The sequence below is a fragment of the Scophthalmus maximus genome, chromosome 9, assembly GCF_022379125.1.
Source record: "Scophthalmus maximus strain ysfricsl-2021 chromosome 9, ASM2237912v1, whole genome shotgun sequence".
NCBI lineage: Eukaryota > Metazoa > Chordata > Actinopteri > Pleuronectiformes > Scophthalmidae > Scophthalmus > Scophthalmus maximus.
Genome location: NC_061523.1, coordinates 6,660,509 through 6,732,597, shown reverse-complemented (window position 1 = coordinate 6,732,597; position 72,089 = coordinate 6,660,509). Strand labels below are relative to the sequence as shown.

Genomic DNA, 72,089 nt, shown 5'->3' with positions numbered 1-72,089 from the left:
GGAACTATGGACAACAAGCCTTTTTACTGCGGTCGCGGTTACACTGACCCCGCTATAGTTACTGTGGATAAAGCAATGGGTTGCATTAATCATACGTTTGTTTCTGTGACGTACAGCCTGCAGTGTGACAGTGTGGCCGAAAACATGGCAGTGATGTCTCGTAGGATTTCACTACAGTAAGCAGTGATAATGTAGTTTATATCAGTCCCTGAATAAAATGAGTCTCAATTCTCTATCAAGAATCAATCACCAATTAGTCAGTATTTTTTTTTTTTGGGGAGGTTTGAGAACATATTTGAGGAATATAAAGCAGCACAGTCACTAAGGTGTTTTGCCTCATAACTGCCCATCCTACGAAAATGTGATTAACAGTCCGTCTGCAGGGTTTATTGAAGCAAATCAAACTCAAAAGTGTACACACAGCTGAGGAAGTGCCTCCTCTCTTCCTTGTACTTACAGTGTACGAACACTGCATCTCGCCGGACACAAACCCTCTTTCATGCTTGTGCTTCCAAATCTGAAAGATTTCTTTTAGAATTTACTCTCACACATTACACTCTTCACATCCTTCTCCCTTCCCTTCCCATCAACAAATCTTTTTGACGAGGTCCACATCCGTCAGAGTTGTTTTTCCAAGCTGCCTTCGAGCTATTTTTCTCCACCATCACTTCATCCTTCTTTAAACCCTCGGATTAGGGGGGAACATCTGTCTCCCTGCGCGTCCACCTCAATCCAGCTCAGCTGTCATCCAGCATCCCCTCCCCCCCGGACGGCCACTGGCCTGCTCGATTTCATGCGTAATGTCTCTCCTTCGACACAAGAGTTAATTCTCTTTAAGAAATTGTTTGTACGTCCATTTACACCAAGGTTAGGTGAGAGCCAAACATTTAATTCATTACAAAGACACTTAAACCCAACGACCATTAAAACTACAGAGGAACAAGACTCACTTTACAGCCAACCCCCCAAAAAGGCAACTTTGCATATGTTTTTATAAAAATAAAAAAAATTCCACCTTATTTAACTGATTAAAGGGGCAGCAAGCTACTTTGGAGAACGTTTGTGTCTCTCTTTGTTGCACTTGCATTGTTGTGTGGTGTGGTCCGCACCATTTTTTTGTTTTTGATTTACAGAGTCTGGGCTGAGCTTAAAACCCCGTTTTTTTCGGCGCACACACAAAACCGACAAAAACAGAATAGGGCTTTGTGGTCTGGTAACTTTTAACTGGCATTTGTCAGTGTTTACATTGTATATGCTAAACCACGCTCTCATTCATTCAAAAAGTAAATATATAGTAATTGATAATAACAATAATGTAAGCTGCTCCCCCAGGGCTTCAGACGAGGATTTCTGAGGTACAGCTCTTCCTCCACGGTTTCTCCTCCTTGTCTTCATCGCTCACGAGGCTGTCCACTCTCTTTGACACCGTGTCCACCACACTCGCTGACCTGGGGACTATTGAGTGTGCAGTGTGCACTCTCGCGGCTCCCAGTCTACCTGTCCGACCACATTGTGCGTCCTCAGCAGCGGGGTTCTCTCCAATCTTCTTCTATTTTTTACAACAGCTTGACACATTCACGTTCCTCCCCACCACTACTAAATCGTAAAAACCTCTGCCTTTTATGCTGCCCTCTGACACCGAGGCTTCACCGGACAGTTTTGGTTAAATTCCCTCCCACCAAGCTCAGCGCCGCCCAGAGCCCATGTGGACGAGACCGAGCTGCTCTTTTTTTTTTTTTTGCTGGAAAATAACTCGCTCTGCAAAAGTCTCTCCAACACCAATGAAATAACAAAAAGCTGACGCTTTCCCAGTCCGCCCACACACTCTGTGTGTTTCAGCGCAACCAACTGTCATGCGAGGCGCACATGACATGACAAGTAAGTCCCTCCTGGCTCTGCTCCCAAAATACTCTCATCGTCAGCATGACACATCATCCAAATGTGCCAATGCACCACGTTCCGCCCGCTCCAAATCCTGCCAGGCAACCCAACTTGCATACCTGAAAACACACACACACGTGTGTAATCTATAAGAAAACATTTCTCAGTATAACACAGTGCAACACTACAGCAAACGACAGCCTCCAAAGTGAAGACAAGGTCGAATCAGCACATTTCAAATAAGAACTGAACATTAGGATGAACTGCTGCAGTCATGTTCAGCTTCAGCAAGGTGAACTTAAATATACAGGACACTCAATGGATATTTTTCAAAACCATATATTTCGGAAGCACTTTGTTAGGAACACCATACCAGCACTGGGTCAGGGTCTGTCTGTGCCCTGGAAAAGCCTCACTGTCATGAACCGACTTTTAATTTGAGCCACGGAGCCATTTGTGCTGGAGGGCAGCAGCCATTAGAAGAGGGTAAACTGAGGCCGTAAACGTTAACGTCAGAAGTAGGGTTCGTCCTTCTCTTCCCCTCCTTGCCCCTCTCTGCTTCGGCAGGCTGGGACTGGCGGCGCCGCCCCCATCGGGCCCCGCACAGTGTCGGGCGCGGCTGCCGGTGGACCTTTGTAGTCTCCGCGCTGACCGCGCCGCAGGCTTTGCGCAGGGGATCCCGTTCGCGGGCGGACGAGTCCCGGTGCCTAGGGAACTCCCGAGATGCTCCAGAGCGACGTGGGCCTCGTCTCCCTCGACCCAGGGAGGCGAGCCACGGCATGGGCCATAACCCCACTTTGACTAAGACCTCAGATCAGACGAGACAACCCGCTGAATTTAATTCTATTTAACTACTAAATCGAGGGAGCAAAAGTAGTATCAGCTCCAAATATCGGCTCAAGAAAATCGGCAGTCCGTATCGGTCATCGGCTAAAGCTGATGGAAAAAGAATCGGTATTGGCGTTGGCCCCAAAAAAATCGGTATCGGTCGATCCCTAGTCAGAAGCTGTGGCCTTCAGACCATCACTGACGGGTGATGAGGAGCCCAAAGTGTGTGGAAACATCACTCACACCATCACACCAGCAGCCTGGACTGTTGTTGACACGAGGTGGGTTGGGTTCATCGATCTATGCCAGTGTCCCCCCCCCCCCCCCCCCCCACAAACCAGTAAACCTAGGGGAAACACTGTATGTTGTCGACAGTTTCCGACCCTAGCACGTGAAGCCTCAGCAGAAATCCAGATTAAACATAGAGATGACCTCAACACAACCTGAGCTCCGGAAAGCATTTGGAGACGGACTAACACATTGTTGGCTTTCGTCCGTTCATGGGATGTGTGGACCATACGGAAGATACAGAAGAACCCCGGCCCGAGTGACGGGTGACAGGCGTTATAATGGTTGTATCTAACACCTGGACGTCTGACACTGGTGAAACTCGAGAAGAGTGGTTCGGATCTGAGGGGCTGACACATTACAGGAGATTCATATGCAGCTTTTCGAGTGATTGAGGACGACACGTCACCTTGATCCTGGGCATGGTGACCGTCGGGGGCCTCGCCTTGGCCACGAAACTGTGCGACGAGCTCCTCTCCACCACATGCCTGGTGTAGGGCATGTACATGCGCCCGCTGGGTCCGAACACAAAGTCCTCCCGCAGGGCGTCCACCAGCATGACAACCACCCGTCGGAAGAGGGGCTGCGGGAGGCGGGAGGAGTTGGGCGAGCCCCCTGTGAGGTGGAGAGGGACGCGCTCGGTGAGCCTCGCGCGGATCATCTCACACACACGGTCAACAGTGCGACGGCCGTCCACTCACCTGACAGCGGCTCCGCCGGCAGGTCCGACAGCTGGCTCTTGGACGACACCGAGGACTTGACGGGCACGGGGAAGAACCCCCGCAGGAAGAGGGCAACGCCGACCACTTCGAGTATTAATATGAACGAGGCGAAAACCGACGCGCGGACTTTCATCTTGCTGGTCGGCACCACGGGCAAGTTAGTGATTTGACTCGCGAGCTAGCAGCAGGCTTAGCCAGAATGTGGAATATGGAAAGCCACTGGCATCACATTTCAGGTGGAGTTTCTATCAAACGTTATGTATATAAAAACAAAAAAGGCCACGTGTGTCGGCATTCAGTAATCTGCCTTTGTGTTATGTATGCTGGCCGTAATTGAGAATAAAAACACTGATACCAGTTAGCGCTGCTGCCATTCAAAGCTGCTTCCGCGTTGATCGCACGGAACTACGGGTACAATGTAGCGCCAAAAAAGACTAATGCGCGCCCCGCCCCCAACATCTTTTACTACAGGTGAAGATGTCATGTGTGCACAGATTAAAACAATAACATATATTTTTTCACATAAATAAAAACGGCGAAATCACAAATAAAATATGTGAAATAAAAATAAATGAATAATATTGAATTTAAAATAAATGTGCCAATGATTAAAAAAGTGAAATGAAAATAAAAATATATGTTATTTGAATAAAAGAATATCCGGTGCTCTGCTTTTAAATCCTGCTGCAGTTTCATCATCATCATCTTAGTGTTGCAAATATTATTGAGTTAGTTTTGACATTCAGTCTTATCAATATCAATCTTGAGATGTATGAAAAGTGTGTTATTCTGCAAGGTTTTATAAGAAATAAAGAGATCCAAACCTTTTGCTTCTTAAAAATATTATAGTTAATATTATATATTATATAAATGTTATACATACAACATCTGTAGCAGTGTCCCTGAACATATTACGTCTACGATGATCTATCAATAAACGCAGTATCAACAGTCCTTCACAGGATGACAAGATGATAGCAACCCAAAGTCTACATAACAATGGTCAAGCTATCTTTTTGTTCTTTTCTTAAGACCAAACTGAACATCAAGAGCAAGGGATGCAAAACTTTTCTCTTCAGCTAATTTTCAAATAACATTATTATATTAATGTGGTCATCTTTTGGATGTTGGATATGCACTTCTCTGGTTGCAGTGGTAAACTTGGCTTCACTTGTTGCCTAAATTGCTGGTGAGCAATTTGAGATGAAATATGTTGATATTTTTTACACTAGATGAAATTTTACATTGGTTGAAAGGAATATTAAGACACACACACACTTATTTTGCACACACACACACACACACACACACACACACACGCACGTGTGTTCTTTCTCCAGTAGTTGAATTCGGTTCACACTGCTGAAGTTCAACTTGTCCCCTTCCACTTCACTGCGGCTACAAATAATGAACCCTTAAATTTAAAATTGCTCTAATTTGCCAGGTTTAAAGGGCAACACACAGCAACAATGGGATATTTAAGTTGACTGTCTAGAGTTTTATACCATTTAAACCTGACATTTATGGGGCCTGAGGCTGATGGGGTCTGATTTGAAATTAGCTCTGTGGGTGGAATTCATTTGTGCTAAGCTCTGTGGTGTTTGAGGTGTTGCTGCCATCTACTGGTAAAACCTTGCAGAGGACACAAATGCAGTTTGCACAAACAGATTTTTGCATGTAAATTCTATTTTCTCCTTGTTTTTTTCAAAAGTCAGAGCCTGCAGCCGATGAGGAGCTACTGGGCATTAAAGGATAGACTCACAATTTTTCTAATCTGTCTTGAAACAATATGCACATGCCCATATGTATGCTGAAAGGGTTATTGGTTAATGTAATCCTTCTTCCTGTCCATACTGGCCTTGAAGAAATGAGATGATTTCAATGCATGAGATGGGGGATCAAATCCTCAGTCCTTGTTGTGTATGAAAAGGTTCATATGAGGATATAGACAAATGAAATGGTATCTTTCAAGAGTTTGTCTTGTCAATACGAAATTCCGACTATGTGTTGCTACTCCTCTGCTGTGCTCCACTAATCAAATACTGTCCATGGAAACACAGAGAGGGATGTTTGTTCTAAAAAACAACAACTTTGGAATTTTTATTTTCACCCATTTCATTTGTCCTGAACGTTTGGTGATTGTCACCTAAAAGTTAAACTTGAATTAGCAGGCCTTCTTGCATGATCTTCTACATTCTGAAAAGAATGCAATGTAAAATGAATGTAATGATCTTCATCACAGTGACATTTTAAATACAAAAGAAGGAAAGCTACATCACAATACAAAATATAATTTCATCAGTTGAATCTGGCCATTTTCAGAAAACTGTGAATTCCACCAAAGCCAAAAATGCTGCCTCCTTGCCCACACACGTGTAGTGTAGTTTATGATTGTGATGAAATATGTAGTTTAAATATACACCATGTTGCTGCAGACAGAACATAATCACTACTTTAATTGTAAAAAAAAATCATTTTTAGCTAAAATAAAATATTGTGCAGTTCTTTTTGTAGTTTTCTATGAAATGAGAGGGTAACTGAAAATGTGGCATATATAACGGTAGCACAACAGTGGTTATCTGGCCATCCTGCTGGATAGTACCTTGAGTCTTGATAATGTTCTGTCTCTATGCTGCTACGCTTGCTTCAGCCTGTTTACATCTCTGCCATCTTCTTATTGTACATCTTCATTAATCCCATACTTTGGCTGAGTGGATACTAAAGCACCGGGTTGCTGAACCTACTGGAGAATGGAGTTGTGGTTTTTAAATGAACACTGTGTGTACAGCAAATTCTGGTCTTTGTATTTTTGTTCTATTTTCTTCTGGACTAGTTTTTTCAGGCTCTGACCTGCCCAACAACTGGTCTGTTGACAATTCTTACGTATATGTGAATAAAACGTGCAGTGAGTGTTTAGTAGAAAATAACACGCTACACAATTCATCAAATGCAACTGCGTCTATCTCATTTGAATGATAAATCACCATTTTCTTCAACATAAAATGAAAGTCATCACCCTTCTGTAAAGCAACATCCTGTAAATCAGACATTACACACTGCATTAAATAAACAACTGTTTCACTGGATGATTGATGGACATTACCACCGTGAACAGAAGTGTTGATAAAACAATATAATAATAAAGGGATAAATGGAGGAATGATTTTTGATGCTTTGGAAAACAATTTGAACAACATAAAATTCATCTATTTTATGAATTATCTGTTATGTGTCAGTGAGAGGGGAAGTAATGCCAATGCAGTGGAGAGTTTGCAGCATAAATGAACATTTTATTAAGAGAATAATCTAGCAGTGCTTTCCAATCACATAGTAATATTATCATGACAAAATTATACACTAATGGTATCGCAGTCTATTTGTCTTTTCTCTTCAGAACATTAATGAAGGCGTCTTTGGGAACTTCCACATTGCCAATATGCCTCATCTTCTTCTTGCCCTCTGCCTGTCTCTTCAGCAGCTTCATCTTACGTGTTATGTCCCCTCCATACTACCAAGACAAGAACAAATAATTATTATTCAGAGTCTGCAATAAATCAGTGGATTCCAAAAACTTTTCAGAATTTGGTAAAACCTCGACTTACGCATTTAGCGAGCACATTCTTCCTGTACGCCTTTATGCTGAAAGAGGCGGAGACTGTCATTTCACATCTTTAAGTTTATCTCATTTCATACACAAAGACAATTCAAAGTGCTTCATATATATAAATAGTTCTTTGCACCACTCTAACAAAGCTCATTGCAGATGTTGTACTCACGTCTCTCTCGCAATGACCTTACTTCCAATGGCTGCCTGGACAGCTATCTCAAACATCTGCCTCGGTATGGAGTCTGCGAGTCGCTCACACATGGCTTTCCCTGCTGTGTAAGCACTGCCCCTATGACGAAAAAACACCTATCAGCCAACAAAATCTACTGCAACTACCACAACGCTGCAACAAAATTGTAGCTAAAAATGACATCTACAAATGCCATTACCCCTGAATGGCTTTGTTTAATTTAAATGGGATGGGAAGTTATTGCCTACCTTTTAAAATATAAAATTCTGACCCTGAATAACAGGAACCCCATCCACACGTCTGGGTAAAGTTTTTTTTTAAAGTCAGAATGCCAAGATGTACAGTTTCATTCTGCCAGGTTCACCTAACGGATGGAAATGGCTTCTCTGCCTGACGGCACATCCTTGCCTCACTCCGCTCCAGTCACGAACCATACATTTCAGTTGCTCCATAACGTGCTCCCTGTTAAAAGATATGCTGCTATGTGATTGGTGCGTCGCCCCTTAGAGAACAAGAGACCGAAGCCATGCCCGGCCGGGCTTCATGGTTCACAGTATAAATGGTCGGAGAGTGGCCATCATTGGTGAGGCGGAGCACCCTTGGATTACCGAGGCCCGCACCGGCTCCTGTACTGGCTTTGGTAGTGAGTACATTAAATACAGATCTGCTGTGCATCATCACTTCCTGCCTGTGGAGTTACTCTATTGTCCTTGTCACGAATGGAGTGAAGTCCTCATCTGGAGACTGTAGAGTCAGCGTAACGGATAATGTTAACACAGGCTGCCAAGACGCCATACTTTAATGTTGAATACATTTCATGATCCATAGGTTCAGGACAATAACTAATTAATACAGGACCATATAACCTTGCAATTATGTAAACTCGTAAAAATCGAAGAGATTTATTCGCTGTAACAGCAACGATAAAGAAGCAACGATAATGAAGCTGAAGGTGTGGCAGTCACCTGTGACCGAATAAGGAAGATGTTTTCAGGCAGCGACAGTTAAAAACAAAATTTGATTTTTTAAAAAATATTATCACTGTTACTTTACAGCGTCTGACTTCAGCCTTTTGTTGCAACTGACCTGTGTACAATCGTGGTGAGTTCTTCCACCGATCGCCCGTTCAGCAGAATGTCCATCTTTATCAAATCAGCAGCCTGGTAGCCTGCGTTCTCATAATCGAAGCTACAGTGTGGAAGATCAAATCAGAAACACGGTCTGCTGAATGCATGGAATACTTTCAGAGTAATCAGAGGCCGTGATCTTATCCTACAAGATACAAGAGGGGGAAAACTATGGGATAGGAGGGAAAATATTATTTCCTTTTTCTTTCTTAATAATTACATTTATCAAAAAGACCTTAATAACACAAAATGTTTATGACTGCTGACGACAGCACAGTACATATTCATATTGTACTCGGTTAGTTTTACCTTGCATATCCAGATGACATTGATTTGAGCAGATCGTAGAAATCCACGACGACTTCATTTAATGGGAAGATATACTTCATCATGACACGCTGGTCGTCTATGTACACCATGTTCTTCTGGATAGCTCTGCGATTCTTTTTACAACAGACACAATATGATACAATTTTTTGCTTTCACTGGTCTCGCATGTAATTACAACTAGGGAAGACAGGCGGCGTACACGTGTGTGTGTGTGTGTGTGTGTGTGTGTGTGTGTGTGTGTGTGTGGGAGATACTGCCTGTAGACGCTTCTGTAATGTGGAAAGGTTTCCAAGTACAGTATTTTTTTCTTTTTGCCCAAAGACCAATTTGGAGAGTGTAAAAGCCATGGCTGCACTCTAATATCTCCTGTCAAACTTCATTTTACAGTCGGCTTGAGAATCAGGCCAACTTGACTGTGAGTTTTTAGAGGCACTATTGCTCTCTGACTAAAAAAAAAAGGATCTACACTCTAAACAGAATGTTTACAAGGTATATCCATATGGATCGAGTATAAATAAATAAAAAAATTAACAACAAAGAACAAATTCAGGTAAAATAGTCTCAAGACACCATTACTTTTTTCCATTTCCCTCTTACCAAGCAGAGAGACATGATCTTGCCAGTGTAAGTGTCTGGAGCAAGAATGGTCCCGAGCACCATGGGCTCCAAATACTCGGACACAACCGATCTGTCCGGGAACTGAGCGGGGTTCACGATGGTGATCTCCTCACTGCCATGCTCCTGAAATGAGAATCAACTTAAACCTGCAAAAAAACATCCAAAAGCGTACGTGATATTATAGTTAAGTTCAGCTCAAACACTGTGCTTTCGGTATGAAACATTTACCCCCTGCAGGCTAGAAAGGAAGTCCTTCATATTTTTCAGAATATCTCCTATACAATCTAGCAAATGAATTGTTGTACATGTATCTCTACTACATAAAATAATAATCTAGAATCTGAACAACAAAATATGCATCATGCCTTCAAACTGGCTGTGATTTTGCCTTGGCAGCGATGCCAGACAGCCTCCATTTTTCACCAATTTCCAAGTGGCAACCTCTTTTTTTTTTTGCAGATTGTGACAGTGCCAGGCCAGGCCCCATTGTAAGGGCAGGAAGTGGCTCTTACCTTGATGAGTTTGGCCGAGGAGAGCACGGCCTTGTAGGGCACAGTGGGCGCCGTGACTATAACCGAAGCATTGTATTCCTGCTCCAGCCTCTGATTGAACACCTCCATATGGAGAAGACCCAGGAAGCCAAGTCTGCAAGGGCGATGGGAAGGTCCACAGGTTCACTTCAGTTTTATAATTGATATTGCTTTTTAATTATGGAGAGCCTCGTTGGAAAGAATCCAGGAGTGAGTGAGACGTGTTTTACAATAGCTCATGTCAAACGCTGTGGAAGTTTGTGCAGAGACCTCCCCTGAGTTCTGTACTTTTTGCACAAAATGCGGATACATTTTTCTGCAAGAGCAAATTACATGGAAACGTAATGACTTTGGGAGGCTCTTAACTTTAATGGCTGCACTGCTCAGTGATTTCACTGGTACTGTATATGTAGAAAAATCCCCACTCCTCAGGTTGTGGATTATAAAGACTTAAAAAAAAAAGAAGAAAAATTCTAATTCATAACATCCTCACCTCCAGCCTGCTCCCAGGGCCAGACTGCTGTCTCTCTGCACTGTGACACTCGAGTCATTCAGGGTCAGTCTCTCAATGGCACTGCGAAGGCCCGGATAGTCTGACTGGTCCATCGGATACATGCCTGAGGGACAGAAGAAGAAGAAGAAAAAAAAGGCAGAGAGCACATCATCAGCATAAAAGACTCTTTTCCTTTTGGAGAGCACTGGCTGCACTTTACTGTACTCGCTGGTGAGACACAACAAGCGCTGGAGGGGCCTTCACGTCCACAGATACTAGAGTTCTAATAGTTATGATCATCTAAATCCTGTTTGTTGTTGTTCGAAACGTGCTTTTAGCAGTTGCAGCTCCTGGTCTCATCTTGCAGAACAGAAAAGCAAGAAGCAGCTGTGGTTCTTACCGGCAAAGACCATGGGCTTAGCAGGTTTAAACCCAGGGAGAGCTTCTACTGGCTGCTCCTGGAGGTAGAGTGTGTCTCCAATCTGGGCCTCCTTCACATCTTTCATCCCTGCTATCATGTAGCCCACCTGGCCTGCAAACCTACACAACAACAAGAACACAATACAATGTTAGCAAACATCTCAGTAGACAGTCGGGACATTTGTTCACAGGATCATTATCTGCTATGTGGACCAGAGATTATTAAAAAAACAACCCCCACAGCTATTCAGTAGGCTGCCTCATTATGATTCCAAGCTATGTGTTGCATTACGTTATCTTATATGTGCATTGCAATAAATGCAATTTAAATTCATGGCCACATTTAACTGATAGTCTAGCACAGCAAAATCTGTCCCCTCTTTTTAGTCATAAGGATTTTAGAGCTATAATCATTTAAAAACTACAGTATCTTTGCACAACTAAATATGTGACAGCAGAAATAAAATAACTCCATTACATACACAAATACACATATACACAAACTATCAAAACTGATATTTTTTTTGTTGATTGACTAATTCTTTTTGCTTCATTTCTAATATTAGCTCCCTTGGATGAAATACCAAACAGAGAGAGATGTGGTGAAACAGAAGCAATGCCACCTACAGCTTCTGTGTTGGGTGCTCGTCTGGTCGGAGAAGCCCCAGCTCGTTGACCTCGTAGGTTTTGCCGAGATACGCTGAGGTGATCTTGTCCCCCTTTCTGACCTGACCTCCAACAACAGCGATGTTGGCCACCACGCCTCTGTAGTGGTCGAAGTTGGAGTCAAACACCAGGGCCTTGAATGGGTCATCGGTGCTTGCAACAGGCCTGAGAATAAAGATGGAAAGGGGAAACAGCTTCATTTTTTAAAATTCAAACATGTTTCATGTGAGAAATAAAACCACCTGAGCCTTCTTACGGTGGAATCCTGTTCACAACCTCTTGGAGGACCTTTTCAACGTTTGTTCCAAGTTTAGCTGAGATCTGAAAAAAGATTAGATAAAAAAAATTAGGACGCATTTAAAAAAAATATGCAGCTTCTGAAGAAAACAATAATTACACTTAGATCAGGTTCCAACTAACCCGAATGCATTCTTCACTTGGAATATCGAACACCTTTTCAATTTGTGACTCCACTCTGTCCGGATCAGCATTTTTCAAATCAATCTGAGGCATAAAATGTCAGAGAAGAAGTAGCCAACGCACAGAATTCCAGAGGCAAAGTAACATGTGAAGAAACCAAACAGTGGCTGGTCTGAATGTACCTTGTTGATGACAGGGATGATCGTCAGCTGAGCTTCAAAAGCCAGGTAGAAGTTAGCCACAGTCTGCGCTTGAATCCCCTGCATGCGACAATAAAACATTAACGAGTGCATCACATGGAGCAAGTACAGCCGCAGTGATTCGAAGATAACACCAGCTTCTGTACCTGATTGGCGTCGACAATCAACAGGACACCTTGGCACGCAGAAAGCGATCGAGACACTTCGTAGCTGAAGTCAACATGACCCTGGAGAGAGCGCAAGATGTAGTTGTGCGGCATGTAAAACAAATCAATTTGACAGAAGAAAAAAAAAAAATCGCAAGAACACCAAACATACACACATTTTCCAACTTCGCTAGATTCTTCTATTTGCACAAGTCACTTAATGTGTGATTTAACAGCAACGAATATGATGGACAAGGAGTTGAAATCAGGCAATATGCACTTAAAGGGGCAGTAAGCTATTTCAACGAAATTTTTGTAAAAATCTGCGAATATTTCCTCACGGTGCGCTGGCTGTCGGTTCTGTGTGCGCAAACAAAAAAAATCTGTTTGTTTGGCTCTGTAAATTGAAAACCCCCAAAAATATTGCGGGCCACACCTCACAACACCGTGTGTGTACAGTTTGTAAACATCACTCCCCCGACACCTCAAGAGACGTGCTAGCAGATGACGCCACGACTCAGGGGCTTTGGCCTGGTGGTACGGGTCTCACATACCCGAGGTTGCAGGTTTGGCGGCCCGCTCAGTGCAGTAAAATCACAACAACAACAAAGAGAGAGACAACCTTTCTCCTAAATCGATTACTGCCCATTAAATACATATCACACAGTAAATAAATGGTACATTTTCTTCCAAACTAGTGTTTTCAGGCCTAAATTCAGTTGTCGTCTTTAGACTATCTTCATGGTACATAAGGACATTTTTGTGATGCATTAAGTAGGTAAATATATCTGCCTAAGCAACTGCCTCGAGGTGCAGAGTTTGCCATGAGGCATTTTTTCCCACCCTCTCCTCACCAGCGTCCCACCCAGCCGGGGACCTACCGGTGTGTCGATGAGGTTCAGGAGGTACTGTTGACCCTGATGGCTGTAGAACAATGAGGCGGTCTGGGCCTTCACTGTGATCCCTCTCTCTCGCTCCACCTGAAGCTTGTCCAGCACCTGCTTGTTCTTCTCAGTCTTTGCTATGGCACCTGTTTGAAAGCGACGTCGTAATTATCTTGTCTCCTTAAACTACTATTCTGTGATTTAAACCACTTTAAGATGGTGAAAATTCTTTAGAGTTAAACTTGAGCTGTGTGTGGTGAGCAGACACACCAGTCATCTCCAACAGCCTGTCAGCCAGTGTGCTTTTCCCGTGGTCAATATGGGCAATGATGCAGAAGTTCCTGATCCTGTCCGCGGGGAACTTGGACAGGTCAATGTTCTCCTGGAGAACAAAAGGAGAGAAGTCACTCAACAACTGCTGGCTTGTTTTCAGTAACCAACCAATCTGTAGTAAGAATAGATCAAATAACGTAAGATAATCCTATTTTTTTTCCCCTTTCCCGGTGTAACGGCAGCCCAGAGACAACATGAGCACAGGTTTGACAAATAATGAAATATAATAGAATAAGAATGAGACCGAATTGAGTAAAATAAAACAGAACTATATAAAACAATTAGACACATTATATAAGAACAATTCCACAGATAATATATTGAATAATTCTATAACAATACATAACCATAATTATGTTCAGTAATTCAATGAATGAAGTGAAATAAAGTCATTTACTCTGTGGACTGCAGCAGCACTACTCAACCTCAATGACAACACACACACACACTCATTGTAAATGTAACTGACTCTACACACTTGTGGATTACTATGACCTGAATGCATGACAACCCACACACACACACACACACACACGCGCGCGCGCGCGCGCACACACACACACACGCACGCGCACACGCACACACTGTAAATGTAACTGACTCTACACCCTTGTGGATTACTACGACCTGGATGCATGGCGATCTCCACAGACATTATTATTATTAATAATCACGTATGCCAGTGATCCGTCTGGAACTGGCGGACCCTCCGGTCACCTTGTCCGTCTGCGTGCTGACGCTCCTGACGCCGCAGCAGAGGACGGGCAGCCTCCTCGGGCAGCGGCGTCTCCACCCTGTGCACCGCGTCGTGCTGCACTCCTGCACTCTCCTCCTGCACACCTTGAACCGACACACGCGGCTCAGCAGAGGCGACAGCGCGCACAGCGACATGTTGTCGATCGAGCCCGCCGTCTCACGGCATCGTGCGGAGGGTGAACAGCGCGAGGCTAGCGTTAGCCGACCGTGTCAGTGCGCTCCGTGTGTAGACTGCAGCCACGGCGGTGGCGCATTGGGGAACAACAAAAGGCAATTACAACGACGTATTAAACTAAATACACGAACATTTACACTTAATAGTCCCGTAATAACCCCGGTGCGTGAGCCTCTTAGGTGGCTGACATTTTGGGTGACAGTTCACCTGCAAGGGCTTGTGGGAAATGTAGTTTTTTTTTCTCTTTCTCCCCCCCCCCCCAGATCAAAGATGATGAAAAGAAACAAGATGAGACTCTACATTATGAGTTCCGTTTGTTCTTTGTTAAAGGGACAGTTCAGTGATTTTGAAGTGGGCTTGTGTGAGTTACTTATGCATAGTTAATATGTCACCTAGTGGAGATGGAGATCAGCGATGTCATTTAACGTCATTTAAAGTGGAAGTAGCGTAAGTCTGAGTCCCACTGTTGCAGAGGGGACCACCGCAAAACCTCTTTTCCGACACATTTTTAAATGCTTACCTAAAAAAATAATATAAGTTCAATTGTATCCTTGAAGAGGTATTTTTTCCCTGCTTCAGCTTTCCGCTAGACGGCCGTTTAAGTTTGCACTATTTTTCAAGCGCACTTCGGACGTGTATTTACTGGAAACTGATGAAAAAAAAGTCCTCCAGCATGAACAATTTAGATAAGCATTTAAAAATGTCGGGAAAAGGACATTTTGCTGTGATCCCCTCTGCAACAGTGGGACTGTGGGACATTAACTATGCATAAGTGACTCATACAACCCCACTTCAAAATCACTGAACTATCCCTTTAAAAGCAAGCCTAGCAAGGGAGAGCTATTAAAAACGTCACTTGTGACTGTTACACTGTTCATTTTTAATTGTGTCGTGACGTTTCCATTGTCCCTGTGTTATTTTCACCCTGCTTGGTTTTCTGATCATATTTTTCATGGTTCTGACAAGTTATGTGTTCGTTGCACACGCGCATATGTGGGGAATTTTGGTGAATTGTATTATGCCAAGTGTTGGGCAGTAACTAATTACTCGGTAATATATTACCGTAGTATAATTTTATAAAGTAACTAGTGGTGTAAGGGATTACAACTTTAGAAAGAGTAATTATACTACAGTTTCTGAATCAACTAACGCTGCATTAGTAATTACTATATGATGACGTGTACGCGCGGGCAGGTGACGTCGGATACAGCTACGAGCCAAAAGGCTAAACGAAGGATGGAGGATGACAGAGATCTGGAGAAGTTTGTTGCTGGGTATATCGTAGATAGGAGCTTTGAAAAGCTTCTGCTAATGACATACAATCATTGTTTCACTTCTGAACTTTAGGACCTTGCTTAATATGCCAGGGCAGAAATAACAGAAGAAGAAGCTGGACACAATATCAGCTTGGGTGTTGTGTTTTATGTTCTGTAAAACCATCAGATACTCCTTGCTGCTCTTATGACTGAATATGCAGAACCCGCAAAAGTAACATAGTAATATAACGAGTAACGTAGCTAATTACTTTTAAAATCAAGTAATAAGTGAGGTAATATAATTCGTTTTTGAAAGAGTAATAAGTAACTTATTACCCTTCCTGAGTAACTTGCCCAACACAGATTATGCCTTTGTCTGTCTAGTCTATTCGATGTTGTTGAGCCACTCAGTGACAAAGTTTAAATTGTGACCTGCCAGGGGACTGCAGATTAATTAGCACTAGGCTAACTGGTTCAATTCATCAAATGGTTGCATTTGTATTCAAAATTGTGCATGGTCCCTCTTAAGTAAAATATTGAATGAATTAATTAAATGAAATGTCACTCTGAGGTCTAAATATGGAATAATAACATACAGAAATTAATGTTTCGAAAGCCGTAATGGGGGGATTGTTATCTTGTCACACTTCTTTGGGAAAGCCTAGTCAGCCGGAAGTCCCGCCCACTCAGGCGATGTCTCAGATGGGGGATAAAAATGGATATCAGTTGCTATGACAACGAAGCTGCCTCTTGCACGAGAATAGATTCCTGCTTCTCTTCTTTGTGCACCCAGGGATAATAAGCCTCTATTAGCCCGAGTTTATGCCTTTTTTCTCTTCTGCACTGATGAATTCCTTTGGCTCGAAGAGATCAGCGTGTATTTCGTACAGATAGTACAAAAAAACCAAAAACAACCCTCTCCGATAATTTGACAACATTTCCATTTTCTCAGCAAGTCTTCCGTCAAATCCGAACAAATCCCTCAACCCGAAACAACCACGTCGTTTGTTTGCTCCAATGCAAATGACCCATAGGAATGTTTCATGAATTAGCCTCCCAACAGTGGCAGGAAATATGCTACGGATAAACTGGTAACACCATTTAATGATGTGACATTGCCGTGGTCAATTTGTGTTTGAGTTTAGGCACAAACAACTTGGTTAGGTTGAGGGAAAGGTCATGGTTTGGAAACACAAGGTGATTTAGCGATCACCCGTCAATCAATCCGCCTCCTGCCACTTGTCACTCTAAAATGGCGTCACCAGACACATCACATGGCTGCTACTGTACAGTAGATGTCACTTAACGGTGAAATGTAACTTCGGGTCGCAACAAGCCACTCGCACAAATGACCTGTGGGGTCTTTTTTGCTTTTGGGAGGACAGTCTCACTCTTCCCCGGTTGTCGCTGTCACAACATTTGTTCCACAGATTTATTTGGCACAGCAGCAAAAACACAAATGCAACTGATGACATTCACGAGGACTGTCCTCCATCGACACCCTCACCTGGATCACCTGAGTGGAATGCAGTCAGTGTTATTAATTACAAAATATCTGTCATACAGTATTTTGGCATGACATTCTAACCATTGACCATCCATGCATCACTACAGTGAGCAGGGTCAGCAGTGAGAACAGCAGACTTCACACTGGGGTCTTCGCTGAGCTTAAAAGGCGGAAAGATCCAAAAATTAAACTTCAGCGAGCTTTGCATCACAGTTCAGTGCCACGGGGCTTTTTTGTGGCTCCTACCAAGACACTTGTAATGATAGTCTCTGGCAGCATTAGAGCACTGGTTGACTGTATCCTCTCCTGCCGAGGACGAGGGGGCGGGGGGGGTGGGTTGCGACACGCGTGGTCTTGTGATCAGGCTGGGCCGTCGTGAATTGCGAGTTTCATTTTCTATAAACATCCGGATCTGGAGGCCAAAGTGGTTCATGCGACAATAATGCCATTTCAAATATGACCACTTTTAGTTGAATTACCTTACTGTGGAACTTGATGTCAAAAAGGGACCGCTGTAAAAAAAATGTACTTGTACATTTATAAAATTCAATTTGAAATATTATCTGACCATTTCACATTTCACCAGGACCCTTGCATTCATGCCCTTGAATATCTGACGAGCTCACTAGCTAACTTCAGCAGGAGGTTTATAGGGAGATAGAATCCTGCCAAGTATAAGGTCAGTCCCCATGGTTTTTGTAATGGGCATAGTATAACAACTTCATTGGCACTGTAGTTATTATAAACCAAATAATTGGTAACTGTTAACACGTGCTCATTTGCTACAGTCAAGTGTCAGATAAAAAAAAACCCTCAAACAAATATGATGGACAACAAATGCTAGGATCAGATATGAGGTTGTTGTTTTTTCCTCCCAAAAAGACATTGTACAATAAATGTAAACTGTTGTATTAAAATCATTTTCAAACACTACAGATGGAAATTCAGCTGTATTTTTTATGGCTTCCTTGGCTCTTTTCTTTACATGTGATAACTCCAAAATGGTGTACACCAGCTTGGCCATATTATCAGTGTTTTTAGCCAATAACCAGTACAGTAATATAAGTATTTATGCCACCTGCTATAAACAACAAGAAACGGTGGAGATATGTCAAGTTGATTCATATTCCAGCCGTGAAATGTCACACTCAGTACATATCCTGGTCCAGTTCTTCAAAAACTTAATGGGAACCATATCGAAAAAACCTTGTTGTATATCTAAAGACATGACAAAAAAAGAGGTATAAAGAATTGAAATGATGTGTTTTATTAGAAACTGTGCACAGAATCTAGCATCCACCTCTAGTGAACAATCATTTTATCTGGAATGTTTACTACTCTACCAGGGTGTTGGATAAAAAAACTGAATTTAAAATAAGTATATCCGACAACATAATTTGTAAAAAGTCAAATGAAGTCTGAGATTCCACCTTCATGCAAAGTTTGATTCAACAATCAAATTCAACTAAAATTCAGCTGAAAAAGTAAGAAGTCTTGTATATTGGCTACTGATATGGGGCTGAACGTGATTTGTCTTATCAATACAAAATGGCAGAGATTTTGAATGAGCAACTGTATCTTGTACAAAACAGGTTCATAAAGGTATATACTTTTAATTTTGCCTTGCCTGATATGATTTGATAGATATTTAACCAGCTACACAACCTGCCCCTGACCTCAACTAACAGCATGGATGGTTTTTGTTACCGCTATGCCTCGTGCTCAAAAAAGTACAATCATTGGTTGTCCCTGTTATTTCGTTGTTGAGGAGGCTCGTATGGCTTTTTAGTTAGCCCTAAGTTTTATTTATATGGAAATCAGTCTGTGATCTATGATAATTTCATGATAAAATAAAGCAATAATTTGCTCCCGAATCCTGTCTGTGTCCTTTCACTTTGGCCTGTTACTCAAAAGATGTGCTGGCGGAGTGATGTGACAATTTAAAGAACACGCACATGATTCACTTTATCTTCACACTGGCACAAACCGGGTTTATGTTTAGAACCCCATGCCTTTCATATCTGTCATTACTTCAAAAATAATGGGTGGGACCGTGATATGTGCTGGACACAGGCAGACGCTGGCTATGGATGATGAAGAAAAACATGTAACGACAGACGTGCCGATTTGGACGTTGACCACATCGCTCCACTTAACAACAACAATTCCACACTGTACTCCAGAGTTATTGCCACTGTTGGTAAGCCAATAAAAAGCTGTTTCAAAGTTTAAAAAATAAAAATGAATGGGTTTTCCTGCATTTAAACCATGCCGTAGTAAACAGCATGTTACATTATTTGGAATTGAACCGTGCTAAAATAGCCAAATAAAATAAAAATGTACATGAAATTTGAATAGTTCGTAATTTCAAATTAGTGTGCTTGTGAAGCAACATACCTCTTCTTTTTATTTGTTGTCTCAGATTCTTCACTGTTCATACGGCACTGATCATTTTAATCACCAGTTAATACTGTACAGTACGTGTGAGAAGGGGAAATGGGTCACCCGTGATGACACGTCTACAGAAAATTATACCCAGATTCTGCAGCTCTGTTGCTAATTAGCCCCCTGTTGCTCATTGTTTCGGGACTCATTCACTGTATGTATGTGTATGCTTCAAAACTCTCACCAACTTAATTTAAAGCTAAAATCTTGTTGTATTGTAAACCCCTGTAAATTTTGTATGAACAAAACAGTCTTCTTTAGTTTTTCAAATAGATATTCTGCATTATTACAAATTATATCACAGTTGTGATGCAAGAAGCATTACACTGTCTCACAAGCACACTCATTTTGTAATTTCCTCTGGGGTTTCCCCGCCCCCAACAGCCCTTTGGCTTGAAGTATTTTAATAATTCTGGAGGTCAGTGTATGATTCCAGTCCCATACCTGTAGTCAGATAATAAAACAACTTTTACACTCTTACACTATTATACAAGTGTGTTTTTGCATTGGCTTGGAAAGAAAAAACACTCTTAGATGGCAAAGACAAAGAAATATGAAATAAGCAGTCCCTTTCACTCAAAAGAAAAAAAATATTCTGTAATATCAATAGAGTGGACATTACTAGCAAAACTCAACACATTTAGAAGAAATCTGAAATAAAATGTCTGTGCTCATGTTAATGCAACTACTCTTCTTTTTCATTTGTATGTACAGTGGCCACATACTGTAACTGGAAACATACTTTCAAGGAAATACGCACTCTACTCAAAGTAATCACACGATATGTCACCATGAAACCATGAATATAAATGTACATACACATTTACAAAAGCTAGGCTTATTAAAAGTGCTGCAGACGGTGTAGAAAACAGGCAGAGATAGAGGATCACACCGCAGTCCGGGATTTCATTCTGCAAAGGGATGTGTACACAGTTGCTGGAGGTATTTGGTTCGTCTCTAGGTCCCCAGACCAGAAGCTGTTAAAAGTGGTCTTCAGTTGGAGGGGACCATGTCCTTTATAATGGGTTCTCGGTTTAAGTAGGTGGCCCAATAGACGAGATTGAAGCTGCTAAAGAGAACCGGAAACAAAATCCTTGACATCCTGTCAATTTTGCTCACGCTGTTGAATGTCTTCTTGGCGTCTTGCACTTTGCCATCCGCTTTGGCCTTGTTGGTGTCCGCAGCGCCACCTTTGGCGATGGTTGGAAGTGTGCCCGAGTCCTTGGTAATGTTAGGCGCATAGTTGGCGACTGCTACAGCGTAGGCATTATTCTTCTTCATGACGGATGCCCTCTCTTTTTTCTGTGGAGAGACGACAAGGATTAGGGGGGAAACCATACAAGCAGCCTCGCTTGTCACCAACTATCTCTGAATTGAGAATACATGTAAATGAACAGGCACTGTGGCAATGGGCAGGTCCTGGTAATGGACGGAGAAACATTTTGCAGCATCAGAATGAAGGACAGCAAAGTTAAATATATGAACAGTTTGTTAAGGAAGCTGTGTTACTTTACATACTTTCTTCTTTTTAGTTCTCGAAAAACGTTTCAAGGGTGACATGAGATCACAGCGTACAGTACTGATGCACATGCACCCACAGTAATCAGGAGGTGGAAATACAGTGGGTCACATAGGATGTAGCATTTGTAAGAAAGTTATATAATACTCCATGCTGGTGTGATCAGGTTAAATGAAAGATATCCTTGATATAAAGACACACTGTAAGATTATCCCTCCTCAGACTCACGGCAGATTTCAGATGGTACAGTAGACTGTAGAGGGAAAATTATACTGCATTCAGCTACAATATCCAGCCTCACAATGACAATTGAGACTGAACGTCTTTAAGGAGTTGTAGAATTATTTCTTTCATAAAATATTCAATGGATCTTTTTTCTCTCAGCTGTTTTCATTCAACGACAGGACTCTGTCCAGATACCTTGCTGACCTACCAACACCATGAATGATGGGATGAAAAATGAAACCAGTGCATGTTATTTGAATTGCTTTATTGATCAATGTCAATCTTTTTTTTAAATTTAATCTTTTTATTTATTTATTTGTTTTTTAGTTTGCTTACTAGCTCTCAAAACTATCTCTAGCTAAAACCTTAAGATGAAATAAATGTATTTCATATTCTTACAATCTTTCCCTGGGTAAGGAAATTACATTTATTAATGATGCTCTGTATTTAGCCTACATTAGTTTGCACTATATAATATCCTTTATATGAAATATAGTTTGTAACTCGTAACTCTCCCCGAAGAAGAATTTTTCAACAAGCGTAAAACAGTTTTCTGTGTTTTTCTTTCTTCAACTGTTTCTAAAACCAATGGTTATGACTGGGGTTGCATCTAATTGACAATGTCAAATCATTTTGGTATGGCCGATTACACAGATTTATGGTCCTTGCTCCCTGATGAGCATAATACTGAGTCTGACTCACCGAATGCTGACTGTGGGGATAAGCCTCCCATTAGGCACCTAATTCAAGAGGCATTCTCCTCCCCCTCCTCTTTCTGCCTGTTGCCGTTTTCAAAAAGATCTGTCTTCTGCTGTTTTTTTGTGGCGTTTGAAGAAAACACACCATTGTACAACACTCACATAGCCTGACCTGTGTCTCCACAGCACTGTCTGAGACTACACAAGCTACATACATCTATTTGAAGTCTAGCTTTCTACACAGATTTGATCTCAGTAATACTTTCTTCTCGGTTTCATTACATTACATTCATTTAGCAGACGCTTTTGTCCAAAGCGACTTACAATGAGTGCATTCAACCATGTAGATATTACCCAAAGTGCAAGAATCGAAAGAGTACATTAACATTTGTCAAATAGGCATAAACATTAATATAAATTCAGGGAGTAAGGTGACTTTTCAGTCTGCGACTGAATGATTGAAGGGATTCTGCTGTCCTGATGTAAATGGGGAGTTCGTTCCACCATTCAGGAACCAGGACAGAAAACAGATGGGATTTAGTTGAGTGGTGGATGCCCGCCTCTCGCAGTGAGGGCGTAGCAAGCCGTTTGGCATCAGCGGAGCGGAGTGGACGGCCTGGGGTGTAAAGTTTGATCATGTTCTGGATGTAGGAAGGGCCTGAGCCATCGCAGCACGGTAGGCGAGTACCAGTGCCTTGAATCGGATTCGAGCCACCGCCGGAAGCCAGTGCAGGGTGTGTAGGAGCGGTGTAATGTGGGAGAACTTGGGTAGGTTGAAGAGCAACTGGGCCGCTGCATTCTGGATGAGCTGCAGAGGTCGGATGGCACATGCTGGCAGACCAGCTAGGAGGGAGTCGCATTAGTCCAGGCGTGAGATGACAAGAGCCTGCACCAATAACTGCGTCGCCTTCTCGGTGAGGAGCGCACGTGTCCTGCTGATGTTGTGGAGGATGAATCTGCAGGATAGGGTCGTCACTGCGATGTTGGCAGCAGAGACAGCTGGTGTGCCACACCCAGGTTCTTTGCAGTTCGAGCAGGGGTCACTACAGAGTTCTCAATGGTGATGAAGAGGTCGTTGGTGGGAGACGCATTCCCTTGGAGGAAAAGCATCTAGGTCTTGTCCAGATTGAGCTCGAGGGTGGTGCGTGGACATCCACTGAGAAATGTCAACCAGAAAAGCAGAGATTTGTGCCGCCACCTGTGTTTCAGATTGTGTGGAAAGGACCACATGAGTTGGGTGTCATCTGCGTAGCTATGGTAGGAAAATCTGTGTGAGTGAATGACAGAGCCTAATGACCTAGTGTACAAAGAGAAGAGGGTGGGGCCCAGAACAGAGCCCTGAGGGACCCCAGTAGTGAGGTTGCGGGGTTCAGACATAGATCCTCTCCAAGTAACCCTGTAAGTGCTGTCCTTGAGGTAGGACGCAAAGAGGGAGAGTCCCAAGCCTGAGACTCACAGTTCTTGGAGGGTGAGGGTAGAAGGATCTGGTTGTTCACTGTGTCAAAAGCTGCTGAGAGGTGGAGCAGGATGACAAGACCGGAGAAGAAGGCTGCTCGAGCTGTGTGGAGTTCCTCAATGACATCTATGAGGGCGGTCTCTGTTGAGTGCGTCTGCCTCGACTCCAGACTGGTGGGGGTCGAGAAGGTTGTTCTGGTGGAGAGCTGCAGAGAGGTTTCTGCAGTACGTCAGTATTTTGATTGTCTATATCTCTTTTGTCTATAAAAAGGGTCTGACAGCTACATTATCACAGTTGTACACACTAAGGCTGTGAGTCACTCCCCTGCAGAAAGTGAGAGCATTACAGTGAGTGCTTTGCCATGGGGGCACATAGGCTCATCATGGTTAAATGAGAAGAGTGCATTGATGGTCTGAAACAATGATCCTCTGCAATGCTAATGCTGCAGTGCTAATAAGTGCTCTTGTTCTTTCGTACTCACTGTACTGATCTTACATGTTACGCATTAACCCGTGTTCTCATGTCGTAGGCTGACGAAGCAGTGTTGGACAGATCGGAGCTGACGGCGCGACACTGTGGAGGGTTACACCAGCCATTACCACTCCTCCACTCTGCATCCAGCAAATGTTTTTCAAACCTCCCGTCTTAAGTGTGCAAGTGTTGCTTTCTTCAGTGCAACGCTAATGAATTCTCTTTCAAAAGGGAGATTGTCAGAAAGACACGTTTTTCTTTTCTCCTCATTACCTTGTCATTCATAACGCTCTTTCCGTCCCAGGCCCAGCCGCGCTTTGTGAAGTAATTGACAGTGGCAAACTCAATCAAAGCGGAGAAGACGAAGGCGTAGCACACGGCAATGAACCAGTCCATGGCAGTGGCGTAGGCAACCTTGGGGAGGGAGTTCCTTGCACTAATGCTCAGTGTTGTCATCGTGAGAACAGTGGTTACACCTGGAAATGCACCCCCAAAAAAACATTTCATTAATAGTCATCATGAGATCCATAAGGAAAATATTATTTTGTATCGCATAGATACAATATATACATAACAGATTTAATGATATCAAAGAAGTGAATCAGTGTCCCTCATGTTACACACTATATAGCTGCTTTCAGACATGAACCGAAGTCTGGACATTTTGCAAAAGTCCGCAAATGTCCGGCTACACGACTAAGGAACTTTTCCTGCCAGCTCCCCCAAGTAAAATTTCCAGAAAATGTCAGAACACATCAGAAAAATGTCTGGAAAATTCACAGTGAGTGAGTGGGCGTGTCAATGTGCTCATGTCCCGCCTCCTGCTGCTCTACCCAGACGCCACAGAAGGACACCTCCTGTCGCGAACGCGTCTGACTCGGAAAAATCTCCTGCTGCATTTGTCATATGTGAAAGGCAATTACTTGTCCGGAGTTCAACTCTATTCTCCGCAAAGAATGGGCTCTACGGTCTTTTTTCAGAATAAGTGTAAGTATAATGTCTTTGTGTCTTCACAGCGTAAGGTCCCTATTAGCCTACTGTACCCTGATAATCACTGACCTTCAGTGATACTTCAAGTGTTTGGTGCGTTTGAGTTTGTTGTCCCTGTTTATTCTTGACTTCTGTATCAGTTTTTTTTCTTAGCTTACCAGTCTATGGTCATTGTTTTTAAGTCCCACTTGGCTTACAATCAGGTGCAACAGTTTGCCCAACTGGATTGAAAAAGCACCGAAGCCTCTAGTCACGTCTCTTCATTATTCCTTATCCTCTTTCCTTCCGCACTCGCGGTTTGTCATCTAATTTCAGCCATTCACCTCATTCATCCCCCAATGCCGACAGAGGGTGGGATAAATTCCATTTGCGATCGTGCGTGTTGAGATCGCACACTCGTAACACTGGGCTCAAATTACATTAATGCCATTCGGGATCGGGTCGTTCCAATAAGATACAGGTTTACTGCCGAGAAATTATTGAACAAAAGAAAGAGAGAAGAAGAATGTGTGTGATGATACTTACCAAACACAGTCCTAGCTGGCACCGACTCTCTATTCAACCAGAAAGACACTTGGGAAAGAATGACGGTCATGATGCACGGGAGGTAAGTCTGGATGACAAAGTAGCCAATCTTCCTCTTCAGATGGAAATGAGCCGTCATCACTGTGTATTCACCTGTGGACACAAGAAACCAGGCCTGTTTAAAGCACCGCCACCACGGCTGCTGCTACCACCAATCATCATTTGGTCAGGTTTAGATTCCATTCTATTATTTGCTGCCATTTGATGTCCTTATGTACAGATACAACCATTTTTTCCCAGCTATACTACTCATACACATATGTACCCCTCCATTTGCTCCATGAGTAATATTCCATTACAAAGAGCTGTGACAATCTCGTTTCATAAAGTCAATTAGATGTTGCAAATCTATTTTAAACCCTATTGTAATAACGTATCGCCTCAACTGCACTGATTTGTTAGAATTAAAGGCGATATTGTTATTATATTACGACAAAGGAGGGTCCACTCCCCCCAGACTTTACTAAATCATGGCAACCTAACGGCTAAATATCAAAACATGTGTTCCTCTGGGTTTCTTGTTTTGTGATTGCCCTGTCCCAATCCTGCTGCACATCATCCCTCAAAACAATCAGAGAAGATTGCTCTCTAAGAGCCAAATATCTACAGAATGCAGACACAGCACCACACACGATTTCTTTGTGCCCATGTTATTCACGGTACATCAGAGGGAAATTAGATTTTTATACGACGATCTTTAAGAATACTGCTTCGACGAACCAGAGCAGTCTAAGACATAGATTAGGCAGAGTGCTTCGGCATATATGATATAATAATCCAGTCACACATGGAAAAGTAGACAGTTTGATTTCCCAGTCACCGACCAAAGCCTAACAGCTGACGAGGCCAATGCTGCGGGAACAGGCAGGCCGAATGGAAGATATCTCAAAGAGAAGCCAAGATTAGTCATGAGAAGAAAAAGACGTGTTACCCATGGCAACAGAACAGAGAAACATAGCTCATTTGCGGCGTTTTTCTGAAACGAAGGCCTTGATACACGCTGCCACTTGGCAAGAGGAAAGTCCTTTTCAGCAGCAGGAAGAGGGTAGGGGTGTCAATTCCAAGGACTAAACCCCAAAGATTTTTTTATCCCTCTTTTCTTTATGGCTGTGTAGTTGTATTGCCTGCGTTTCTAGCGGTTATGTGAGGACTAATACTCTCTCCACCGCCGACACCAACCACACACACACACACACGCACGCACACACACACACACACACACACGCACACACACACACACACACACACACACACACTGGAATTTAGAGGAATTGAATGCACTGTAAGCAACCTGTGTAGCTCTACACCTTCTGTAATTGAATTTGCATGCCGTTGCCTGTGTTGTGGATGGGGGGAGGACGAAGCAAGGAAATTCCACTGGATGTGGCTGAATTTTCTCTCGAGAACCCCGTGATCGCTTCACGGCGAGGGACGACGGCAAACACAGGACGAAGATCGCGTCCGGTGTTCTACAGATTTAGGAGGACAAGGTTTCACGCCAACACGGCGGGACGCGAAGTGTCCGACAGAGGGACACGGACACACACCAGACTACGAGCTGCGCGAATGAAGACTTCCTGTGAATGTATAATACAGAGATACCTGCTGCCACACTAAGTACACTTTAATGTTTTGAGAGGCATTTTAATGTAAGTCAGTCAGACGAGGGAGCAAAGCAGGGTAAAGTCTTTTTAATGTCCGGTTCCACCGATGCAGACATGTTGTGTTTACACATAAAGCTCCTCGGGGTGATGTCTAGAAAATGTGATTGCGGTGCATGTCTGAGAGCAGCTTTTGTTCCGTCACACAGTGCACAGCCTTTCGTCTGGGTAACAGGCTGCTGCGCCGCATCTCTGCCACTTACTGAAGAGAGTAGACACAGAGAGAGAGGTGTGTCTCGCACTCCCTGGGCAGTAAGTATACTGGCGTCTGACTTCCACGTAAAAAGGCCAAAGGTTTGTCCAAACAGTTGCTATATTTGTCGCTAGTTGGAAGAAAAAGAAAAGAGAGTTCCAATAATAGAAACTGTTTGGGCTAATGCATTCGGTGAGAACAAACAAGCACTCACTCACTCACCTACTCACATTCAGTGGGGAACGACCCAAATTCTTGGCTCTGAAGCCATGGCGAGATCATTTTTTCAGATTTTTCAAGGGACCCAGCAGAGGCACAGAAAGTATTATGATCTGATCTGAAAAAAGATCTGTTCGCAAAGTGAATTTTTTTCGCACGATTGAGATTACATGCAAAGTCAATGCAAGGACGGTGGGCGACGCAAATCGCACATATGATGTGACGCGAATAACGCGAGACAACGCGAAAAGCGTGAAAAAAATTTAAATTTGCGCCATTCCCTTCATTTGCCTCTCTCCCCATTCGTGTGACACAAAAAGCCAATAAGCCAACGTCACCGATGTCCGTGTCCGACAGAGAGAGCGGACGGACATTCGGGGGTTGTGCTTTCTTGCGTTATTCACGAGAGTAAACGCGAATGATCCGGTGGGCAAACTCGCGTCAGCAAAAATTTGCTTCGTGTTTGGCGTGAACGCAGCATAAAGACCTTCAATTGAAGCGGAATATCTTAAGTTTTGGCCACTAGGGGGCAGAGACACATCTTAATTGCGAGCCGAAGAAAAAAATAAAAAACAAAAATAAAATTGCCTGACAGCAGGTGAACTTTTGCTCAGGAGTTGGTGTAGAGCACCAACAGAACTGAAAATAAAATAAAAATATATATTTACATTACACAGGTGGCCACAGACATGACTTCAAATGAATGCTAATATCATTCAGTATCGGCTGGATGTGTAAATAGGAAACTGTTTGCCAACACATTTGCCATATCGACATATATAATACAGAATGTGTTGTGTTTACTGTGTTTTCGTGTTGCCAAAATGTACCTAAAGTACAACGTAAAACCAGTGCCTCAGTGATATAAAAGGGCAAAGCTGGGACTTTATGTTTTATACATGTGTGTGAAGTAAAACATGACAACGTTTGTGTTCAGACGCGTGTTTTTTTCTCTGTGCAATCATGCGGTGACATAAAAACTACAAAAAAGTGGAACGTCGAACATGACTGTGTGACAAATAAACGAATGGCTGAACAGTGTCTTTTTATGTGACAGTGTTGCGATGCGTTCACGGGCTTGTGCAAGATGTCCGCCCCTGTGAAGCCAGAGAGCAAATTCGTTTTGTGCCAAATGACCTAGTTTGCAAGTGCGCTACACCAAACACTGACACACTAGTGATGAATGATTAATTTAAAGTCAGCCAATCAGATAATGTGGAGTGACTAGTTAAACAAGAGAAGCGGCCACTGGCAAGCATGCAGCCTCCTACTGAAGCATCGTACAGCACTTAGCCTAGATAGGGGCATTTAGTGCATGAAAAGATATTCTTACTCAAAAGTTAAAGCAGGCGTTCCCTTGATAGTGAAATGCAGTCCCAGGGGAAATACTGTAAACTGGTAATTGATACCTGAAGGGGGAGGAGGAGCTCAGGGACACTGCTGTTGACGCGCTCTCCTGGGACGTACATTTTCTTCTGAACTTTTAGGCAGAATTGAAACCTTTTTGCATTATCTGCTTTGGAGGTGATTTCAGATTTTAGTAGTGGTAAAATTTCTGACAAACCTATTACTCTTTTGAAGAAAATTGTTGGCCAAAAATGGACAAAATGAAACACTTGGCCGAAGGCCGAAAACGGAAAACTTCGTTTTTTAAATTATTATTATAATTTTTTTTTAAAGTTTTCCATTGTGCCAAATTTTTCACCATTGCATAAATTAAATAGCCCCGATGTGCATTTTACTATTTTGTCTTGATTTTCAAGGGAAAAAAAATCAATTACCACAGTACAATTTATAAATATTCATATAACACTGAACATTTCTGTTACAGTCCAGCAGACATTCAGCAAAGCACATTATAACTTAAAATAAATAAATTAGAACAAAATCATATTAAATACTTTTATTTGGGATGGGTTCCTGGGGGCGCCACTGCATTAAAAACATTGTTTGGTTAAAAAAATAGGTATTTTTACTTACACTTTCAGTGTCGAACATTAGGCGCATCTCCATATTAAAGATGAATATCCTATTTATGCTCCAGAAATGTCACACGTCATTTCAATATATATATAAACATGTCTAGATTTAGTGCTCTTTCGATGCCTTCACCAACATTATCCTGACATTCCTCACATCTGGAGCAGCTTGTGAGAACAGGAGGACTCGCTGTGTGTTCTGGTGCACATAAAGAAGACCTTCAACCACCCACTCCTCCCTCCACTTAACAGTTAAAGTCCGAAGGTGATGAGACTAAGGTCAATATATTCCACCGGGATCTTTCACGGTCATCAAACGTAACTCATCATATTCATGATTCATATATCCAACCCTGATCTGATTTCACCTTCTTAAAGCTCCGTTCATGTGGTTTTGCTGATAAAAACTGGCTGCCTGGCAGAACTTAAAACACATTCCTCAAACTATTTGAGATAGTTTCATTCATGTAATGAATATAACATTTTGCCGAAATGGACAAAAAAAAAAACTATACAGTATAATCATAGCAGGCCTACACATGGATCACTGCTATCATCATCATCATGTTAGAACTGTATTCTAAATGCTTCCAGATCTACTACAACATCTTATTTACTTGACTTCAACAACCAGCGATGGCGCTGCTCAGTGGCAGTGTGGCTGCGCGCCCCAGCTCGTGTGAGGCAGGTTCAATATGTCTGTGAACAGATGACTGACGGGACTTTTTCCTCCAAACTTCCCAGACTGTTTCGTTCCAAAAACTGCTTCAGAATTTCGCAAGAAATAGGCAATAGTGAGAGAAAACTTTGAAAATAAATCAATAAGTCATTAGGAAGAGATTCGATTAACAGAGCTATGGTTTTTTCAATATCTTCTATCCTTGTGTGACCCCCCTCAGATTTATCTCAAGTTGCACTTCTGAAGCCCCCATAACTCTCAGGTTTTCTTTTTTTTTAAAGCGTGCTTGTTAAGCCCTTTGTGACTTCTGTTTTGAAAAGTGCTATATAAGTACTTCATGATTGGTTTATGCTTATGTCACTAAGGCAACGTGCACCGTCACCACGGCAACGCGCCCCGATTAAAACCTGCGTTTTGGTTGAAATGTGTCAGGTACATTCAGTCACAAGTTCTTTTCCGTTCTTTCTCCTTGCACTCACTGTTATTATGATATACAATAATGACAAAACATATGTCTTTAGAGTTTACATTAACTACTCCTCTGCTGTATTGTTACCAAACCACATCCACAACCATCACATCTCTCCGCACGGATCTGGAGGCCTATTCGAAGAGCATCTCGCCGGTTCACTGGATGCTGACGTGTGCCTGCTGCTCCACTCCACCCATCACCTGCTTTGGCTGCGCTCTGTGTATGCACCCTCAGGGGCGTTTACTTCTCAGTTAATAACCACTGGGGGCTTATTCGCAAAAGGTACCTGCGCGTTATTTTTCAGCGCGCTACATATTTCATTCTGTTACGCTGTGTTACAGCAGGGAGCCTTTCTGAGAGGACGACGTGAGGTATCTAAAAAAAGATGCTTCTCCTGCGCAGGTACGATCGCACATACGTACTAGACATCGCTCTTATTTCAAGTGCTGTACCTTTGACTTGGCCAGTTTTAATCATTTCCTCTTTCTGCAATTCTCAGAAAAGCAGAAGGCGAGAACACATCACTATGCAGTCCGCTCCTATTCTCTCTCTCCAGTGGCTCCCTGTCCATTTATGCACTGATTACAAAGTCTTATTTCTGACTTGGAACAAATTACGCGGCCTTCACCGCTGATTTGATTACTGCCGTCATATAATCTCCCGTCACTGTGTGTCAGATTCCTCCTCACTCCCAGCAGGTGAGAGAAAAACGGCTGCCAACCATCCCTCATCTCCCTGGAAGAAGCCCGCTATAGTCTCACAGTGTCTCTGTATTTGAATCCAGATTCAGGGCACCAGTTATTTACCACAACGTGGGACCAGTTTTTGATTGCAGTGGTGTCATTCTCATCATCATCATCATCATCATCATCATCATCATTCTCATTATCATCATACACACACACACACACACACACACACACACACACACACACACACACACTCACACACACACACACACACACACACACTTATACAGTAGTCTCACACATTGGAAATCTGGCCCCGTTTCTCGGCATCTGTGTTAATCTGTTTCCATGAAATGTGTTGCATCTATTTTGAGCCTTCATTATCTATTTCTTTTATACTATAGTCTATTTTTCCTCCTGTTTCTGTCCTTTGTTTTTCTCTGTATTCCCTTTGTGAACAATGTGCTTGTTAAAAAGTGTTAAAAATAAGTGTTACTTGACAGCTCATCGTCTTGGATGGAGCTCATTTCTATTCAAAAGAGGAACAGACAGTGCGCCAAACCCCAGTCCCCTTAGTTACTGTTGCTACGCCTGTCGAGCTCTCTGTCATCGTGGCACGTGTGCCGATGACAATGATAACGGTGACAGATTCAGCGTTTAAATCACTTAGTCACTTTTCAAAGGACGAGTCCTAGATGTCACACACAAGTAGACCAAAGTGGGCTCCTTGTTTTTCCAGCTGATGACCGTGGACTTTGACAGCCGTTGCTAGTACGTCAGCTGTGGCTCAAATATTTGAGTTGTCTGAAAACAACATCTTCATCTTACTCATTTAAAAACTAGAACCCTGTCAAGAGGTCAACCGTGTGACCTTGAAAGCTAATGATATGGTGCTAAACGACTAAAGGCTAAAGCTGCAGAGGAAGACGTTGAAAGACCACTGTTCCTCTTTTGCAGATTAGAGCTAATTCTAGTATGATAAGAAAAAATCTGACGAAACTATCATTTTGTTTAAACGTAAAAGGTATATGGCCAAAGTTCTTTTAGAGGGTACTGTATGTCCATCTCTGATAATGGTGTTGCTTCCCCACATCCGACAAAGAGCAGGACAGTGACGTCACCCTGAACTCAACTATTTTCAACGGAAAGTTCAACTTGACGCAAAATTTGTTAGATGTCAAAAAGACGAGACATTGGAATAATAACCAACTGTTGTGAGCTTCGCATTTCACGTATTTCGAGAGAAAAAAAAAGATATTTAAATCAGCTGCAGCTTTCATTAGATTGGAAAATACTGGTTAATCCATGTCTTTTACTTTTGGAAAGGGTTGAAACTACAGCATCACTCGTACTAGTCGCCCCTGCACACGACTTCAAATCCAACGTCTGAAACATTAGCTGTGCCTGATTATCGCTGCCGAACTATAATTGGATAACAGCCTTCCAGACATTTCCCCATACATTTTCCATGTATGTTTGTGAACATTTTATCTGCCATCTTTTGCTTCAAGTCCATGTTTACAGTTAATTATCCTTTCCACCAATGAGCTTGTCACTGTTGGATTCACTTGCTAACGAGCCATTCCCTTCCTGGGCTCCGCACATAGATTTTTCTTGCATCATTTCTTGCATCGCTGCACTTCTGTGAGACACTCCTGTGTCAACAGAAGACACGTAAATCACTGGGGGAAAACAGCAGCCGTTCTTTTCTCCTGGAGATCCTCCGTTCGTGTCTCAGCTGCAGCAGACAGAAGTGCTCCCTTATGTTTAGTTATGCATCAGCGTCTGCCATCTGTTTTTTATTGACGTCCATTTAAAACCCAAGGAGACTGTGCTGCATTTGAGCACAGCAGCGGCTCACCTGTCGTGCTGCTCCTGGGGGTTCCCAGGCCTTGCTGAATGCAGATTAACAAAGTACAGAACGCAGTTTAAGATGAATGAATGAATGCCAAAGCCCGGTTTTGTTGATTCTCTGTCTTGCAGAGGAAACACGAACAAAATGTTGCTCTGCATTTTTCATGCCAAGTAAAATGAAGCGTTTCACGGTCGGCTGTGACCACAGCACAAAATATCCACCGTGTAACTTTCACGCTGAAACTGTTTGTAAGGGAGATAATAGAAATATGTCAGATCCTGACTCAACAAAAACTTTCCAGGCAGAACACAGTTGTCTCATGTGTTTCACCTAAGTCTCACCTAAGTGTTTGCTTAGGTTTTTGTTGCTGCAGGTTGTATCAGAAAAAATATATTAAATAGCCGCTTATCACGGTGGCCCTGGGGGCTCACCGCACTGCAACTTGAGAAAAACATGCAAATACATAAAACACAGGCAAATTAAAAAAAAACATCTCCATCAATTTGACAACGCATGCGCAGCATTTAGAAAACACACTGCAAACACCGCAACACAAAACATTAAAGCTACAGTATGTAATATTTAGAAGAACTTATTAACAGAAATTGAATAATATATTGTCCATAACTATGTGTTCATATACGTATAAGTTTTTTCGTCGACTGTGAATGAGTTATATATAGTCACATGACGTGGACCCGGCCTCCGTGTAAGTGGCCATGTTTGCTACGTTGCATTGAATACGGTTGTTGCACAACAACGTTGCATTCGCCTTGAATTTTCAATTTGCAACGCTTTTTCGCAATGTGTTGTGTTGCGGTGTTTGCAGCGCATTTTCTAAATGCTGCACATGCATAGTCAAATTGATGAAGATGTTTTCTTAATTTGCTTGTGTCTATTTTTAACAGAGTGCTTACCTGTACTTGACTTGATGGTCTCTTGTCCGACCGTTTGTCCAAGCAGGTCATACTGGTTCAGACGGGAGCTTTGTCCTTCCACCACCACAGAGTCTGAGGCATTTAGAGTCCAGGCATAGGTCACTTCTGAGATTGTGTAGGCATCTTCAAAAAAAATAAAATAGAGAGGATAAACCCAGATAGGTGATAAATCTGGGGCAGTTGCAGCTATTGGTAATTTTTTCTTGATAGATTGCCAAATGAAAAGCCCCCCCCCCTGCTACATTATATTTGGTACTGGGTTTCCATGGGGGAAAAAAAGAAAGAAAGAAAAAAAACACTCAGTGGCTGAAGATGTACAACGTCAACAAGCAATCAATGCATTGTGACATTTGCCCTTTTCAATCAGTCACAGCAAACACTGTATGTGAAATGTGAAAGCTCGTCTGCCGACTGAAGAACGTCTGATGAAAAAGAAAAACAGGCCATTTCCCTCAATATATTCAGCTATGGAAATATGATGCCAATCATGTCATGCTGCAGATTGTTTTATGGTTGCAATGAAAGATTAATGAAAATATTGTAGGTCACCACGTACTGCAAATGCAGCAAGAGCAAATTGGACATTTAATGAATGTGAGAAGTCAAGGTATTGCAGTCATGACCCACTATAGACTGATGCTTTGATTATAATAGTAACATTACCTTGTTTATAGACCAATATCTAAAAAGCAGCTTGGAGCAAAAAAAAAAAATCCTCATCCAAATGTAAAGAAGCCATGGCAATAGAATTGGATTAAAACAGATCAAATTAACAAAATATAAATATTTGGATGAGTTTTCCCATATTTCCCAGTGACGTTTCCACTCGGTCTTTAATAACCTCTCACTCGTTCTGTCTCAGTTTAATTGCTGATGCATATTTTGTTTAATCTTGTGGGGCTGCTGCCAGAGAAAACTGAGCCATGCATCCCAGCTTCACTTGGTCCTTAGGCTGCCCCCTTGCCAAAGAACCAGCGTGGAAAAAAAAAAAGGAAAAAAGAATAGAAAACAGCATTTTACTTAAAGTTCCCTCAGGTGCTACCATCATCAGAGTTACTCACAGCTGCCAAATTTTAGTGGACAGGAATGAAAGTCCATGGGGAAATCCTCCAGATGCATTGGGCACTCGGCATGCACAGTTAACCTGCATCCAATCCACAGAAAAGTAAGGAGACTTTGCAAATGCATGAAAAGTAAACAGCACAGATTAGGAAAAAGAAGAAAAGGAAAGGAAATGGAAAAAAACAAAACTCACAGCCCCATGCACTATTCAAAACGCTTGACTGTAATCAGCAGAGCAGAGGAAACAAGGTAGTGCCGAGTCCAGCACAAATCAAGACTGGTGCGTGACTGTAGGTTAGTTACCTGATAAGAAACTGCATCGATTGTACTATATGAGGTCACTATTCAACCCCGACCACAAAAATATCTTTCAATATTTTATCTTTCAAATTGATCTTCTTGAAATGAATGTTGACATGGGGATGCTTCATTGCAAAAAAAATGCATTGGAATTAATTAGGATACATTTGGACACATCGGATTCCCCGTCACTACTGTAAAGCTGTCACGTACTTTAGCAAGTTCGTTTTTTAAATAACAACAACCCGATAACCATATTTGGAAATATGGTTATTTGGTTTGTTGTCAGCTAAGAAAACTGATACCACTCACGTCTATACACTAAATGTGTAGCTACAACCAGCAGTCGGTTAGATTAGTTTAGCACAAAGACAGGAGACGAGGAAACGGCAGCCTGGTTCTGTCCCCAGCATAAAGCTTGTTTGTGTAAAAAAAATGAAGTATGAAAAAAACAATGAGGTTGATGTGTCGGAACAGCAATTGAGCCACAGTCTGTCGGCTGCGGCTCCATATTTTAGCGTACAGACATGAAGGTGGTGTCAATCAATCAAAGGGAATGAGTCTAATTCCCAAGATGCCTCAAGCATAATCACGGCCGTGGCCACAACCTTTTCCCCAGGATGCGCCTCTGCTCGAATTACCTCATGGTGTACAGCAGTGTTCCATCATCCTTGATCCTCAACAGTTTGTTAGGCATGGTCATGTTGTGGGCCACAGACTTTTTCCCATTGTGGAAGAAGGTGTCTGGAGTCCAGATCTTACTCGCCATGAGGTTGTTGAGCGGCAAAATATTCATCGGCCCGTGAAACTTCAACCTCTCGTCCTTCCAGCTTTGCCGGAAAAAAACGTCTATGGTGTACTCCTGCGGGCAGAGGAGATAAATATATTAACCTTTGTATTCTAACAGTATCTTTAATGAATCAGCTTTCCTACAAAAATGGTCACATTCCTTCTCGAAAAACAAACCAACAACACACATCCTGCCTCCGTGTTTTATGAGAGCCTAGAAGCAGCAGTCCTTCACGGCTGACTTCACCCGCCACTAACAAAAAAACCTGGGCTCTGCACGGCTTCCTCTATTTGTCAAAGCCCGATCAAGGTGAGAGCATGCAGCTCTCTGAGCCCGTGTCTTCCTCAGCCGGCTCGGAGGCCGAGACAGCCCCTTGACCTACGATCCTGTGTTGTCAAAAGAAACCACCCGAGAAAGAAGGATTCAGGGCGGAAAGCACTGCAGTGTGAAGTGTGCGTACGTGTGTGTAATAGAGACAAGGACAGAAAAATTCCCCCAGAGTTGTTGTTTTTCTTTTCTTGACAGCTGAAGAGCCTTTGACATGTAGCTCTTATGATACTGAAACCAAGACTATGGCAGCTCTTACAGGAACAGAATTATTCTGGTTCATTAATATATTTTATAGACTATGGCAGCTCTTACAGGAACAGAATTATTCTGGTTCATTAATATATTTTATAGACTATGGCAGCTCTTACAGGAACAGAATTATTCTGGTTTATTAATATTTGTTTTCAAAGTTTTCTCTACTTTTTTTTTTTTACTGTTGCTTATAAGATATTATTAATCTCACAAAAGTAATCGCTGACCCCTGACATCAGGTTAACACACATTGCAGACGAATAGACAAGCCAACTGTAGAGCGAACAAACCTAAACAGGTTCCTTTGCTCAATTGAGCACTAGAACAGTATGTGCATGAGTGTCACAGTAGAAGCTGTACTGTAATTAAGTCGAGCTGTAGTTTATTTTGGGTCATCCCACACACGCTGTCGTCCTGCTGCCATGAATAGTCAGGGTTTTGCATGACATTTACTCAAAACTACAAAGCTATAATGCCCAGGTCTTTCATGATCTTCACACCCTTAAGAAAGAAAGAAGGAAATACTCATTTGTAGGTTGTTTTTTAAAGATCTATGTCTTCAGAAGGAGCAAATGGGCAAATGGACTGTGTCCCACAGACACGGTAGGCCAATCAGAATAGTATTGTGAGCCAGTTTCCATTGACAATATTTATTTATTAAATATATATAATATAAATATATAAGTTGTCTGATTGTCTGATTTGCCGCTGATTTTTTCCCCTTCTTAATTCTTTTCAATGAGATTAGCCCCAGTTCACTTAGCCACGCTGGGCAAAATATGAAACCAAGACCCAAGTTATTCAAACCAAAATGATCTTTCAATTCGTGGTCACTACACACCGAACCATGTGCGTGCTTGTTTAAAAAAATGCAGCTTTTTGGCCTATTGGTTTAAATTTGGCTAATGCTTGAGAAGCTATATCCAATATGTTTTCTTCCTTTTACTTGTGGACTTCAGCGGACCTCCAATCAATCCCATAAATCCCATCATGCATCCACCTCAGCAATCAGTTGAATTGCTCTTCAGGATCTGAACAAATCAATCAGGTCACAGGACAATATTTCATGCCGTTGCCCATTTTATGAGACATCTGTCCAGGCAAGAGCAGACCCGGAAATAAATCATATATTTTTAGCTTTTGTGCACTTTTTTGCTAATGAATAAATAGTCATTTCCTAAATTTCAAACCTAAACATTCCCCAGGCTGATTATACCCCACTGGTTTCACAGTTTCGACATATTTCTGGGCTATAAGACCCAGTGACTGTGGCTAAATGAGCTCTGCCAATTGACCTTTCAGCTGTTTGTCCATCCATCTGTTTGTCTAGAAGATATTTTGAAGACGACACCAGAGATGATTGAGTGGACAGATAAACCCTGGGTTAAATTGTTGATCAAATGTGGGTAGGGGACCTGGATCTGCCTCTTTCACGGGATCGTTTTTATTTTCTGGTCTAAGCGATTTACTAGTCCGTCTCTGAGACTTGTTCCACATGAACGGCGGTGTGTGTGTTCAGTCGAGTGCCTTCTAGTTTACATATCTTTCAGAGACCACCGCATCATAACTGTTAAATCAATAGATCAATCACTCGGAAAAAGGGTCTTCTGGAGGGGACGTTGATAATATGATGTGAAGGTGGTCGCATGTTGCAGAATGATAAGCAGGAAGGCCCAGGATAAACAAAAGGAGTGACTTGAATAACAAGAGGACTTTCAATAATTTATAAGATGAAAATTGTCAGATGAATAGACATCGTGCCGTCGTGAGGACCACTGGTCCCACTCCAGCGTCATGGTGTGTGTGCGTGTGCGTGTGTGTGTGTGTCGTGAGAAAGAAAGAAAGACGATGAAATAATGAAAGGAGGGGAAGCCGTGATGAAACTGAAAATATAGCAAAAACAAGTGTCTTCTCTTCCTCTGAGCATATGAACAGGCAGCACGAGGCCAACCTTGCGGCTGGCTCTGTCCTCTGAGCGTTTCAGCGACGACAAAGATATGGGTGAATAATTAAACACAATGAATCAATGTCCGGTATCTGCTCTCACCATGTCTGTGTCTGAAACTGGTCCGAAGCTGGTGACGTAGATGTTTGTCTTCACCTCAGTTACCCTGTCTGGACAAGAGACAACAATCAGAAACTATTAGTCAAAGTGCTACAAAAAGGCATTCAATTGGGGGATATGTTTTTCAGTTTTTTGATTATTTTATAGTCAATTAGTTTTGAAGTTATAATCCTCAGTATTTTCATGATATGGCCTAGGTTTGACACTAGCCAATAATTAGTCAATTCTGTTCCACTCATAGTCATTCGATGTATGTATATATTCATAGTGCTATAGTTGTTTATATAATAATAATAATAATAACACATTTTATTTATAGAGCACTTTTCGTTGCTGAAAGCAATCTCAAAGTGCTAATATATATTGTGTTATGGTTCAAAGGCCTTACCTACACAAAAGGGGTTACTGTACACTTGTCTACAGACGTATTACTGCCGCACCTAATTACTATTAATGCAAACATAAGATTTCCTGTTGTCTTCTTTTCACATTTAAAGCAATAAAGGGTTTTATTGTGTGGCGTCACGTTCTGAGATGATGGTTCGCTCCTTTTCATAAAGTCACCTTCACCTCGAGTTACCTTTAACACGTACATTTTAACTATTTACCCTCTCATCTGATTGCAGATGGAACTACAGTACATAATATGCTGTGTATAAACTTGGTTCACCTATACATCCGCTGTGGGCAGCCCTCGTAAGATCAAGTTAAGTGAGCCTTAGTGACATGGAAGCCGGGATTTTGAGCGTATAAAATTTGAACCAAATGCCCATGCCGATGTGACGGATAGGAAGAGCGGAGCCCTCATATGCTTCCCATTCAAGTGATAATGTCCGACCGCATCAGCGCTGCCGCATCAGGTCCATTTGCTCGCTCTACATTCTGTCTCTTTCAATAATTACTGAAGCTTGATCTCTCATGCTCGGGTCAATTCAAAAAGCTTTCACGTTTTACTCTACACTCTGTACTACACGGCAAACAGCGTCTCACATACAATCCAGAGAGATCATTGCTCCTGAATAAAGTGCTCTCATGCGTGGCGAGGCGGGGCCGGCGTCCCTCTAACAAGACGCATCGCGGAAATGCTTTCTTATTCATAAGGTGATGTAAATCAAGGGGATGTGACAGGTTGCCGGGAGCTTGGTGCAATTCATTTAGCATGATATATGGGGGAGTGTGTTTATTTATGCAAACCAGGCCTTTGTAGGGGATTCAGTGATCAGGCTTTTACTGTGGCTCCATTAGTTTGACTTGTTTACAGGGATGAAACACCAACCCATAAACTCTTGGTTTAAAACTAGACACCATCATGGTGCACTGCTTCTTCTTGTAAGGACACGATATGTTGCATTTGATCATTAGTGCGTAATGTACCTTTATACACTGAAATCATTCCCTATATAGTGTATTGTATAGTGTATTGCCCATGTTTGATGTCTTGGATATTTAGAGAAATCCCTATACCTCATAGACTCAAATGATGCCACAATATATAGTAGTGTATAAAGAAGTGATACATTGTGAAAAGAGAGAAGAACATGTAGACGTCTGTCAGACAGGAGAAATAATCTGGGTTATGTCTGATTTTTGCCATTTGACAATCATTCTAATATGTGGTGACCTAGTAAATGATTTCAGACACTGGCAACTAGAGCTGCAACATTTAATCGAATAGTAATCGACTGCTGAAATAATCCCCAACTATTTTGATAATCAATTAATCAGTTCAAGTAGTTTTTATTAAAAATAAATAAAAATTCTCAGATTTCAGCTTCTTAAATGTGAATATTTTCTGGTTTCTTAGCTCCTCTATGACAGTAAACTAAATATCTTTGGTGTGGACAATACATCATCTTGGGGTTAGGGAAACACGACCGACATTTTTACCATTTTATTGACCAAACAAGTTAAATAATCAACAGATTAATCGATTATGAAAATAATCATTAGTTGCAGCCCTACTGGCAATGCTTAATGCCATGAATTGTGAATGGAAAGATCAGCTGCTGTCTTTTTGCACTTTGCTTCTTGATGACCAGTGTTTTATTTCATCACAACGCAAAGAAGATGGATCTTGAGGTTTGTCCACACAACACAGATAATAATCGTTTTTATATTTTGAATTCTCTTGAATAACTTTTGAATTTTTTCTCTCTCTCCCCTTGCCTCTCGGTGCCACACACACACACACACACACACGCACACACACGCACACACACACACACACACACACACACACACACACACACACACACACACACACACACACACACACACACACACACACACACAGACACAATCATATAGCTGTGTCAAGAGCTGTTTCCAAACCCACAAGGAAAAATAAATAAATACACAGAGGTCTTTGGTAAACCAAATCCAGCACCAAGTGACAGCCACAGTCCACTTTGCATTGCATGAGTGCAGCAAACTCCCAAGCAAAACTAACCATACTTGTGCAAAATGATGCATCCTCGCAGTGGCAAACCTAGGAAAAGCACAGCCCCTCGGGGAAAATACACATTTTAAAAATATCCAGAGTGCATTTAATGCCCGGGGACGTTAGGACGCTTATTTATAGGATCAAGGACAATACTTAAAGTTCATTTATTCAGCAAGAACAGTCGTAAACATGTACTTTTTATATCATCTGAATCACTTGGTAGAGATGGGCCCGCTGAACCACATTTAATTGGTCAGACACAACCTGGCTGTTTCAGGGGACTGTGCATCCCGCTGTGCAACTATCCAAACGTCAGCTCCACGGCTGCTAGTTTGGACCGAGACAAAGAGCACCGTAAGAATCATGGAGTACTGCAGAGTCAGGGGGAATGAGGGGATGTGATCAAACTGTCGTTCTTTTTAATGGCAGCAGTTAAATGAACAACCTGTCGAGCTTTCTTTCCAAACTGCTGATCACTCGGACACAACGTCAGTGATTACAGAAAGTGTATTACAGCTTTTTGATTACATATCTTGTCTTGTAGTGTTTTCTGTGTAGTAAGCAATGCTCGCTTTAAGCTGTTTGAGCAGTCACCCCTGGCACCAATGCCATCATATACAGACTCATACAGAAATCCTGACGGAAGACGACGAGTGACACAGCATCACTCTCAGCGCAAGCCACACAAATGTTCAACAATATGAATTTATACAAGGGAAAAGGTGTCTCATCAGCCGCAACTCTGGAACTACATCAGAGCCCCACAGTAAATATTAGAGGTGTGAAACAATTGATACTTTACACAATTACAAAAATCTGAATATCAACTTTAAATGCTCCAGTGCTGTGATTTTGCTTTTTAAAACTACCAGGATCACAGGGCAGTGGTGAGGCTGAATTAATTCGTTAGCAGTTTTTTTTTTAATGGAAATGGCTTGAAGAGAGCAGTGAAATAATAAAATATATCAACATCAAAATAATCAAGATTAATGCACCATTAAAGATTACTTGTTGTATCTGAATTCTCAATTCAACCTGTTCGTTAAACAGATGCACAGTTCCGAATCAATGTATTACACTAGCAGATGTGACTGAGGTAGTGAGGGATGCTTTTTCAAGCAAACGCATGAAGATTCATTGCGTTTGGGAGTTTGTATTTCCCCGTTAAGTCTTCATTTTTCCACCTCCTGTTGGAGCAGTGACCGGGACCAGTGACCAAGTGCGAATATGAACAGAAGAGAGCTGCCTCGCAGTCACACTTATGAGGATGTGGGTGCAACCGTGCATTCCGCGTTCACTCCGCAGCCGGGCTTGGTTTCATTGACAGCGACAGACGCCCGTCGCTGCATTATAAAAGTGATCGGTACACAAAAATAAATGCAGGATTAAAGCAGTTAGGATTACGATCAGGTCCACAGCAGTTACGTTAAAGGCTCTGCACTAGGGGGAGATTGCTGCTTCTGCTGCTGAAAGAAATAGGCCCATTTAGCCATCAAATGACTGTGATTATATTGTATTTGCTATAAATAAATACAAGAGAAATGTGCGGCCTAAACCCACATAGTAATTCATTCATTGTTGGGGGGGGGGGGGTTCTTCCTCTCCCCTGAAACCTTCTAGTAGCCTCAAGGGGACACGTGGGTTCATCTTGAAAAGCTCTGCCCTAGATTCATCTTCTACATCTCCGTCATTTGATTTTCAGCGGCTGTAAAACTCACAGCTCTCGTTCAATGCAATAAAACATCCGAGCAATAACTTAATGTTCAGCCTTGATATGGGATCTTGCCGTTTTACTGTATGTGCAGTCCGCTGCGATCTATAATAACCAGCATGCGATGGATTCTACCTTCTTTAAGCTTTTAGTGTTACATTTTTTGCTGAAAGATTTTGGGGTTATTGTTTAGTTGTAGTCAATTGTACTATATTACAAAGGTGTTAACATTATTTTCTCCACAACTTGAAACTGAGAGTATTCATAAATATTAAATTAAATTAATTGTAGGTTTCAATAGGCTCTATACTTAGGTAATTTGTAATTATGCTGTAAATATATAATTGTGTTGATGATTCACTACGATGGAGCACAGACAGTATATGTAGTTCATTGGGATTCAGCCTCCTTTTCCATGTCACGCTACTTGAACCAAGAAAACTACTCAAAGGGCCTGATTCTCTATCCCTGAATATATCGTATGTATGAGTGAACACTCGCGCAGCTGTGAGACGCTCTTTTTTAGCCATTATAAATGTGTTATAAACCAAAGTCCAGCGAAGCGTTTACATGCTTTTTTCCCCACAGATGAGACATACAGATCTAATGTGTCTACAATGTGGAAATTTCCATCTGATGTCATTTTATTTTCCCCTTTACAGACTGAATTCTGCTCCGTGGTGTCGGCCCTGTGTGCATTAATGGGTACAGTGTGTTACTACACTATGAGTGTTGGGGGTTTGGCTCCCACTGGGGTCCGATCTGATAAAAATATATGTGCCCATGGTACTTTCAGACACTTTGGATAAAAGCATCTAATTTATATTTGAATCATTGACTGAATTATTTATTTCAGAGCTCTCTTAAGATTGCCACTTCTTCAAAGCTGTCTGTTGATGGAGTATCGTTGTTAATCCCATAAATCTTGAGAATGCCAAGGCCTAACCAAAAATATCAAGAAAGGGATGCATTAAGTGTAAATTTAGGTGCGATAAAGCAATATTTGATAGAAAATGGGATTTTTTGAGCTAGAAGCACTATTACTGTTGGTCCAGTTGTACAGGCTGAGCATTGCCAAGCTAAAGGAGGTCTGTTCCCCATATGGCAGCTCCTGGACTGGGCTGATGGCCCCAGGAATTTGAATTTCAAATGGCACCACATCCTGAGGGAGGAGCTCAGCTTTGGGATGAGGGGGCCAGCTGGAAAGGGGATGCCAAACATTGGCTGCTGACGGGAGAGGTGAGGATGGAGGCCACAGGCGAAAGATACAAATCTCCAAATCTAACGGAACCCTATCCTCTGTCGGGTGTGTCAAATATTTCAAACTAGTGCCATAACATTTCCCACCAATTTAGACTGCAGCAGTGTCTGAGCAGATCTCCACAGTATAAACACAAAACGTTGTGCCAGTGATGACACAAAGGCAAAGGAATCTTTGCATCTGAATATGCAAATTATCCAGGAGCTACAAAAAATATAGTAATTTCAGGGTCTGGCTCCGTGTCTTTATGGCAGATATTAGGAAATATTAAAGAGATATCTTGCAAACAAGAATATTACCTAAGTATTATGAATATTCCTACAACTACAGAGAACTGAATTATCATACTGTTTCAAATATACCGTTATTTCATGTAACCATTGTTTTTTTCCCCTGAGATATCTGACAAATTCAATGATAATTCTCTGGAAAATAAACTCATACAAGAATAAAAGCCTGTGCAGGGTTAAATGTGGCCAGTTTGGCTGCTGTTACTTTCCAGGAAGTGGAGTCAGGGTTATATAACCTACATGTTTAGTGCACAGAGCGTGTTTGTTAGTTTATACTTGGAGGGATTGCTGCCAAAGGTTATCAGGGCAACAAAAGCTGATGCTAAATGAAATGTTCTCACTCCCAATGAGCCATTCAGAGACCTGCTGTTTCATAACAAACATTTTTAGACTGAATGAATTGTACAGATATCAAATAATTAACTTCTGTGCGTCCAGCTATGGTGTATCATCTCCTTACCCCCAAGGCCGGGCCGTAGACGGTTGTCATATCCATCCAGCAGGCTGTCCAGGATCCGTGTGAACAGGGTGATGTTGGTTTTGAAGGCATCAGATGTGGCATCGGCGTTCGCTGATCTAGTCGGCAGACACACGACAACAACGTGACCAGCTAAGGTACACCTCGACTAACATGGGGTATGATTAAATATTAAATGTATTTAGATGCATAACTCAAGCCTCAGAGGCTTGATTTATGTAGAGTAAAAAAGGGGGTTATTCTCTGGAAGAGACTCCGTAAATGCACGTTGTTTTTCAAACACATGAATGACCCAGTTCAAGGCAGAACATTTGTGAGCCATCTGATCTCAGAGCCAAAACAACTCGACTGAATATGGTAATTTAATCAGAGCTGGAGACTCCTGGTAAACACATTCAGATAAGGTACTACATTAAAGCTAAACATAATCAAAGTCTCTGACAAAACCACCACAGTCCACGGCTCTGACGGGCATATTTTTACTTTGAGCAGGAAAAGAGAATATTACAATATCAATAATTTTTCACATCTGAGGATTCTCTGTTTGGACCACATTTCTCTAATTACCATTTGTGAACGCGTTGGATACTTACCGGCATCAATAGGGTAAGAATATTTTGTGTGTTCTCTTGTATGGCAACAGCCACATCTAAAATCACACCCGTATCACCATACATATGTTTAGGCTGTTTCAGGTTTGTGCAGCTAATCTTTGTATCAACATTCGCCTGCTAATGTAATGCAGTCGGTCAGCGGGAAAGAACGTTTTCCTGACTACCGCATGTCACCTCATGCGTTACCATTACAGTTACTGATATGTGTTTTTGTTAATGTCTAACCACAGATTAATGGGTGGAAAAGGCCAAAGGAAGTTTTCCCATGTTGCTCCCGTTCTTCCGATACGGTGCAAATAGGCCGTTTCCGAAGCGGACATGTTGCACAGACTGTGATTCTGTTTGTGTTGGTGTGGCTGCAAACAGCTGATCTCCACCGCAAATATTTTAATTGCCAAGTAGCCTAATCTAAGACAAATAAAAAACGGAATTCATAAATAGCCTACAGTTCCATGGCTTCACATTGTGTCAGACAAATAACCCCCCACCAACCAAGGCGGGTTGAGGGTTGCTCACATTTTGTGAGCGCGCTCTCATGCACACCCTGAATGAGAGGCACACATAGAGGGCAGCTGAATAAAATGATAGGAATAGTAACCGCCGGCCCACTAAGGCAGTGGGATTTCTCCTGGTACTGCTGATGGCCAATCTGACTACGACACCGTTGTCAATTTGTTTGTGAGAGTGCTCATGGGTATGCAATGAAATAAGATTTTAACCCTAAGGAAGTTTTATATATATATAATTACTATGTGGTGGTCAGTGTTAATACTGTAGTGGGCCATCAATGTAAATCGATTTATGTATAATGTTAATATTAATATTCATTTTGAGGGACAAATTAGTCTGTGGCGAGCTGCCACAATGAAATAATTCAGCAGAGGCAGGGATGTATAGATAGATATTAACAGTATTCCCTCTGATAGTCGTAAAAGCACATTAAAGTAATACAAAAAAAATGGTGGCTCTGTTGTATTCTACTTTTGCAGTTTGTGACAGTGAGCCAGCAGTTAGGCCTAAACGACATTTATCGCATTATTTACACTTTTCTTACTCTGACATGTCAAATGTCTGCTGGGGGGCTAATTTGGGAGTATCCCAAACAAATTCTCAGAATATGCCAGCCTCGTGTGCTTTGGTGGGATCATGGTGGAACCTCGGGAGGGATTCAATGACCTCATTCAAATTATCTCTCGTGCTTCTGACGGCCAGCCAGCCGAGCAGCTGTAGGTGCACTTCCATTATTGTATTCTATATATACAAGAGCGGTACAAGAGAGTTATAGTCAATTCTGCTTCTATCTGATATTGTAGGTACTATTCATTTCAATTTAAGTCAATAAAGTATATTTTTTTATTGTAGTTAAATAGTATAGCTAGGTCTAAGTGTCACTGGTTTGAGGAAATGCAGGTAAGAAGGAAAAAGGAGTTTATAATAATAACTAAGGTAAAAAAAAAAACCTAAAAAAAACAAGACTTACATTCCTTAAAGGAAAAATATACAAAATCCAACTCTCCAAAACCTCACAATCCGGCCACAGAACGAAAAACTCAGGAACGTGGACAGGGAACACCAAGGGAACAGAGCAAACACGCAGTGCTGAGCCGAAGCACGACTGAACGGACGGACCAATCAGAACCAAGGGAGGCACAGAGACGTTCGCTACTTCCACTTCTGCTCCAAACTCAAACTGAAATGACATCGCTGATCGCCATATCCATGAGGTAATATATTGAACTATGCACAAGTAACTCACACGACCCCGCTGCAAAATCACTGCACTATCCCTTTAACTCTCATATTGACTATAGTTTCCAACTAGCCTATATACAGTCCTACGAAGGCACAATAGAATTCCTGGAATTCAGCCACGGCCTTTGGTTCAGGGGGGCCACCCTGAGATTTTTCAGTGGCCCCATCTGGCCCACCCCTGTGTAAATAAATAAATAAATAAATAAATAAATAGTGGGGCCGCCCCCCTGCTCTCCTCCGGAGACAACGTGTGCGATCCTTCCTCAGCTTACACATTCCCCACCGCCCCGCCGTGCCCCTGAAGGCGTCTTCCCCCGACTCACCTGGGTTCCCACAGAGCGGCGAGCGCCAGCAGGCAGGCGAGGAGTGGCGCGGCGCTCCCTCTGCTCCACATGGCTGCTCGAGCACCTGCACACAAGCAGCACCAAGGAGCAGCTCAGCCGGGTGGACATGGCCCCGGCGTCAGATGGGACCCCGTGCGCTCGTTACACCCATGACTTATTTATGGGGGGGGGGGTTCCCCTTTAGCACCGACGGAGGAGGAGGAGGAGGAGACGAAGAAGCAACTGACACTAATTAGTATTCACTGACGCGTCCCACGCGCCGAACATTAATATTGGATCAAATCAGTGCACCGATCGCGAGAGCAGTGCCACCAATTTAGACGATAATAATAATAATAATTAAAAAAAATAAATATATATATATATGAGTAAATATAGAATAATATTAGAAGAAATTCAAAATGTGCAGGAGGTTCTCTCCCCTCCCACGCTTTACCAGCGTCTCCTCCTATAATAAACAACAATAATTTTTAAAAAATCCTTTGTGTCTGAGAATGGGATGGGGGGGGGGGGGGGCGACACTCACCTCCGGTGCAGAGAGTAACCCGCCGCAGCTGGAATCGTCGAAGGCGCAAGAAAGTTAAGGGGAATCGGCCGCTCGCTGGCGCCGCGCTGAGAGCGAGTGAGCGCGCGGCTCGTCACGAGAACAAAGCTGCTGCGAGCGCCGATCAATCATAGTCCCGGTCCGGCGGCAGGAATGCGCCCGGAACGCATCGGAGTCCTTAGAATGCAACACGAAAGGGACATCGACAGAAATGCTCACGACGATGGGAAATATCAGCTGGGGGAAAGTAAATTAAAATGAAATGAACATGTTTACAAAACAAAACGAAAACATGCAATTGCGGGAGAAGGAGCCTGGCTTCAAATTGCCCTCCTCGGCTCAGCGCAGAAGGGGCTCGATGGGAATCGTGATAAGCGAGGAGCACATCTCGGTCTCCCTCAATCTCCACACACACACACACACAAAAAACACTACAAAAGGCTGAGGAGGAGAGACACCGGGTCCTAAAGGTAGATTGGTATCCACTGAGCCTTCCTCCCTTCCTTCCTTCCATCCTCCTCCTCCTCCTCCTCCTCCAGCTCAGACCTGGCAATGTGAGGATGCTCGTGGTGGGAGTGATGCTGTGTCCAACCCCGGGTCCACAGAGGCACATTGATTATGTTAAACAGTGAAATTAAGCCATTAAGTTGTTGTGATGGAAATGTGACGGGTACAGGGGTTTAATCCTGGGTGTCTACACTGAAGATGCTCAGGACTGGCCCCCCATCACAAGTCTAGATTTACCCAGCATGCAGGTCAAGGCATACTGTTTGTATCAAACCTTATGCTGGGGAGTCTTGATTGGTCGAACTTGACTCGTGAACTCTTGTGAACTCTGTTTCTCCGAGGTTATAAAAAAAGCATTAAAACAATGAGAACGCCATCTTCATCATGTGTCCTTCACATTATTCCTCCTGTTGTTTACAGGTGAGTGTTTTACTTGTGTTGTTGACATGCTGAGATTTTTAGACTCGTAGTCTGGAAACCATCCAAATCAACCTGTTCATTCGCTCTAGATTCAGTGCCGGACTGTAAGCCTAGCCCAGGCTATATGCCTATTTTGATGCGCTGATGCACAATGCAGTTGTAAATGTCTACGTTGACCTCATACTGACCCCCACGTAAATCTTCTAAATTTGCATATGTTGATATGCAAACACCACTGTTCTACAACCAAGGGACACCCATCTGTGTAATAGACTTTGATGTATGTGCTGATACTTACAGTATTGAATCTGGACCTATACATTTACTGAGATTGGAAAGCCTCGAACACTTTATTCAGAGGATAGGGAGCTCCTCGAGCAGGGTCAAACTCTGAGATACGAAACTGACTGATTGATTTATTGATTAATCAATCATAATATTACAGGTACACGATTCACCTGCATGTGCGCAGCTCCTTGGGACGGACAGAACGACAACATCAACACACTGGTCCAGCCATGAACCAGGTGTTTTCTTGTTGCACATGTGTTCGTGTGTGTATTTGTGTGTGTGTGTGTGTGTGTGTGTGTGTGTGTGTGTGTGTGTGTGAGTGTGTTTGCATGAACAGAGGACATTCACAGAAAATGAATTGCCCTCTTGACACGTTGCTGTTGCTACGACTACAGTATGCACCGAGGTAGAAATAGTCAGCCTACTGTAGTTTTAGTGTTTGCAGCGTGTTAGGGTCATTTCTCCAGATTACCTCAAATTTAGAAATTCACAAATGAAATAAGTGAAAAATAAAAATCATCATTATGTTGTGAAGTTGTTTCCGTGTGTGTGAATTTGTGCCACATATTCCACATGGAGCTACTTTGGGAGCTGTTCTTTCAGCACCACGTCACACGTTTTGTCGGACAAATGTAACTCTATCAATAATTCATCCTTTTTTTTCTCTGTCGATGGACTTCCAAATGTAATACAAGGAGCCTGAGTGCACACAAATGTGTCGAAATAGTCTAAATATATTCATAAATAAATTGTATTTTTCGTTTTAATTGTCCATATGAGGCAGAAGGGAAAATGTCACAAATGATTTGTATTGACATTATTGCCTGCAAATTACATAACACATTGCTTGTGAAAACATTGTTTTGTTTCTCTGAACTGCTGTATTCAAAAAATCTGTAATAAGAGATTTGAGCAGAATATGATTTGTTGAAGGGAAAGTGTCTCATTTTTTGTGTTTTGGCAATGTCTTCTTAACAGTGCTTCCTTTTGTTTATGTTTTTGAAAAAATAAAGTCGACTACTAGACAGATGCACCATGTTAGAAAATCATTGTGTGCAGACTCCAGGGGTGCTCCATGTCATTTCTTTGATTTCTTTGCAGCAGTAATCAAGTGAAAAAAAAGAAAGAAAGGCGAAAATGACGATTATGTTTCAATTCTTAATAAGCAACATATCAGTGACATAGAAATTAAAAGTGCATGCATCCGGTAACTCTGGCTGATACTGAGACAGGTTGAAGAAAGGATAAAGGACAGCGCACACACACACACACACACACACACACACACACACACACACACACACACACACACACACACACACACACAGATCACAACAGACATTACTGGACCTCAGGGGTCGGGCCATTATCAAGCCTTCCTCAGCTCTGCTTGTGATTAGAGGCTTGTCCCATTCATCTCAGCTCTGATCCATACCTGTGACAGGTGATCGATGACACGGGTCATCTCAACAACGGTGACCTTTGAGCCCATCATCAAGACCTGCAAACCAGGCAGGTGGGGAACGGCTGAGGAAAAAGAAAGGGCATCAAGGACAGAAGACGAAAAACAGCCCTAATCTCTCATGAGTACGAATGGGTTGTTTTTTTATCTGAATTTGGATTTTGACTCGTGCTGCGATAGCCTCTGGGTTACGTAGTCTCACAGCACATCGCTTGTTGCAAGATGTTGCATCATACTCCGCCTACCGCCAGGCCTCCGTGTGTCCCTGTCGGGCACTGTGAGTGAGGTGACAATGCATATTGATCAAGTCCTTGCAGAAGAAGGTATAAGCAGACGATTTCAGCTTGAGAGGAAGCTGTAAATGTCTTATTTAATTATTATTATTATTCCATTTTTTACCTTTGACAACAATGTCACCCTGTTTTAGGAAAAGCATTTTTCCTGACAGCTCACGTGATTCATGCCACTTTAATTAAAGTCGCACATTAATACAAATGGGGCCATCCAATTGTGCAACGTAATTCATTTTAAGGATGAGGAACGGAGGGCTGAGTAAGTCCAGTCCGTCCTATTGCTGGTAACCAAGACGTGTCCATTACCCCCCCCCCCCCCCCCTTTTTATTTTACAGCCTCTGGTTTCCAATAGACAAATTAAAGGAGGAACACCAAGGGAGCAATACCAACGCAGTTTCAGACAGGCAGGAATTGACTGATTTGCTTTCAGTCAGAGGGGGAGCAGCTCAATCCGGAGATACAGGTAATGGAAGCGTTTGCTGCGGCTGCTGCTGATGCTGTGCATTTAAACAAGGCCCAAAATGAATATCTATATCTATATTCAATATTTCATATCCAATGAGCTGTCTGTGCAGAATATACGCAAATGCTTATAGGCCATGTGGGGTGATATGACTCCCATGCATGCACAAGTGTACACACACACTCACTCACACTCGTCAATTTACACGTAGTCACACATACACGCGCACACACGTGTCGTCCTCTGCTGGAGAGACACGGTCATGTTCCAGACGTCACTCGTTGGTGCCGATCTGGAGAGTGTCTGTAGCAGCAGGCGTGATCTTCTGTATGAGAAACTCAAAGCAGCATTGTGTGACACACACGCACACACACACAAGCCCACACACACACACACACGCACACAGATATCAGTTTGCTGTGTTCCTCGTCACACACAGCAGCTAAACACAATATCCCCTTTGATTTGATTTTCCACGTCACACTGTGGCACCAGGTGTTCGGTGACTCTGGTGACATTTCTTTTGGGGGGGGGATACCTGAGCCAGTCACACAGAATGCTGTTGTCAATTGCATGTCAGCAGGAGTTGATTCACCAGGCAGTGCTGGAAAATGCTAAACCATTCTCGGGCCTGTTACCCCGGCAACAAGTCATGCAAGGCAGAAGGAAGATGTTGCGAGAGAGAAAAGACGAGGAGCCCATCGAGGGGCTCTGACACTCTTAAAGAGATAGGTCGCCCTCAAAAAAACTGCACCGGCTCAGCCACACTCACATCGGCACGGCAGTGTTCAAACTGTATCATGACACTGAAGCAGCTTTAATGGGATGCAGCCATTACTAATGTCGTTGGTTACACCTGCATTTGACCAATTTGATCATTTGTGATGAGGATACTGACAAATATGCTCAAATGAAGACAAAAATAAAGCAGGGATTTTAATTTGTGGTTGCGAAATCTGTTTGGAGCATATATCAAGGCATCAGTCAGAAAAAAATGTACGTGGATGTGTCAGTGCGATATGTGAGGAGATTCAGAGAATCTGTGTAAGCACCAAAAGTGCAATAAAATTATTCTGAAGGTTCGATTTTTCAAGTACATTTTCAAAGGGAGATTGTTAACATCATATATCAAATCTAAAAAATATATAGCTGAAATCAAATATTGATTCGAATACTCGAATGAATGTATACGACAAACCATAAGATCATACTGACTGCGTTCAAATTAATAACTGTAAAAAGATTAAGGCAGCACTAAAAAAAAAAAATAGACTGATTTAGATGCTGTGGCATTTCCAGACTTCACCAGAGCAAACAAACACAGCAGCAATGAGCAACAGAAAAGGAGCATGATATTTTAATTAATTTAAAGTAACAGGCAACAAAATTAGATAAACCAATGAAAATATATAATTATGCCTTTGTGTTAAGTGGCATCTGCCTGGGGGGGCACTTTTATTTTGAAGTCAATTAAGAAATCAGCAGGAATTAGACACAGGACAGATGCGATAAAAATGAAAAAACAAAAGGATGAAATAGTTCTAGTGATGCTCGCAGGTGGGTTTCAGTGGAGAGCACCTCAGCTCTGGGCTCCGCCGATGGAGACAAGTGAAAGTTCACGTAGAGGTCATGCTATTGGCTGCCAGATGCTCGCAACGTTTTCAAAAATGCTCGGGCTTCATCTCGGCACCCCATCCACCGCATCTTACATAACTCAATAGATGGAGCACAGGCACACTTAGCTTACAAAAATTAAAAGGCCGCTTTCATGACCTCGCCAGTGCTATTTGTGAAGCAGGAGTTTTCTGCCCTCACCGTTGCTAATTCCCCACAGGTTACCAAGGAAACTACGCCGAGCGTTTTGCCGGTCACATTGCATCTGTCATCTTCAGCTCCACGGTGTCTACAATAATTCTTTTTTTTATTATTATCCGTGGCTAAATTTAACTGCTGAGCCTGTGTACAAACAGCAGAGAGCTAAACCGTGGGCTCTCACACACCTGGTGTCCGCAGCACAGCAGGGAAACTGAACAAATGAATACATAGGGATTTTGAGATTTGTAGGTGCTGAGTTTTATTTTGTATCCTTAAAGCAGTATTGTTTGTCATGAATGCTATTTTACAAGAATACGTGTGTATTCATTGTCATTTCCTTTATGAAGAGTACCATAAAAAAAAAAAAAGGGGTGAGAAGTCACCTAATCTTTCAGGGGTCCAACGTGGTTATGTACATGGAAATATCTAAATGTCATAGGTCAATTGATTTATCATAAATTTTCAGGGGGGGGGGGGGGTTTAATACAAATTAAAATAAATAAAAGATGGAATTGTGGCTGTTGTCAGGGAATGAACTTTTCACGACATTTCCCTTTTTCTGTTTTTAAATGAAGTTTATAAATCTGGTGTCAGATTTTTTAAATTTAATCTAACAGTATGAACAGGACTGTGGCTAGAATTAAAGTTGGGTTCAGTTAAAAGCTTGCACGTGGTGGTTAATGCACAGCCTTATTCCAGTATATTTAGATATATTCTATTCATGTGAATTTGACAATATGGAAACACAAATTTACCATTGCTAACATAAACCTTAATAACAGTTTTTTTTTCATATGTACACGTTTTAACCCTTTCTCTTTTTGGTTGAAAAAGAATATTGAACTGATTATTGTATTAGATTAATACGGTTTGTCCAAATGAAACAAAATCTAAATTTAGATTTAGAACACAGAACACATAGCCCAGCCGTGACAGACACCTATTGACGAGCAGACGTTGACTTTTATGCTGAAATATGTAACTTTCAGAAATCCAGATAATAATAATGCCGGCTGACCTTTTAACATTCACTGTTTATATGGCATTTAGATCATGTCCACGATGAGCAGTTCTGTTAGTAGTAGCATTAATAGTATAGAATAGGTAAAGTAGCACATGGCAGCATCTGTAAAGTTTCAGTCCATCGGTACAGTTCAGCTCAGTACAGCACAGTTGCTGCTTTACTGATGCTGCATTACTTTCAAACAGCCACTAGGTGGCATAGAAAAAGTAGAAAACATCCATCCATGGATGATTTTAATCAGGTCACTGTGGTTGAAAAAGACCAGTATTTCACGATATGCCACTAGTGTAAGACAAGAATTCAACAGTCAATTAAAAGTTGTTTTTCGATGACATATTGAAGTCCTGGTGACCCTCTTACTGTTTCTCATTTTTTTTAACTTTAAACTCTGACTTGCGTGGGAACTGTTTTTCACTCTTGTTTTCGTCGTTGTTGTTTTTTATTAATGTAATTTCCTCTATAATACAATGAAAACTATTATTAGTATCTTTTAGGTATAACTTTCTTTTTGTAGTTCCCTTGTCATCATTGAATTGAAACCCAGCAATCTGGTTTGAAAAATTGTGTTTGCCAAAGCTATACGAATGTAAAATGCATCATTGCTCTGCATAGGAATAGAAATAAGTGCTTAATAATTACACTGCGCTATTAGTGAGTGATTAATATCTTAATTATCAATTATTATTCCTGCTTCTTATGGGTTAATGCTCTCAATTGCGGCTTGTTTACAGCCCAAATATCTCTCAACTGAAAAACGTGTTCATATCTGCATAAAGATTTTCTAACATTCTAACAGCATAGAAGTAGATCAGTAAGAAAGACAGTTTAGTTTCCTCTGATAACTAGAGCCCAGCTGCACTACTTGACTTTTTTTTGTTGTTGTTGTACAGACATATACTGCATGATTCATACTCAGCATTAATACAAACAAGCCAGTTCACAAAGCTGAATATGCAAGTTTAAATTTTCAGTTTTACATTGTTGTATCCAAAAACGTCTGAAACAGTAAGTGTAACTCAACTCTAACTCTAGAGCTGGAGATTGTCAATTTGACGAGTTTATCCAGACTCACTGACCAACTGGTGTTTCATTTGGACAAATGAGGACATTGAAAGTGCAGCGAGTCACATGCACTCATATTTTTGACCGGGCCACGTCTCTGTCGTAAAAAGGTCACTTAAAGGTCAAGTGCGTAGGATTTAGGGAGATCTAATGGCATAAATGAAAAATAATGTCCATGATTTGGTTTTCATTGGTTCCCCGCTGCCTGCTGCAGGAGCTAGAGGACAATTTGGCGCGACACTAACAGTATAGTCACCAAAACTGGCGAGCTACACCACCAGCTGCTGTTTTCCTTGCACGAACAGAGGGAAAGGAAGGGGCGAGGGTGGGGCGGGTAAGACTTTCCGCTCCGTCTTGTCGTTATCCTCTTTAATATTTTGCTGTGACATTTTATCCGTTCTGAATTCCGTTCTTTACCTTAACACGAGATCAGCGGTGCTTCTCTTTAAAGGGATAGTGATTTGTATGAGTTACCTATGCATAGTTAATATTTTACCTTTTAGAGATGGTGATCAGCGATGTCCTTTAACGGAGTTTGGAGGAGAAGTGGAAGTAGCGTAAGTCCCACTGTTGCAGAGGGGACCACCGCAAAACCTCTTTTTTGCCCCTTTTTTTTCAAGCGTACTCCGGCCATGTAACGAGTGGACGCAGTAATACATGGCCGAAGTACGCTTGAAAAAAAAAGTGCAAACTTAAACGGCTGTCTGCCGGAAAACTGAAGGATTGAAAAAATACGTCCTTCAGCGTACAATTGAACCGATTTTTTTTTTTTTTTAAGGCAAGCATTTAAAAACGTGGCGAAAAAGAGGTTTTGCGGTGGTCCCCTCTGCAACAGTGGGACTCAGACTTGCGCCACTTCCACTTCTCCTTCCAAACTCTGTTAAATTACATCGCTCATCACCATCTCCATTAGGAAACATTAACTATGCATAAGTAACTCACACAACCCCACTTCAAAATCACTGAACTATCCCTCTAATGCCGAGTTAAGAGGCAGAGGCCCTTGACATTGCACGAAGCCTCGTCAACCCATGTCCACAGCAGTTGAAGAGGAATTCTAAATGCGTTGCCCCTTTAATGTCTGACATCCAGATTGCATAATGCATCTTCTTCAATTTATTTCCTGTCAACATCTGCACTTGTTCTAGCTTATCACGCTTAGCCCTCTGTCACGCCTGCAAGCTTTTAGCAGCAAGCAGCTTATCCGACGCTTGTTCTCGGCCGGCAAAATAGTTTAACGCGGTCATCATATCGCCGGCACGTTTAACCGACGACGTGGCCAGTTTTTTTCTCCTGAGAGACGCAGGTTTATGCAGTGGACGTTCAGCCGCTGGATTTCTGCAGTGACCAGCGGTGGTTTGACATATAACATAACTTTGCAGATGCACGTGGCGGATAAATTCATACAAACAACATGTCAAATGTTTGAGGTAATGCTAAACGGGTGTAGCACTTTTCTCCTCAATGCAAATCGCTTTACAAGAAGGATGACACCACAGATACTTGTTGTCCCACAGACACTGTTGTGATTGTTACAGCGCACAGCTCACACGTAGAACACAGTACTTTAAGTTGCCAGTTTACCGAATGAAGAGGTGAACAAAGAGCAGGGATTTTGTGTCACAGGTTTAATTTGTGTGTCTTCAAAACATTGCAATAGATAAGGACTAATAAATGCAACACCGGTTCAAAAAAATATTTTTATCGGCATATTGACTGTGACAACTCGAGCGGCTGACGAGCGGTTCAAATTGGGATAATGTAAAGTACAGTTAGTACCATCGTTTGTTGTCACCTTCGGAATGAATCCAACATGGAAGTACACAACACACACTCTTCATTTTCATCTACAAAAGCAGTGCATTGTTCAAATATTGGTACATTTCATGGGTCTGTTAGTGTTTGATCATGTGTTGAATTGAGTTTATCTTAAATCCTTACACGGTGGAAAAGCATTCTAACGAGTCCTTTGATGCAGCATTAGTGTACGTAAGGAAGCTATTTAAGGTTGTGTGCATATGTTGTGTTCTACGCGCGGGTTTACAGTTATTGCTGTCTGTGTGCGGCCTATCGGGTAGTCTCAATATTGCTTTAGGTGGTGATCCTTCCATTTTTTACTGAGGGTTTGATCAGGATCATGGCTCAACAGAGCACTGTTCCACATCACTGGAACCCACGGGTGCAACCGGCGCCAGTAGATAAGATGAAGAGTTTATGGCTCTTCGCATTCTCTGTGTAAATGTGACCCAGCCAACAACCTGTGGCATGTCATCCGCTGTCTTTACAGGGAGCAAACAAAAAATGACTTCATCATTGAACTTGTGCAAGAAGGTGTATAACAAAATAGACTGTATTGTCCCAGTATCAACTACCCGGAGCCCGCACATAAACTATCTTGGCCTTTGGCATTCCATAAACTGGGTTAAGTGAGGTCGTGTTACACACATTACTCAACCTCTGAGATGTGCAGGCAGCGTGAAGTATAGTGAGCGCCAGAGGAATGCTAGAAAAGATAACTGTGTGACATGTGACGAATAAAGCATCAGATAAACACTGAAAAAAACGACAGAAATAATATGTCATTGTACAATTTAGAAAAGATTTTGAATCATTAAGAAAATGTAACTGATGTAACTGTAAACGATTAGGAAATGTAACCCCCCACCTGCCTTAGAAGCATATAGTACTGTACTCTTTAACACACATTTTCATCCATACATCTTTCACCTGTATGGATTGGTTGCTTAAGTAAATGCCAATCTGCGGTACTGAGACTGAGAGCCATCTGATGGCATTTAGCTCCCTCTAGTGGTTCATCACTCGAAAATAAAAATCAATGCTGCCTATGCTTTCTGTACAGTGGGATGATGTGTATGATCGTCATCATACCACGCCACAGTATATCAATTTATGTTTAAGAGGCAATCGCAGCATGTTCTCAGTCCTCTGACTTTTTCAGACTAAATTCACATTATTTTACGTTCATATTATTCTATTTAGTGACTCGTTTTGTACAAAATCTATCATTGCAGGTGTCAGATGAAATGCAATACCCGTGTCCCACGCTCTGTGTGGTGTATAGACTGTCATGCTTAAACTTGTTCAACATTTCCAGTAATATTTGATGCTCATACACTGATGGAGATATAAAATGATAAACGGCCAAGCTGAAAACGGGTCAAGTTGGATTTGTATTCTTTGGTGTGAATGAAATTCCTGTTCACCGATGCTATCAGATAACTACTGTATGACCAGAAAGCAAAGGGGATAAACATAAATGATGTCATGTAAAGTAACTGGATTTGAGGATATTTGAAATGCTGTGTTGCCACAGTACCCATGAGCGCACACTTTAAAGTCGCTCTGAGGAGAGGTGGCTCACGTCACGTTTTCATTCAGGACCCCTTTATATCCTTAAAGCCCATATGATGATAATACAGGACGCCAGTAGGAAAGAATAAACAAGCGTTTGAACGTCCAATATAAATCTGAATTGTTCTCTGAATGTCTGTATAAGCTCGTTTTGTCTTAATGTAATTCAATGCCTCTGTAAAGCACTCTGAGTTACCTTGTGGATGAATGCAGCTTTACAAAGAAACTTGCCTGGCCTTGCACTGATGTTAAAGCTAAAGCACGTCCTCAAATAAGACTGTGCTCAAAATAAAAAAAGGGGCGAGTTGAGCCACTAGAGGGAGCATTTTGCTGCGTTTTACTTTGCGGCGCGTGTCTCATTTTTCACCATCTGCACTCTCTGGTCTTTGGAAAGCTTTTTTTTCTTCTTTTTCTTGAGACAGCTGAAATGACTAACCGAGAGCCTGATCTCAGGATGCAGCTGAACTTTCCCCCAAACCTGCCCAGTGTCAGCCGTCAGAGGGGCGGCGGGCGTGCGCAGCGTCTCCAGCTATCTGTCCGTCATCCGGAACAGCATGTTGGTGGGGAAAAAAAAAAAAAAAAAAGAGTGAAGAAAAGAAACAGAAAAACCCCCCCACAACATGCCGTTGGCAGCTCCATCAATCACGCACACATTTGGAGCACCGCGTAAACGCCGAACATCAATCTGCTGTTGACAAGAGTGCTCATTAGTACGCGGGTGTTCTGTGTTTTCATGATGAGATGGGATTTTGTACGGTGCTGCGAGAGACGGAGACAGCGGGGCGGGCCGAGGCGACCGACGGGGGAGGTAAACGGCAAAATCAATTTCCCCCATGACTGCGTTTAGGCCCGGGACGAGTGGCGGCGGGCGTCTTGATCTGTCCGTCAGCCCGGGTGTGTTGTCACCACGGCGGCGGCCGGGACTCCGTGGATGGCGGGGCTATCAGAGCAGGGAGCGTTGGATGCCTACTGCATCGCGACTGCCCAACGGCGGAGCCGAGCTCATGCACCTGACGGTTTCCCACAACTCCTGCAAATGGTCCCACGAGAGCGTGACGGGGAGCGGAGCGAGAGATGAGCGAGAAATCGCGTTGTGTTTATGCGACCACTGTTTTAGATTCATTGGTCGGGATTAAAGTCCTGAAGACAATCGGGATACACAGATAAACTGGGGGAGGGTTCTTCCCTCTTAAGAGTTTCATCCTTCACTACAGAAGATTGACAGGCATTACATGTCAGTTGAGGAGGGATACCGAAACTGTCGGTGCGCCTTTGTGTGTATTTATGGCGAGTCATCATTGAAAATGTCGCCATGTGCGGATGAGAGACTCAATGACAATGAATCCCCCCATTTCGCCCCTGTCCGCCGGTTGCCGTGCGACGCAGAGCAATGACAGGAGACGGCCGGGCGGGCACATTTTGTGACGTCCCTCACTCCGTTTATCACCACAGGATTAGAGTATCAGTGGTATGGCTTCCCAAACACGACTGTGACCGACTGTGCGGCCACAGAGATCAAGAGGGATTTTTTGTCATTCATTGAATTAACTTAAACTGAAATCCCGTTCTACTCTACTCTTTCGGGCAACCAGCAGAGGCTCCGGTCAAGAAACCGTATTCACATTTAGGCCCGTGTGAAACCTTTGTCTCTTTGAGCCACAGTGCCTTCGCTCAACGAGGGAATGATCGAAAGATCCAAAGTCAGTCAGCAATCAGCCGGCTCTTCCACTTTAGGCTTTCAACAAAACGAGGTCCTTTCCCTTGCTCAACCTTCAAAAAATGCGTCCCGTGTGATCGGGCCCCGGTGCAGCTCTAGTAGTGACGCTGCTCGGGCTCTGCCTCGGTGACCTTATTCAGGGGAACACGAGAATTTCCCCCAAAGTTTAACCCCGTGAAATGCAGGGGAATCATGTTCATAATCATTCTCCGAGACACAGACATAATCAAGAAAGGTGGATGGCAGCGGTCGACTCCGATGTGGAGCCGTTGTAGAACAGTTCAGTCCCCAATTTGTTCTTATTGTACATGCCCAAATGTCCCTAAACAATAGTGTCCCTAAAGACTCTATGTTTCATTACTGCAGTGATCTGCTTGACTGATGGTTTGTTCATGCTATGGCTGTATTTGATTCGCCGACGACCATCTGTGTCTACTATTTGGTGTTTTCCATTACGGGAGGAAAGAAGCTTAAATCCTACGGTTACATGAAGTAATAACTTGTCTTCACTACTTTCTGCCTGACCAATCCTGAATTTCATCTTCAGTCATTCCAGATTAGTTAATCCATTTTATATAAGAAAGACGCTTTGCAAGTCGGTACTGTACAAGAGAGGCTTTTCATGGCTGATCGGGTCCAAAGCTCCCCTCAGTCGGGTTCGAGGACTTTAATTCTTTACTAAAACTTGTCTGTTTCATTGGACGTTGACCGTCATCTGGCCAGAATTCAGGAGTTACAGTCTTTTCAGTCTAAACCGAGAGTCTCTGGAAAACCACTAGCAGAGTTCCTTTGTACTCTCAAATCATTTTTTAAAAATGACCATCATCTAGCCTGTTGGCAAAAAAGCAACAAGTTGTAATAGTCAAATGGCAGAGCACTGTAATCATTGAATATAAATCCATTTGACCCTAATAAATGTATATATTTACACAGCGCTGTTGCAGTTCATTTCAGGCCAGTGGCCCACACATCTGGACATCTTGCCAGGTGCAGGGTACAAAAATAGGAAAAATGAAAAATATCCCATGGCGTATCCTGACTGCAGGCCAAAAGGGATCATGAGGCGTCTGAGGCCGCAGCACGGAATAATAGAAAGAGGACAGTAGCATATTCCAGCGTGCAGCTGCTTTTCTCCTGCTGAGTCAGATACTTCGAATTTGGTTGACTTGCTTTGCGGGTTCGAGGAGCTCCAGAAGGAAAAAATAAATGGATTCTGAGTTTGTTCTCCGGGATGTGGAAGGGCTGGGCGAGCGCATTTTGATTATCTGTCCGGCAAGAACAACCGTTTCCTCTTTTAAGGAAACAGTTCTGAATAATCCTTATTTGCTCCCCGTCTGGTGGGGGGAAAAAAGGGGTCTTCTCTCTTTTTTGCCAGAACAAAGTCTAGCCGCCTTTAGCCACCATCGTGTCCTTTGATAAGTAAACCACCCAGTAGACCATGTTAAAGGCCCCAAAGGACACTGGGAAGAGGATCCGCGCATATTTGTCAATTTTGCTGGTCCCACCCATACCAGCGGCGGTGGGCTGGGAGCACGGCGTCTGCTTCGGCTCCGGCTTGTTGCCCATCATCTGGACGCGCTCCAGTTTGGGGCCCAGCAGATGCTGCAGCGACGAGGAGGAGCTGGTGGTGTTCTGCTGGCGCGGCGTCCCCGCCATCACGTCTGGCGTGGAGGCAGCGGCCTGGGGCATGCTCTTCACCAGCTGCGCAGAGGAGGACGCCACGGTGAGCAGGCTCTCAGACTTGGGGCTGGAGCGCGAGAGGGCGGAGGAGCTGCCGTTGGCGCCGCCGGCCAGAGGTCGCGTCGGTCTGCTTCTCCCGACCCCCGGAATGCTGGTGGTGGACTGGGCCCTCTGATGACTCCTCGCCTCTTGCAGGGAAATGTAATTCATCCGCTTTCTCAGGTTGCCGTTGGTATCGGGATTCTGCTGTGACAAAGAATGAAGAAATGAATGATGCTCTTCAGTTTCAGACATGCAGTTTTTGGCTCTGTTGTAATTTGACGGTGGAGCTTAAGCGACTTTTAACACTGATACATACTTAATGACATCAAGCTGAAAATGCTGGACTGAGTAAGCGATCAAATAAGAAAAGAATTTTGGATGTTTTTTTGATAATGTTCTTATTCCTGCCGTCTGCTACACGTGGAAAGCACGCGGGAGGCGTTCTCAGGCGAGGTAACGCTCGCTTGCGTCTCCATTTTGAACAGCGGGCCAAGCAACATAAACCTTGTCATATTGATCTGATTATAGCCCCCCCCGACACAGATGGCCCCTCATCTGGAAGCCGACGACAGGGTGTGTGCAATACAGATGTCACTTACCAAGGATTTCACTCATTTCACACAAGCTTAAGACAGAAAGTAGGTAGCGTTGCATCGAGGCGGTAATGCAGTGTGGCGTCAAAGGAGCTTATCCTTTCAGAGGGTATGTTTTCAAGCAGCGAGAGTGCGATGCTGCTCCTAAGGCATTTGCAGGAGTAATCCAGAAAACTGAAAAGATCCAGTTTTATTATGTCCCATGCGTGCGTGCGTGCGTGCGTGCGTGCGTGCGTGCGTGCGTGCGTGCGTGCGTGCGTGCGTGTGTGTGTGTGTGTGTGTGTGCGCGTGCGTAGGTGTGGATGGAAAGCAGAGTTTGCTTTTCATCATGGAGAAAGTTGAAGGCTGAGAAGCTGGAACCATCTACACCCCGGCCCCTCATGCCAGGCCCTCTGGTGTGGCCAACAGGACCTGCTCTCGAGGAAAAGAGTATTTTTCTTCTTTTTTTTTCCTCCAGTGCCAGAACATTTCTGAAACCTATACAGATGTACCCGGGCTGTGTTGCCGTGGCAACCTACTAATCCACTGAAGTGCCGTTGTCACTATACTGCATTCAGGCATGATTACGCCACACTGGGATTTGGACTGGAGGGAGCAACTTAAAGTAGTAAGTGTAAAACTGACATATGCATTGCTGGGCTATGTCAGCTTCAATGATCAGTTGACAGTAGACCTACTGTATATATGTAACTTCATCCCTTTAGAGGAACATAAGGTTGAAACGTGCACTCCTCTCTTCTTCTTACAGCAATGCAGGACAGTGTTTCTGCACCGCCATGAATACAGTCCTACAGAAACACTAAAAGTGATTTGTAACAAATTCATCATATCTGACTAAGAGCTCTGAGACAACTCTGATGAATTCATGAGATAGCTCCTATGGGTTCAACTAGTAATTCAGAATTTCAAGAGAAAAGCTCCAGAGCATATACCATAATTGAGAAACACAGTGTTTTTTTTACACTTAAACATTATTTCTGTCATCTCTAAAACAGAGTCAACAAATTCGCTCCATCATATATGGCTACACAAAAGCTACATTTGTCCTGGGTAATAACAAGTATGGAATATTTTTAGAGTCAAGGAACACTTTTCTGTGAAATCAAGTCCTTGTTTGGAGCTTTTGCAGCAACTATGACAGTGGCAGAACAATTGCGACATTGTAAACGTAGTTTGTGGAATATCAAAAAAATAAAAACAACAACATGAATGACCATTAAATAGCCAATGCGTGTCACCGCTGATTTATTAGAGCCCTGTTTGTTTTTCCTGTGTGTAGCCATGTGAGACAGATTTTGAGTTTTCTGACAAATCTGTTGTCGTGCTCAAGAAACCTTCACATTTGTTTTCTTCTGAATTCCAGACAAAAGCAAGTTCTATCGGTGTATGCATGTCTAGACCCTAATTTCACATAATGTTAGCTCTCATATGCAGGAGCACAGCTGACAATCCTCAGGCAGCCCCGCTCCTGCCTATTCAAAGGTCTAGGCTAAAGGCCAGATACAGTAAGCACATAATAAGGGACATGCTGTGTAAGTGCTCCTTGAAGTAAAGTGCTGTGGTTATTCGCCACAGCCACTTTGAGGGAAACAAAAATCACCTGCAGCACTTCCTCTGCGTCCTTGACCTTGACAGGCGTGGTTTGAGGGACCGGGGGACATTTGGCCGGCTTCTTTTTGGCCCGCTCGATCTGTGCCTGGGTGAAGTAGTTCACGGCAGCAAACTCGATTAGGGCGGAGAAGACGAAGGCGAAGCAGACGGCGATGAACCAGTCCATCGCAGTGGCGTAGGAGACCTTGGGGAGGGAGTGGCGAGCGCTGATGCTGAGTGTCGTCATGGTCAGGACAGTGGTAATGCCTTCAGCGGTGATGACAAACAAAGGACATTGTCAGTCATATGAATCCTCTATCTAGGTGTTTCATATTTAGCCATTTGCTGGGAGTCTCTGTAGTTCCATTTCTTGTTATTTCTAATTCCATTTTATCTAATTTCCCCAGAAAATCATTAAAATTTATTCATTTTTTTGGAATGGATGGGAGCTAAAAATAAACTCCCCCCAAAAATTCTGCATGTCATTGCTAAATAAATGGTAATGCCGATCATTTGCAGAGTGCTCAATAACCCATGTATATTATGTTCTTCTCATCTGCATATTTCATTAACTGAATGCAGAGGGATAATGAGCCAAATATATTTGGCTCTTGGTAATGGGAGATGTACAAAAAGATCCGTATGGTGTTTAAAACTGCATCTACTGTTTTTATAGACACTTTGGAGCAGTGCAACAAGCTGTAAACACAACAGTGTCACACAACATTATGACCTTGTAAAGTTGTATGGTAATTTTCTTTTCCTTTTTACACATAGGCTGGCGTGGAGTGACATAAGCACATATTTTGGGCTGTGTTCCTGTTCACCATTTGAATGCAAGTCCAATATTTCCTGTCCTTGGAGCTCTGTTTTGGTCTCCACCACCTCTTTTTGTCTGCTGTGGCTATAGGGCAATGTTGATAACAGCAGCTAGTGAACCAAAAGGATTAAAAAGTTGAAATATTTAAAACCACAGACAATGAGATGAAGGACGTAAAACTTGGAAGGTTAGGTTTCTTTGAATTCATCACTATATGAGCAGCGTTACACGTGGTTAGACATAGTTACACATAGTTATTTAATCCATTTAAATAACCTTGAACCTACAAATGTTGGTTAATGCAGATTTAAATAAGCCTGCAGCTCCACTAACTGGCTGAAAAAAAGTATTCCTCATGGAAGGGTAAGCTACAGCTAACTAGACTAACCTGTATAATCAATGGCAAGAACTTTTCCTTCGGCGCAAGAGTGCACTCCTCTCTTTTTTCTTGCCTGTTTCACTGGGATTCGAGCTAATGCAATGCAGATAGCTGCTACACCCATTCAGATTAAACTCATTCAATGGGATTATATTGGTACATGGAAAGGACATTTTTACAACTCAGCGCTAAAGCATATAGTGACATCAGCGTCATAACTGCTCCATCCTGTGACTGAATGTCATGGTCTTTCATTCACTCGCTAGTGTACTACCAAGACAGGGCCCGTAAAAAATAAAACAAGCCACGGATCTGTCCAGCACACCGAGTCCTGTGTGGTCCCTGCAATAACAAAAGGTTAGATTATACGTTAGCCTGTGGCTCGACATTCGTCCTTGGTATTATTAACCGATGGCCATAATGTGATTTGGAGAAAATCCCCTTTACGTCGAAGATCTGGCCGGGCCAATCTCTGTGCCGCAGAGTCCTTGCCCAACATAATTTCATCCGCTGTGCCCGGGACGTGACCGCCATATAATTACCTGTCAATCAAAAGCAGTTGGATGACATTGATAGGTGAACTGTGGCTCGAGGGCACAGACTGAAGATATTAACCTCAAATACGAAGCTGTTCTCAACACAAGCAAAGAAATGAGATGGTTGATGGGCGTACTGGAAGTCTGCATATTTAAAAGCTTTTATGTTTTTTTTCTCTTATTTCCAACTGCATAACTAATGTTCGTTATGTGTAAAAAGTGCCGCTCAGTGTGGATCTGTGACAGAAAGGTCTTCCTCTGAATGTAATTAAATTAACTTGTTTTTTTTACAGTAAATGATTTCATTTTCATGTCTCAAGATTTTATGACATACATAGATTTGGATTTCATGTCTTTATATTTCATGAAGAGAAGGAGCCAGGAGGCGACTTTCTTAACTTAGCTAATAAGTTTAATATGTCAGCACATGTCTTTTTGTTTAATAGATATCTAATAATGTTGTTCATTCAATATTTCTGGGGGTTTTTTAACAGCCTTAAACTAAACACCATTTCCCATAAGCCAAAATCTGAAATTGGCAGGCGCATTAATGTAGGAGTTGTATGTACATTGATTGGGAGTTTTGCAAGTTTTCCCGATGCTCATGAATTAACCGTTTTGTAACTTTTCACGATGGTTTCAACTTGATAGTTTGAAATTCTATATAGCAACTGTTGTGAAGCTGATTTGAAGAAAACAAAAGATAAACCCAAGGTTTTTCTTTTTTCAGGGAAAAAACAGATGAAAGAAATGTTGAATGAGATATAGCATTGAGTTACATAAGCTGCTGGACCAGAGGCTTCAGTCCAGACATCACGTCATGACTTTATCTCATGTAATGCTGTTTACTCAGAAAACTCCCTGTGACAGCAAGACACCCTCTTTGGAATCAATGGGTTCAGCTTTTGTTCGCCAAAATAGATCCTACACGATGTAACTAAAACCTATCAACAGCATGGAATTGATCTAAAATATCATATCTTCCTATACACCCATACATCACAGAGTCAGTTAATGACACCAACAATAACCCGTGTATCCGTAGTGTCACACACAGTCAACATGTCTGTTCTGGGAATCACTGACCACCTCTGATTTGTTTTTTTCTTTCTCTCTCATCGCTCTCGAGGCAAAATTGCCCGCTGAAAATGATGCTCCACAAAATCATTGATTCGAGCTACCTTCAAGATCAAGTAGCAGCAGCGTCAATATCTGTGAATGACTCTCCACCGACCAAAGTGGAGGAGCGTTGTGGTTGACATTCTACTAAAAAGGAGTCGTCCTTTAACAATGAGACAACAAAGGGGTTTCTAACATCTCCGTCTCTGCCTTTCTGTCCCGTCTGTTGACAAGACACTGGTCAGTTTTATTTTAGGATGGAGACCCAAATGTTATACCAGGGCAACCAGGGAGAGTGTAAGCGGGTCACGGGCCAGCAGCTGATGGTGTAGAAGTGATGGATAATACAGCAGGTTTTTTTGTTTTTTTTACGTGATGGCAATATATTAGACATATATATTAGATTTTAGATTTCAGATTTGACAGCTGTCACTCATTTTAACTGTAATACTCAAGTTAAGTGAATGTCAGATAATCCCGATTATCGAGGGAGACACCCCTCTACTTCCAACTCACCCTGTGCCCAACAGCTGCAAGTTAGATTATTGTTAGAAATTACTTTTCATCACAGATTTTTACTCGGCAGTAAAAAAAATAATAGTAGCAGTATGAGTAAAGTAATACGTTACACTGCTCGGTCAAAGGGGCCCATAGAAACAACCTCAAGTGCTCCACACCCACTTCTGGACCTGTGTATCAACTGAACTCACGGACAGCAAAGCGACTTAAACCCATCATCATACTCCTGATGAGACACAGGCCACACATATGTCAAAGTAATGGGATTCTGTTGTGATTAGTAACTATCCCCTTAACCAATTGTAACGGAGAAGTAATCATATTACTGTACTAGGCATCATTTACTGCACAATATTCCAATTTTTTAAAAAACAAATAAGATGAGCGCAGACCTGCGCAAAGGCTGAGCAATCCCCCCACCTATATGCTGCTTCACCCGAAAGTTGTATTTCCTTCTCCATTTGACCTTTGTGTATTAAAAATGCTATAGATTTTCGAAGATATGACTCAGAATGTCAAATTTTGCCCCATCTCGCAATGGTGAAGAATCCTTCCAAATCCCAAATCGCCTATTACCATGATTGAGACTTAACACTGATTAAAAACAATTCCATGCAAGCATGTACATACATTTGTGAAAAATCCTGCCAACAAACCAACTGACAAACAATCAATCAAACAGACAAACCGAACCAATCACTTGACCTCCTTGGTGGCGGTGATAAGGAAGAAACTGTACTTTTGTCATAGGCTTCTCTTTAAAATGTCTGAAATGATTTTGGATGTGAAATATTGTTTTTGTTCATTTGTGGCCCTAAACCCATTGAAGCTAAACCTCAATAAAATAAGGCTACGGCCAATTTATTTATTTACTAATTTTACTCTTGATGAGATTATACTTTTTATGTAGAATTAAAAAGAACTGCAAATACGTAAAACCAACACGACTTCCCAAGACATTTTATTTTTATACTCTGCCAGGGCATCTTCCCCGCATCTTCCCCTGCATTTAAAAGCTTTCATTACATTTATAATCTTCCTCAAATGTATGTCTATAACATCTCAAGAAGATTTTGTATAATCCATCATTTGGGCCCAAACTATTTTCGCAGACCCAAATTTCTCGTCTTTGCCTGCGGCATTTTTGCTTATGAGTTGCATGAAAAGGATTTTTCACACCGTTTCTAAAACTAATTAGCGTGAATTTGCATTTCATGACTAAATCTTTAGATAAAACAACAGCCCCCCCCCCCCCCCCCCCGCCCCCCCTTGTTTTTCCCATAATCATCACACACTGTAGCATCACCTTTTTGTGCAAGCGTGGACACACAAGTCTGCTCCGATGGCTCTGTTTGCATGCAGCTATCGGATGAGTAAACAGAGAGGAGGAAGAGGGGCCGTGCAGGATCAGGGATGGGGGGGGGGGGGGGGGACGTACACACTACATACCGAAGACCGTGCGTGCCGGGACGGATTCTTTATTTATCCAGAAGGACACTTGGGAGAGGATTACTGTCATTATGCAGGGGATATACGTCTGGATCATGAAGTAGCCCATTTTACGTTTCAAGTGGAAGTAGACCGTCATCACTACGTATTCACCTGGAGGACGAAGAGAAGTGAAATCATTTTAGTGAATAAAGAAGTTTGAGGAACTCTGGCGGACAGATGTCAGTGAATACAGCTTCAGACCGACGTCATGTTTGATTTTATGAGATTATTATTTTCATATGCAGTTCAGAAACCCCCATCCATTTTCACCCCGAACGGACGGATGCCACCCATTCCCACTCTCTGCTGCTAAAATCCTTCTCGGATGGGAGAATGCCCTCTGGACCGCCTCCACTCGGTGTGTTTACAGTGTTCGGATGTCACGGGGCTGGTGCTGTCTCACGTCTGCAAGAGTTCCAAAAGTTCCGAACCCCTCTGATATCACCTACGCTGCATTTGTACAATATTTTTCCACTGTGTCCATTATATAAAAATAACAATGTAGGCTTGGGCAAATCCACCAGGTCTGACAGGATGTAACGCACACAGACAGCTGAACAAGTTTCCTTTCAATAACTGAGCGTATTCGGTATTATTCGGCCGACAACTCAAAATGGCGGCAGGACGGGGGAAGTCTCACCTGTGATGGATTTAATGGTTTCGCTGGAGACCGTCTGGCCGATGAGATCATACTGAACGAGGCTGGAGGACTCTGGGGGGACCTCCACCGAGTGCTGAGGCCCTTTGGTCCAAGTATAGATCATCTCGGTTTTAGGGTAGGCATCTGTGGGCAGACAGCGAATCCACACACACAGTGTGTGAGTCAGCCACGTAAACCTACATGTGTTGTTGCATAAAGTGTGAGCATACATGTACGTGTGTTGTCAGTGTGTCCAATCACATACAGTACGTTTATAGGCTTTTAGGACGACTCCCTCTGCATCTTACCACATTTCTTCTTTCACTTTTCTTCTACATGGTCTGTAAATTGCGATGGTCCTCTGACTGAAACGTTGACCTTTGCCATTTCTTTGCAGTTCTTTAATATGACATAGGGGACTGGTACTGCTCAAGGGAAATATAAGGAGCAAAATACACACTTATGTCAAGTCAGCCTTGCAAATGTCCTCGCTTTAGGACTAAAAAAGTATTATCTTATCTCATCTTATTTTATCTCATCTTATCAGAACTCAAATGTTGACAATGGGTCACATGACTACTTGTATCTGAAAGGTGTCACTCACAAAGACAGACCATCGGAAGTGTTCTTCTGATGAGAGTTTTATCAGGGGGTTTTGGTTTTTTTTGAGCTCATCCTTTTGGTTTTACGGCCCGCGACTTCACCGCTCTCGTCACTGTCATTCTCAGCAGCAGGGTAATAGACGGTGAGATTGTCAGCGGAAAAACAGCTGCCTTACGCAGCCATAACTGAGTTTGACGAGAGCGGCGAGAACATTTAAAGTTACAGGCTGCAAAACCAAAAGCAATGACTTCAGAGATACTGAAATGCTCCACAGGGTCGAGGGGAACTGCAGAGCCAGGTGAGGGTTCTCTGACATGCACTTTTCAACACAGTTGTTGATATATGGACATTAGCTTTACGTTTGACTAAGTGGAGTTATGCATTCCAGATTATTACCGTTCATTGTTTCACAGAGAGCGGTGTTCTTGGCCCGGGACAAAGCCTTGCGACGCGGCACCACAGGATAATAAAACGCTCCCGCTGTCTAATTCATTTTTAAGGCTATCGGCTTTTTAAGACGAGTTTGACCCGTCCCCTCTACTCAAACGCAAACTCTGCAGTAATTAATTGACTACTCTGCAAGGAAAATACAGTTTTTTGTGTTTTCAGTTGCAGTGCGGGCCTCTCTCAGACTGTACAATAGTTGACTGCCAAAGAGGATCTTTCATCATATGACACTGAACTGGTTTATAACCTATACTTGCTGATTAATAAAAGAAATATGACAACTTCCAATCCACTCACTCAGATTCCCTTCTGTTAAAGCTCCACCGAAACCAGTGCAGTGCGATGGGAGTCCAAATTCATTGAGATTCTATCGCATCCTGTTTTCAACGAACATTGGAAACATAATCATTCCTTCAACTTCCCACATTTGCTTCCTCGGAGTGCCTCGCTGTGTGTATTCTGTCGGGGGGTTGACCCGTCTGTGGGCGCACAACAAAACAACAGTTGTCTTTGCCT

The 72,089-nt window shown here is 42.5% G+C and overlaps 4 protein-coding genes across 10 annotated transcripts in view; all 4 read right to left on the bottom strand.

Moving 5' to 3' along the window:
• The window catches only part of pigg (phosphatidylinositol glycan anchor biosynthesis class G), a 57,760-nt gene extending 53,627 nt beyond the window's left edge, over positions 1-4,133 (bottom strand). For 2 of the 3 annotated variants that reach the window (XM_035649987.2, XM_035649986.2), the window contains exons 1-2: positions 3,699-4,133; positions 3,407-3,612 (exon numbers count right to left, since the gene is read on the bottom strand). In XM_035649987.2, the coding sequence (XP_035505880.1) occupies positions 3,407-3,612; positions 3,699-3,852 (360 nt within the window). In that variant the 5' untranslated portion in view covers positions 3,853-4,133. The remainder of the gene's footprint in view (positions 1-3,406; positions 3,613-3,698) is intronic. The other variant, XM_047334457.1, reaches the window with a different exon arrangement.
• Positions 4,134-6,988: 2,855 nt separating this feature from the next.
• On the bottom strand, positions 6,989-14,839 carry guf1 (GTP binding elongation factor GUF1). Of its 4 annotated transcripts, none has more exons than XM_035650478.2 (17): positions 14,401-14,838; positions 13,621-13,732; positions 13,348-13,496; positions 12,467-12,547; positions 12,303-12,380; positions 12,121-12,204; positions 11,957-12,021; positions 11,662-11,865; positions 11,015-11,154; positions 10,615-10,738; positions 10,104-10,236; positions 9,571-9,714; positions 8,953-9,086; positions 8,603-8,704; positions 7,496-7,615; positions 7,322-7,358; positions 6,989-7,227 (listed from the first exon to the last, which is right to left on the bottom strand). In XM_035650478.2, exons 1-17 carry the CDS (start codon positions 14,572-14,574, stop codon positions 7,093-7,095), a joined length of 2,016 nt encoding a protein of 671 aa, XP_035506371.2. In that variant the 5' UTR covers positions 14,575-14,838; the 3' UTR covers positions 6,989-7,092. The 4 variants fall into 4 exon arrangements, 3 of the variants coding, with proteins under 3 accessions (XP_035506371.2, XP_035506373.2, XP_047190533.1); XM_035650480.2 differs by lacking the exon at positions 14,401-14,838 and adding an exon at positions 14,358-14,378; XM_047334577.1 differs by lacking the exon at positions 6,989-7,227 and adding an exon at positions 7,881-7,978 and having other exon boundaries at positions 7,321-7,358; positions 14,401-14,839.
• A 3,784-nt stretch (positions 14,840-18,623) lies between these two features.
• On the bottom strand, positions 18,624-49,211 carry LOC118319921 (gamma-aminobutyric acid receptor subunit alpha-2). Its single transcript, XM_035650652.2, has 10 exons — positions 48,670-49,211; positions 48,123-48,207; positions 45,416-45,531; positions 39,233-39,300; positions 36,455-36,675; positions 35,513-35,595; positions 34,431-34,574; positions 25,707-25,859; positions 24,465-24,667; positions 18,624-21,124 (listed from the first exon to the last, which is right to left on the bottom strand). The coding sequence occupies exons 2-10, from the start codon at positions 48,191-48,193 to the stop codon at positions 20,816-20,818; spliced, it is 1,368 nt and encodes a 455-aa protein (XP_035506545.1). The 5' UTR covers positions 48,194-48,207; positions 48,670-49,211; the 3' UTR covers positions 18,624-20,815.
• Positions 49,212-57,636: 8,425 nt separating this feature from the next.
• The window catches only part of gabra4 (gamma-aminobutyric acid type A receptor subunit alpha4), a 19,376-nt gene continuing 4,923 nt past the window's right edge, over positions 57,637-72,089 (bottom strand). The window contains exons 6-9 of one of the 2 annotated variants that reach the window (XM_035650679.2): positions 70,524-70,667; positions 69,842-69,994; positions 65,030-65,286; positions 57,637-63,040 (exon numbers count right to left, since the gene is read on the bottom strand). In XM_035650679.2, coding sequence (XP_035506572.2) covers positions 62,498-63,040; positions 65,030-65,286; positions 69,842-69,994; positions 70,524-70,667 — 1,097 coding nt within the window. In that variant the 3' untranslated portion in view covers positions 57,637-62,497. The remainder of the gene's footprint in view (positions 63,041-65,029; positions 65,287-69,841; positions 69,995-70,523; positions 70,668-72,089) is intronic. The other variant, XM_035650680.2, reaches the window with a different exon arrangement.

Coding starts and splice junctions, on each gene's coding strand:
- guf1 (XM_035650478.2), bottom strand. CDS start 14,574: ATGTCGCTGTGCGCGCTGTCGCCTCTGCTGAGCCGCGTGTGTCGGTTC. Junction 12,548..13,347: donor TGAACCTCATCGACACACCG/GTAGGTCCCCGG, acceptor CGCTCTCTCCAG/GGTCATGTTGACTTCAGCTA. Junction 8,705..8,952: donor ATGTCATCTGGATATGCAAG/GTAAAACTAACC, acceptor TCCACACTGTAG/CTTCGATTATGAGAACGCAG.
- LOC118319921 (XM_035650652.2), bottom strand. CDS start 48,193: ATGTGGAGCAGAGGGAGCGCCGCGCCACTCCTCGCCTGCCTGCTGGCG. Junction 39,301..45,415: donor TCTACGGCCCGGCCTTGGGG/GTAAGGAGATGA, acceptor TCTCTTGTCCAG/ACAGGGTAACTGAGGTGAAG. Junction 25,860..34,430: donor GACCATCAAGTCAAGTACAG/GTAAGCACTCTG, acceptor TTGTGTCCACAG/GTGAATACACAGTGATGACG.